Below are 68,273 nucleotides of genomic sequence, written 5' to 3' on the forward strand. Positions count from 1 at the left end.
AGCCTGGACCTAGCCACTCCAGGGCTCTGTGCCTCAGAAAAGAGGCCCAAAGGGTTGCACTGTAGCTGCAGGCCAGTCACTCCTCTTTCTGGGCTCTAGTTTCCTCTTTTGACCATTAAGGATGAAAACATTTCCCAGAATTGACATGAGAACTCAATGCCAAGCGTCCGATTTGCGCAGCAGCGCGCACTGCGCATCCCAGGTAGGTAGGTAGCAGGGTGGAGGTGTCCAGAGCAGGCCTGCAATCCCGCAGCCGCACCGCTCCAGCCACTGGGGGGCAGTCGAGGGCCTAGAAAGAGGCTCAGCCACCTACGGCTCTTGAAGGTGAATTCCTAGGGCTTCCAGGTCTGGAGCCAGGCTTATTCCTGGGAGGGGGTGGTAACGGGGAATTGAAGTGCAGAGGGTCTACTGACCCCAGCAGAACACCTGGGGTCCTGGTCCCCAGGGCTACAGAACTGTCCTAGATACTGTGCCAAATGCACTGCAGAATATTCTTACAGTCTTACCAAGTGGGGGGTTTGTACCCACGTTACAGGAGAATAAACTGAGTTTCAGATGATCAGTCAGTTGGCAGAGCTGAGATGTAAAAGAATCCTGGAATCTTGAGGCCCAGGCTCTTCTGCGTGGGTGGCAATTGCACTTTTTAAAAATTCTGCACTCTAGGAGGCCGAGGTGGGCAGATCATTTGAGGTCAAGAGTTCGAGACCTTGGCCTGGAGCGGTGACTCACACCTGCAATCCCAACACTTGGAGAGGCCGAGGCAGGTGGATCACCTGAGGTCAGAAGTTCGAGACCAGCCTGGCCAACGTGGTGAAACCCGTCTCTACTAAAAAATACAAAAATTAGCCGGGTGTAGTGGCAGGTGCCTGTAATCCCAGCTACTTCAGAGGGTGAGGCAGGAGAATCGCTTGAATGCAGGAGGCGGAGGTCACAGAGAGAGTGCACCATCACACTCCAGTCTGGACAACAAGAGTGAAATACCATCTCAAAAAAAAAAAAAAAAAAGAGTTCGAGACCAGCCTGGCCAACATGGTGAAATCCTGTGTCTATACAAAAAAAAAAAAAAAAATTGGCTGGGCATGGTGGTGCATACCTGTAATCCCAGCTACTTGGGAGGCTGAGGCAGGAGAACAGCTTGAACCCAGGAGGCAGAAGTTGCAGTGAGCCAAGATTGCACTGCCACTGCACTTCAGCCTGGGCAACACAGCAAGACTCCGTCTCAAAAAAAAAAAATCTGAAATACTTCAGGCATGCAAGTATTCAGCATTCAGTATTCATAATGTAACAAAAACCTATGAAGCACCACCCAGTTTAAGTAACACCGGCAGGGCAGGGTGCAGTGCCCATAATCCCAGCACTTTGGGAGGCCAAGCCAGGAGAATCACTTGAGGTTAGGAGTTCCAGGCCAACCTGGGCAACACAGACCCCATCTTTACAAAAAATTTAAAAAATAGTCTGGGCGCAGTGGATCATGCCTGTAATCCCAGCACTTTGGGAGGCCAAGGTGAGCGGATCATGAGATCAGAGATCGAGACCATCCTGGCTAACAAAGTGAAACCCCGTCTCTACTAAAAATACAAAAATCAGCCGAGCGTGGTGGCATGTGCCTGTAGTCCCAGCTACTCAGGAGGCTGAGGCAGGAGAATCGCTTGAACCCGGGAGGCGGAGGTTGCAGTGAGCCAAGATCGTGCCATTGCACTCCAGCCTGGGCTACACAGTGAGACTCTGTCTCAAAAGAAAAAAAAAATCAAAAAAATAGCCGGGCGTGGTGGTTGGTGTGCACCTGTAATCCCAGCTACTTGGGAAGCTGAGGCAAGAGAATCACTTGAGCACAGGAGTTTAAGGTTATGATTGTGCCACTGCACACCAGCCTTAGCGACAGAGAGAGGCCCTATCTCTTAAAAAAAAAAAAAAAAAAAAAAAAAAGGCCGGGCGCGGTGGCTCACGCCTGTAATCCCAGCACTTTGGGAGGCTGAGGCGGGTGGATCGCTAGGTCAGGAGACAGAGACCATCCTGGCTAACACGGTGAAACCCTGTCTCTATTAAAAATACAAAAAATTAGCCGGGCGTGGTGGCGGGCGCCTGTAGTCCCAGCTACTTGAGAGGCTGAGGAAGGAGAATGGTGTGAACCCGGGAGGCAGAGCTTGCAGTGAGCCGAGATTGCGCCACTGCACTCCAGCCTGGGCAACAGAGCGAGACTCTGTCTCAAAAAAAAAAAAAAGTGGCCAGCCACAGTGGCTCCCGCCTGTAATCCCAGCACTTTGGGAGGCTGAGGTGGATGGATTACCTGAGGTCAGGAGTTCGAGACCAGCCTGCCCAACATGGTGAAACCCGGCCTCTACAAAATTTAGCCAGGCGTGGTAGTGGCCACCTGTAATCCCAGTTACTCAGGCTGAGGCAGGAGAATCGCTTGAACCCGGGAGGCGGAGGTTGCGGTGAACCAAGATCACACCACTGCACTTTACCCTGGGTGACAGAGTGAGACTCCATCTCAAAAAAAAAAAAAAAGTAACACAGGAAATAAAACCAAGACAAGATGAGCTCTCTGTGTGTCCCTCCCCAGACCCAACCCTGGCGTCCCCCAGAGGTAACCCCTCCCAGGAAATGGGCGTTTGCCACTCCCCTGCACGGGTCTACACCTCTACTACAAACGTGTGTCCCTAAGCAGCGCGTGCCTTTTGAAAACAAGTCAACTGTATCATGCTACAATATTTTTTCTGATGTTTGTGCTGTTTCTGAGACAGCCTTATGACGCCTTCCCCTATTCTGTAGCATTCTGTTGGCTCATTTTGCCACAGTGTATGCACCCATTCTCCCATGAATGGACTTTTCATTTGTTTCTCAATGTTTGCTACCAAAAATCTCCCTGCAATGAATTTATTTTATATATCCCTCGTATGTGTGTGTGAGGGTCCCCTAACTGCTCACAAATATCTCAGCAACTCCGCCCTCCCCACTCAGACCTCATTTCCCTCCTACCAGACATGCTCAAAGGAAACTGGGAGCAACACAAAGACGACTTTGAATCTCTGTTCACCACCCTTAGACTGTATGACACCAGCAAGTAACAACCTCCCCTCTCTGGCCTCAGTTTCCCCATCTGTAAAATGGGGGATGGCCTACCTTGCCCAGTCATGGCAGGTCAATATAAAACAACTTCTGGCTGTGTGCAGTGGCACATGCCTGTAATCCCAGCACTTTGGGAAGCTGAGGCAGGAGGATTGCTTGAGGACAGGAGTTCAAGACCAGCCTGGGCAATATAGCAAGATCCCATCTCTCTAAAAAAAAAAGAAGAAAAATATATGTTATTATTATTATTATTTGAGATGGAGTTTCACTCTTGTCACCCAGGCTGGAGTGCAATGGTGTGATCTCAGCTCACTGCAACCTCCCCCTCCTGGGTTCAACTGATTCTCCTGCCTCAACCTCCTGAGTAGCTGGGATAACAGGCATGTGCCACTACATCCAGCTAATTTTTGGGTTTTTTTTTTTTTGTTTTTTTTTTTTCTGGAGACGGAGTCTCGCTCTGTCGCCCAGGCTGGAGTGCAGTGGCCGGATCTCGGCTCACTGCAAGCTCCGTCTCCCGGGTTCACGCCATTCTCCTGCCTCAGCCTCCCGAGTAGCTGGGACTACAGGCGCCCGCCACCTCGCCCGGCTAGTTTTTTTTTGTATTTTTTAGTAGAGACGGGGTTTCACTGTGTTAGCCAGGATGGTCTCGATCTCCTGACCTCGTGATCCGCCCGTCTCGGCCTCCCAAAGTGCTGGGATTACAGGCTTGAGCCACCGCGCCCGGCCAATTTTTGTATTTTTAATAGAGATGGGGTTTCACCATGTTGGCCAGGCTGGTCTCAAACTCTTGACTTCAGGTGATTCTCCCACCTCAGCCTCTCAAAGTGACTCTTGCTCCTGCCTGCCTCCGTGAGGCTGTAGACGCCCCTTCTCCTTCGCTGGGCTCCCTACAGCCCCACATTGGCCCAGCTTGGCACAGATACGATTTCTATAGGCATCTTTCCTGGCTCCCCTACCCTCTGCCTCCTCTTCCCTTTCCCTGAGCCCCCTTCCCTCTGCCTGTGCCCTCTCTGCAGCCTCCACATCTCTCCCCACCTCCTGCCACCATACCTGGCCTGAGCGTGAGCCACCATACCTGGCCTGTTTTTTAACAAAGAATTCCAGTAAAGAGCTGATCGTGGCTCTAACTCCTGGAATACCAGAAACACCATCTCATATCACATAATGAGACAGGGAGACATTCTGGTCCTCATCTCACAGATGAAAAATGTCAAGGTTCAAAGGATAAAAGTGCCCACCTAGTCACACGGGCACTCAGCCACAGGTCAGCCTGCCTTATTTATTCTTCATGAGCATTTATAGTGACTAACATTTACTGAGCGCCTACTATGGGCCATTTCTGTGCATGCAACAACCCCTTTTAAGTCCTTGTTTCTAATCAAGAAGCAAGGAAATGGGGTCAGGGAAGGGACAAGGTTTCCCCAAGTCCAGGCAGGGGCAGAGGTCAAGCTCAGAACCATCACCTGCCCACAGCACATGCCCAGGACTCAGGTTCCCTAGGCTTCCTTCCAAAGGCTCAGCAGTGACGAGCCAGCCCTTGAACCAGCCTCTTCCCCCACCCAAGCAGCCACCTCTCAGGGGAATTGTGGCCACCACAGGTGCAGGGAGCAGTTCCTCTCCACTCACAGCCTGAAGCCTACCCGGCAGGGGCTGTCCCCAGGCCCAACAAGTAAAGGGCCCAGCAGCGAGGGCCACTGGAGCCCATCTCCGGGGGGCTGGGCAGGAAGTAGGGTGGGGTTTGGGGTAGGGATCTGGTACCCGGGGACTGCTGCAACTCAAACTAACCAACCCACTAGGAGAAGATGCCTGGGGGTCCAGGAGTCCTCCAAGCTCTGCCTGCCACCATCTTCCTCTTCTTCCTGCTGTCTGCTGCCTACCTGGGTATGTGGCCAAAGGGCAGGAACTGGTGGGAGGTGGGGGAAGATGTGGAGGCTGCAGAGTGGGCACAGGCAGAGGGAAGGGGGCTCAGGGAAAGGGGAAGAGGAGGCAGAGGGTAGGGGAGCCAGGGAAGATGCCTATAGAAATCGTATCTGTGCCAAGCTGGGCCAATGTGGGGCTGGAGGGAGCCCAGTGAAGAAGGGGCGTCCACAGCCTCACGGAGGCAGGCAGGAGCAAGAGTCACCTCCCCCACCTCCTGCTCCCCACAGGCCAAAATAAGGAACTAAAGTTGCTCTTGACTGAGCACGAGGGCTGGGGACAGGAAGGGGACTTGAGGGTAGTAGCATTCAGCGTCTGTCAAGGGGAGAAAAAGCTTTATCTGCCTTAAACCTCAGGTGCCTCTCTGTGTTGGGAGTCCCTTCTGAGCACTGGGGGAACAGATGTCTCATAGATTCCTCCTCACCCGCTCAAGGACAGCTGGCAGGGGCTGTGGCCACGCTAACCCAGGAGTTCAGAGAAGAAGGTTCCCCACCCAAGCGGACACTGGGAGCAAGGATTGGAGCTCACGTCTGAGTCTTAAGCCCATGATGATAAGGGTGCTCGGCCCCTCTCCCCACCTCTTCCTCCTTCTCTCTTCCTCACTTCCCTCCTCCGCCTACCTCCAGAAGAGGGGGCCGGCCATGCGGGAGGCCTGGCTGAGAGCTGGGACTTCCCAGAGGAGCCCAGATTGGACACTGCAGCCAGCCTGAGCAGCCCGGTCTCACTCAGAGACACCCCCAGTCTCCACCCCACTCTGACCCCCTTCGCTCACCAGCAATCCAGCCCGAGGACTGAACTCACCCCTGACCCCTAGGTTGACACATACAACTTACAGAGAATGAGGGCCAGGCACAGGGTCACAGGCCAGGGCAGGCCACAGACTGGCTCCTCAGCCCAGGCAGGGAGAGGCCAGGGAGCCATGAGTTTGAACCCAGTGCCACTCCTGACTGCCTGGTGATGCTGGCAAACCGCCAGCCCTCCCAGGGCCTCAGCCATCCCTCCTGTAAAATGGGGCTAAGGAGATAACCTACTTCTAGGGTTCTGTGAATGATTACACAAGAAAAAGCGCCAGGTGCAGGGCCTGGCTGAGGCTGGGGTGCAAAAATAGACCGGGAAGGCTGCGGGAGGAGGGGATGCCTGCACTGCTTCTGGAAGGAGCTGTCTGGACAGCGGTCCTCCAGTGCCTTGAACAAACATCCAAAATCCAGAGAGTTCACAGGGCCCAGAGCACAAAGTGGGTATGTGGGAGGGGGGCAAGAGATGGTGCTGCAGAGGTGAGAAGGGCCTCCCAGGGGTCTCACCATCCCAAGGAGTCTCATTCTCCTCCTCCAGGATGTCCTCACCCACCCCAACCAGTTCTGTCCTCTCTCCCTCCCCAGGGGCCTCTTCACTTTCCCGCATCCCCCTCTCCCCAGGATGCATCAGCCCCTGTCAGGGGCTGTCCCTCTCCCCCCCCACCCAGGAGAGTTCTCACCCTCCTCCCCTCCCCACCCAGAATAGTCCTCACCCTCCTCCCCCCCCACCCAGGAGAGTCCTCACCCTCCTCCCCCCCCACCCAGGAGAGTCCTCACCCTCCTCCCCTCCCCACCCAGAATAGTCCTCACCCTCCTCCCCCCCCACCCAGGAGAGTCCTCACCCTCTTCCCCTCCCACCCAGGAGAGTACTCACCCTCCTCCCCCCCACCCAGGAGAGTCCTCACCCTCCTCCCCCCCACCCAGGAGAGTCCTCACCCTCCTCCCCTCCCCACCCAGAATAGTCCTCACCCTCCTCCCCCCCCACCCAGGAGAGTCCTCACCCTCTTCCCCTCCCACCCAGGAGAGTACTCACCCTCCTCCCCCCCACCCAGGAGAGTCCTCACCCTCCTCCCCCCCCACCCAGGAGAGTCCTCACCCTCCTCCCCCCCCACCCAGGAGAGTCCTCACCCTTCTCCCCCCCCACCCAGGCATGTCCTCACCCTCCTCCCCTCCTCACCCAGGCATGTCCTCACCCTCTTCCCAGGAGTGCTGGAGCTGCAGGGGCCAGGGCTGGGGGCATGTGTCGCCATCCCTAGTCCCTGACCCACCCACCCTGCCTCTCCACAGGTCCTGGGTGCCAGGCCCTGTGGGTAGATGGGGGCCCAACATCATTGATGGTGAGCCTGGGGGAAGAGGCCCACTTCCAATGCCTGCACAATGGCAGCAACGCCAACGTCACCTGGTGGCGCGTCCTCCATGGCAACTACACGTGGCCCCCTCAGTTCGTGGGCAAGGGCCAGGGCTACAATGGTACGCTGACCATCCAGAACGTGAACAAGAGCCACGGGGGCATATACCTGTGCCGGGTCCAGGAGGGCAATAAGCCACACCAGCAGTCCTGCGGCACCTACCTCCGTGTGCGCCGTGAGTGGCCCAGCCCTGGTCCCTACTCCCACTTTCCCACTGGGGACACTCGGTTTCTCTTTGAAGTGGGGATAGAGCCAGTACTTTCATTGTGGGTTTCAAACTGGCTTGGACAGAGGGACTGAAGTTCTCCTCTGCAGAGTCGGGGCTCTGAGGGGTCTGGGGCCTTGCAGGGGGTGGCGGGTCCAGGAGGCTAGGGAGAACAGGAGGTGCCAGGGCTCTGAGCCACACCACCCCCTTGCAGATCCGCCCCCCAGGCCCTTCCTGGACATGGGGGAGGGCACCAAGAACCGAATCATCACAGCCGAGGGCATCATCCTCCTGTTCTGCGCGGTGGTGCCTGGGACGCTGCTGCTGTTCAGGGTGAGCCTCCTCGGACCCCCGAGTCAACCGGGCGAGGGCCTGGACTGAGGGACCCCCCGATGCCCAGGTAGCCCTCTAGAGCCTGAGGTTCCCATCCAAAACTTGGGAGAATGAAAGCACCCACCACATAGGGGCTGCAGAAGTTAAATGAAAGAATATAAAGAAGGGACCTGAACTGGCGCTGGACCCAGGGGGTGTCTTCAATTTAGTTCCCCTCCTGGGCTGTCCTCACGTCCACCTCCCTGCAAAAAGAGTCTCATTCTTCCCCCTAAGAGTGTCCTCACTCTCCTCCTGCCCTCACCCCAGAGTGTGGTTACCCTCCAGGTATAGCCAAGACCAGGGAAGGTGGGGCCTGGGGGTCCTCCCAGAATCTGTGATCTATACCGGCCTCTCCTTAGCCCCCACAGAAAGTGTGACTGTTACTGTTATTATTCATGGAGAATAGTAAGGGAGTGGAGAGTCAAGAAGACGCTAACTTGGGAGGCCGAGGCAAGAGGATCACTTGAGGCCACAAGTTTGAGACCAGTCTGGGCAACACAGCAAGACCCTATCTCTATCAAAAAAAAAAAAAAAAAGTCTTAAAAAAAAGTTAGCCAGGTATGGCTAACCTCTAGTCCCAGCTACTCAGGAGGCTGAGGTGGGAGGATCGCTTGAACCTAGAAGTTCAAGGCTGCAGTGAAATATGATGTTGCCACAGCACTCCAGCCTGGGCAGCTGAGGGAGAAGAAAGAAAGAGAGAAAGAGAGAGGGAGGAAGGGATGGAAGGAAGGAAGGAAGGAAGGAAGGAAGGAAGGAAGGAAGGAAGGAAGGAAGGAAGGAAGGAAGGAGAGAGGGAGGGAGGGAGGGAAGGAAGGAAGGAAGGAAGGAAGGAAGGAAGGAAGGAAGGAAGGAAGGAATGGAAGGAAGGAAGGCAGGGAAAGGAAAGGGAAGGGAAGGAGAAGGGAAGGGAGAAAGAGGAAAGAAAAGAAAGAGAGAAAGAGGAAGGAAGGAAGGAAGGAAGGAAGGAAGGAAGGAGGGAAGGAAGGAAGGAAGGAAGGAAGGAGGGAAGGAAGGAAGGAAGGAAGGAAGGAAGGAAGGAAGGAAGGAAGGAAGGAATGGAAGGAAAGGAAGGAAGGAAGGAAGGAAGGAGGGAAGGAAGGAAGGAAGGAAGGAAGGAAGGGAAGGACACTGGTTGTAGATTCACAGAGAACTGCTACCAGTATGTGGCCTTGGGGACATCTCTTACCCTTTCTGGAAAAGCACTTCCTGGCATCTAGGAGGGTCTGAAATATTCACCTCCCCCCGCTCACTGAGGCACCCACCCCACACACCCCCACAGAAACGATGGCAGAACGAGAAGCTCGGGTTGGATGCTGGGGATGAATATGAAGACGAAAACCTTTATGAAGTGAGTGAAGGGTGGCAACGGGGGGGGGGGCAGTTGTGTTAGGGGTGGGGGCGTTCCCTCTGGGGGTGGCTGGGGACAGGGACCCCAGGTGTCAGGGTGCTGATGTTCGCTGCCTTGTTTCCACCCCAGGGCCTGAACCTGGACGACTGCTCCATGTATGAGGACATCTCCCGGGGCCTCCAGGGCACCTACCAGGATGTGGGCAGCCTCAACATAGGAGATGTCCAGCTGGAGAAGCCATGACACCCCTACTCCTGCCAGGCTGCCCCTGCCTGCTGTGGACCCAGCTCCAGTGTCTCAGTTCGCTTCCCTAGGACATTCTCCCTTCAGCCCTTCTGGGGGCTTCCTTAGTCATCTTCCCTCGGTGGGGAGTGGGGGGTAATCTCACTCTTCTCCAGGCCAGGCCTCCTTGGACTCCCCCGGGGGTGTCCCACTCTTCTTCCCTCTAAACTGCCCCATCTCCTAACCTAATCCCCCCCTGCTGCCTTTCCCAGGCTCCCCTCACCCCAGTGGGTAATGAGCCCCTAATCACTGCCTCCAGGGGAGCTGATTGTAGCAGCTCCCCTGTCACCCCCTCCTCCATGATCTGTCAGTGTCACCCCCTTCTCCATGATCTGTCAGGGCCACTTAGTAATAATAAATTCTTCCCAACTGCAGACCTTGGAAGGAGTCGTGGATCTTATGGGAACTGCCTCTCCCACCTGCCCCTCAGACCCAGGAGTCCCAGCCCAGCCACCCCCTACCCACTCCCCACACCTGAAACCAGGCAGCCAGTCTGGGCTGCCTTCCTGGGAGAACAGGATGTCTCTTGGGAAGGTCCCCAGCCCAGCTGAAGGACTGGTTTGGCTCTCTTTGCAAGGCCTCACCCTAGGGTCATGTCCTTAAGCAAGAAGGGGACAAGATCAACATAGGTGTGACTACCAAATTATTTATGCTTTTTTTTGAGATAGAGTCTCACTCTGTCACCCAGGTTGATATGCTCACTGCAACCTCCACCTCCTGGGTTCAAGCAATTCCACCTCAGCCTCCCAAGTAGCTGGGATTATAGGCACCTGCCACCATGCCCAGCTAATTTTTGTATTTTTAGTAAAGGTGGGGTTTCACCATGTTGGCCAGGCAGGTCTTGAACTCCTGACCTCAGGTTATCTGCCCGCCTTAGCCTCCCAAAATGCTGAGATTACAGGCGTGAGCCACTGCGCCTGGCCGCTTTTTTTTTTTTTTTTTTTTCTTTTTTTGAGACAGAGTCTGACTCTGTCGCCCAGGCTGGAGTGCAGTGGCGCAATCTCAGCCCACTTCATCCTCCACCTCTCAAGCTCAAGCGATTCTTGTACCTCAGGCTCCTGAATAGCTGGGATGACAGGCATGTGCCACCACGCCCAGCTAATTTTTTAGTAGTGACAGGGTTTCGCCATGTTGACCAGGCTGGTCTCGAACTCCTGACCTCAAGTGATCCACCACGCTTCGGTCTCCCAAAGTGCTGGGACTACAGGCGTGAGGCACTTTATGCGTATTTAAGCCTTGGAAACACAGGGACTATCTTGTGGGGCTAGTACAGAATTCAGACTGCAGCCTTTTCCCGATGGGTTGACTTACAGAAGGGGCATTCTGGAGGGTCTGTAGTCCTAATTTGGGGAGAGCAGGGAGATCCAGGGGCAACGACAGAGAGGCACAGAGACACGGATTTCCTGAGAAAGGGAGAGGAGAGAGGTTGAGACCCAGGGATTGTGAAGGGGACGAGCAAGTGAAGGAAGAGAGGATGAGACTCTGGGAATCCGGCAGAGAGACAGGGACGTGGAGAGAAAGAGGGACAGAGACAGAGCGAGAAGGAAAAGAAGCAACACAAGGGAGAAGGAGCAACCGAAAAAGGGCACGAAGAGGCCCAGGCACAGCAACAGCTGGGGAAATGACAGAGACTGAGACGGAGATGCAGAAAGGTAACAGAGAGACCCGGAGAGGGTAGAGAAGAGCTCTCGGGGAGAAAGTGATGGAGGGACAGAGGAGAGGTGGAGGCCAAGGAGGGAAAGACCCCAATAGAGAAAGACAGAGGGACAGAGAAGGGGACGCAGACGCAGGCGGGAGCATACCCACAGAAGGAAGGGCGCAAGACCAAGAGAACCACAGACGCGGAAAGCCGGGGAGGTCGTGGCTCGGTGTGGGGCGCACGGGGAGCAGGGCTTGCCTCCCAGCACCTCCGGGGAGGTGACCGCAGCCAGGAGATGCGAGCCCCGCGGAGCCCGCGCCCGGCGGACGGACCGATGGACAAAGCCGGGGAGAGCCCGGGCGCGGCCGGGGCGGGGCCGGTGCCCGCGGGGACCCGGGCGCAGCGGGGAAAGGAGGGGCGGGCAAGCGGCGAGAAGGGGAAGGAAGCGGAGGTGCCGGGCGGGCGCGGGGCGCGGGCAGGAAGCGGGGAGGGGCGGCGGGGCGGGGGCCTCCGGAAAAACGCCCCGACTTCCTGCCCCGCCAGAGCCAGGAAGCGGGAGCCGGGACCCAGGGCCCGGGATTGCCGAGCTCGACCTCGGGCGCCCCGCCGGTCACCTCCGCGCGGACACCAGGTACTCGGTCCCCGGCCCCGCCCGGCTTCCTCCCCTCGGCTGCTGGGGGAAGTGGGGAGGAGGAGGGAGGGGCTGGGGCGCTGCCGCCAGCGGAGGGGCCTCCTTCGGACCCCACGGAGCCAGCGGCCGCACCTCCTCGGGCCTCAGTTTTCCCATCTGTTAAAGGGAGCAAAGAGGGGAGAACTCACACTTGACGAGTACCCCTAGGTGGGGACGAACGGTGCGAGGCCGGGGCCAAGGCCTCCCACCTGCTCAGTGGAGGACAGACGATCACTCCCATTGTACGGGTGGGGAAACCGAGGCCCGGGGAGCCAAACCGACTCGTCCCAGGGAACGCACATCATGAGACAGTGTGGAGTTGGGATTTGAACTCGCACGTGCTTTCCGCAAAGCGCCATCCTCCAACCTCCGCATGCTTTAGGGCCACCTAAAAAAAGAAAAACAACAATAACAGCGACGAGGGCCGCTGTGAAGCTGAAAGTTGCAGAGTGCATTTGAAAGAGTTTTAGGAAAGCTCTTTTCTAGGTCATTAATTATACCGTGGGAGACAAGTGTAGGGAGAGAGCTGGAGGCCTTCTCCCATTGTACAGATGGGAAGACTGAGGCCTGCAGAGTAGTCATTACTTTTTGCAGATTACACTGCATGTCAGAGGGAAAGATGTGCTGGAACTCAAGACTTTTGCTTTTCCAGTTCCAAAGGAAGGGGGGTGGGGTGGGGGACGGAGGGGATTGATGTACGAGCGTTGGAAATTCAGCGCTAAATTTCCCTAAGTGGGGAGACTAATAGGACGGGGAGCCCCAATCCGCGGTCCGAGTGCTCAGCGCCGGGTTGACTCGGAGATCTCGGATCGAACTCGGGAGGAGTTGCACCCATCTGCACCTCCGGGCGCGGGGCGGGGCCCGGGGAGTGACGGGGGCAGTCGAGATACGGAAACGCCGGCCCTCCAAGACAGGCCAGAGCGGCCCTATCTGGCCTGCGTGGCGCAATGCAGCGCTAGAGCGGCCGGCGGGAGGAGTAGAGTCGTCGGGGCTGGAGCCTGGCAGGAGCCGGGCTAGAGCGGCTGGCAGGAGGAGTGGAGCTGGGCGCAAAGGTGGACTCAGGGCGGCTAGAGCGACGCGGCGGCAGGGGTGGGGAGAGTGCGGAGCCGGCGCGCGGAGGCTTCGGTTCCGGTGGCGGTGGTGGCTTTTCTTTCCACCTGGAGCAGGTGAGGGACGCGGTCCCCAGCGGGCGTCAGACCCTGACTCTGCACGTCCTCCCCGGCATCCCTAGCCGTGCACACTGCCACGTCCCCCGTAGGATTTAGGGCCCGCGTAAGACCGGCCACGTCCATGTAAGATTTGGGGCTCGTGTAGACCAGCCACATTCCGTATAGATTACAAAGTCTTTCAGACCCTCCAGGTTCCTGCCAGCGCCCCATGGATAACTGGTTTCTCATAGACGTGGGGTCCTCATAGATAAGGAGCATCCCCTGGAATCCGGGGCTCTACAGACCATGGGTCTCGGGACCCACCACGCACCCCTATGGAATTCTGAGCCCCTTTTAAGTCTCCGGAGGTTCCACAGACTGGCAGCTGTCCCTGTAGAATCATGATCCTGTATGATCCCTGGATCCTTTAGACCCACTGTGTGTCAAATAGAATCTGGGGAGTTACACATTCCAATGACTCCTTTTAGGTTCTTTAAGGCTCCCAGAAGTTCTTGGAGACCCCGAGTCACCTGCTCAATACCTTATAGACCCTGAGCCTTCCATAGAACTCAAGCACCCATGTAGCCCCCCAACCCAGGGACCTTCTAAACCAGTCCTAACCGCCCAGCGCCCAATGCACGTAGTGCTCCCTCTGCTGGACCCGCCACCCCCCACCCCCAGGCCTTGTCAGTTGCCTGTAGAGATCCATCTATTCTCTGACAGCTTCACCTATAATTCTCCAGCCTTTGTGGGACGCCCCCCAACCCCTCGTCCTAAACAAGCAACACTCTTCGCCTCCATCATCTCCAGCCCCCAGGCCTCTGTGGAGCAGCCGTATCCAACTTGCACTCCTGCCTAGGCCACAGTGACCACATACCGGTGGCTTTTCCAGGCATCCATAAGAAGATGTGATGTGTCTCAGAGCTTTGATTCACATTTTAGTTTGTGAAGGGTAGGGTGGGGGCTCCCCATGCTCTGAAGCAATGCCCTCTGTTTTGTTTTATTTTGTCTTATTTTATTTATTCATTGAGACGAAGTCTCACTTCTGTCACCAGGCTGGAGTGCAGTGGCGCGATCTCAGCTCACCTCCCGGGTTCAAGCGATTCTCCTGCCTCAGCCTCCCGAGTAGCTGGGACTACAGCCTCGCGCCACCATGCCCAGCTAATTTTTGTATTTTTAGTAGAGACAGGGTTTCACTGTGTTGGCCAGGATGGTGTTGATCTCTTGACTTCGTGATCCGCCTGCTTCGGTCTCCCAAAGTGCTGGGATTACAGGCGAGAGCCACCACGCCCGGCCTGTTTTATTTTAAGACAAAGTCTCACTCTGTTGCCCAGGCTGGAGGGCAGTGGCACAATCTTGGCTGTATGCAACGTCTGCCTCCTGGGCTCAAGCGATCCTCTCACCTTAGCCTCCCAAGTAGCTGGGACTACAGGCATGAGCCACCACACCTGGCTATCTTTTGTAGAGACAGGGTTTCACCATATTAGCCAGACTGGTTTCGAACTCCTGAGCTCAAGTGATCCACCTGCCTTGGTCTTCCAAACTGCTGGGATTACAGATGTGAGCTACTGGGCCCACCAAATGCAGTTTATTTTAAATGCATAAACTCTGTAGCCCAATTGCCTAGGTCTGAGTCCTGGTTCTGCTTCATATGAGCTGTGCCTCAGTTTCCTTCTTTGCTAAATGGAGATGAGAATAATAATAATCTCTTGGAGTCACTGAGATGATTAAATGAGTTATTACCTGTAAACCAGCGATGCCATGCCTGGCACTTACTAAGTGTCTCTTATGTGTCAGCTATCATTTCATTATCATTGTGATAAGGAATAAGGAGGCCGGGCGCGGTGGCTCAGGCCTGTAATCCCAGCACTTTGGGAGGCCGAGACGGGCGGATTACGAGGTCAGGAGATTGAAACCATCCTGGCTGACACGGTGAAACCCCGTCTCTACTAAAAAAAAAAAAAATACAAAAAACTAGCCAGGCGAGGTGGCGGGCGTCTGTAGTCCCAGCTACTCGGGAGGCTGAGGCAGGAGAATGGCGTAAACCCGGGAGGCGGAGCTTGCAGTGAGCTGAGATCCAGCCACCACTGCACTCCAGTCTGGGGGACAGAGCGAGACTCCGTCTCAAAAAAAAAAAAAGAAAGGAATAAGGAGATAAGAACTTGGCAAGCACACAGTTCCAGACCTGGCACCGAGCACTTGCAGAGATAATGAGCATCCCCTCCTTTGCCTTTTGTTTTGTTTTGTTTTGTTTTGTTTTTGAGAACAAGTCTTGCTCTGTCACCCAGGCTGGAGTGCAGTGGCGCATGGTCTCTGCTCACTGCAAGCTCCGCCTCCCGGGTTCACGCCATTCTCCTGCCTCAGCCTCCCAAGTAGCTGGGACTACAGGCACCCGCCACCATGCCCAGCTAATTTTTTGTATTTTTTTTAGTAGAGATGGGGTTTCACCATGTTAGCCAGGATGGTTTCGATCTCCTGACCTCGTGATCCGCCCACCTCAGCCTCCCAAAGTGCTGGGATTACAGGCGTGAGCTACCGCGCCCAGCCTCCTTTGCCTTTTTTTAATCTCCCTGCCTCAGTTGAGCATTTCTGCCTGTGAGTGGGATGAGCATGCACCCTCCACGTCCGTGGTCATGTTTCATAGTGAGACAGGGTCTCACTGTGTTGCCCAGGCTGGTCTCGAACTCCTGAGCTCAAGCGATCTTCCCACCTTGGCCTCCCAAAGTGCTGGGGTTACAGGCATGAACCACCTCGCCTGGCCAGTTTGCAAATTTATTAAAGTGAATGTTTAGCAGTGCTTGAATCTTGAATTGCCCGAGCTTAGATATTGGACAAATACTCTTTATGGGAAAGAGTAAAAATGATGCCTTCCCCAGGTGGACCCTCAAGGTGGCATTTGGACACTCCAGAAAGCATCATTGTTTAATCATCAAAATCCTGGTTACCATTTACTGGGGAGCTAGGGAGGAGGCCCATAAAGCAGGAGAAGGGCGGGTCTCTGCCAGCTAGGGTTATAAATAGCTTTGGGCTGTGGGGAGCCCCCCCCCACTGGTCCACCCCACCCCTCTTTCCACAGCTCCTTCCCGCCTGACACGGGCTCCGTGGCATTAGTCAGACTAATTAAGGACACAGAAGATGTCGGTGGAAAGACTCAGAGAGAAGTGGAGACTCAAGGAGAGACAAAGATGGGAAAGACAGCAAGAAATGGGGGAGGAAAAGGGATGGAGAGAGATGAGAGACATCTCTTGAGACCGTGACTCAGAGAGGTGTGGGGATGGTGGCTGCAGAAACCAGGTGCGGGAGGACAGAGGCACAGGGACAGGGACAGGACAGACAGAGCTACAGAAGCAGGAAGGGGGTGTCACCTCTGAGAAGGACAGATGGAAGGAGGGGAGGCAGGGACGGTGGGGAAAATGAGACAGTTCTGGAGGAAGGCAAGGAGAAAAATCAGGAAACAGGGTGAAGAGAGCCCAAGACATGAGACAGATTGGAGGGACAGCCAGCCAAGGAGAGCCGGCTGCAGACAGACCAAGGTGCACGTAGGGTGGCGGAGACAGACGCACCTTGGAGATGGGCTGTCTGAGGTCCCATCACTTATTTTCCGGGACTGGAAGCGATGAGGTCCCTGGGGGAAAGAAGAACTGGGTTTGGGGACTCCTGGTCCCTGAGGGAGGAGAGTTCTGAGTTTTGTTTTCTTATGTGGAGAGTTGGGGGTTGGGGGTTTGTCATTGTGACTTCCTGTCACAGGAAGTGGGGCTGGTGGGTTCCAAGCAACATCCTGCCCCAGGCCTGTCACAGACCAGAGGAGACCCCTGCACCCCACTTCTCTCCCGCCTCTCCTCTAACGCTCCCATCCCAGCTTGCCTCTAGGCTGTGCTCTCAGGAATTAGCCCCCAGGCCTCTGATCCCTCCAACCTGGGAGTCCAGTCCCCCAGCCCCCTCTTCCATGAGAGCGTTAGGGACTCCAGATTGCAGGCTCTCAGACTCAGCCTTCCCATGGACCCAGGCTCCTGAGCCTCCAATGCCTGCCCCCGCAAGGCTCCCGTCCTTGGGCTCCCGCCCCCTGGCGGGTCTCTGAAGGGCTCTTTGTGGCCACACAGAGGCCCCATTGAGCTGCGGAGGCCGGGATGGGGGAGGCTGTTTACTCACCTTCACACCTGGGCCAGGAATCTGTGAGTAACCACCCTGGGCCGCCTCCTCCCACCCTCCTAACCGCAGCCCCTCCTCTTCCCCCAGCCCTGCAGAGCCCAGGGAGATGGAAGACGTTGCCCGAGGGGCGGTGAGTGGACAGAGCAAGGGGTGAGGGGACTCTGGGGCTGTGGGTGGGGAGTTCTGTGGACTGAAGCCGCCCTCCCCTTCCACAGGCCTCCCCAGGCCCCTCCCGGCCTGGCCTGGTTCCCGTCAGCATCATCGGGGCAGAGGATGAGGATTTTGAGAACGAGCTGGAGACGGTGAGTGGGAGATAGGGTGGAAAAGCTCTGTCCCAGGCTCAGCATCCCGCCCCGGGTCCCCTCCCACCTGTAGATGTGTCTTCTCGGCCTCTTCCCACGGTCTGTCCCATCCTCTCATCTCTGTGGTACCTCCCTCCTCACCTCGCCGACCCCATACTCCGAGCCCACACAGCAGCATGGACGCCCACCCTTCTTACTCTTAACCCCATTTCTTATCATTGCTCTCTCCTCTCCCAGCAGGGACCCCAATTTCTTCTCTCCTAATTTCTGTCCTCATCATCCACCATTATAATATTAAGTCTCATCCATTCTCCCTGACCACCTGCCCTTGCTGTCATCATTATTTCATGGACACTGTCACCACTCCCCACTTCCCAGGAGCTAACCCTGACTTGGATCCCTTGTGAAGTATCAGGAATGGGTAGGGTCAACCCCAAGGCCTCTCCTCTTCTCCCCATTGTACTCACCCCTGCCTGAACCCCCAGAACTCAGAAGAGCAAAACAGCCAGTTCCAGAGCCTGGAGCAGGTGAAGCGGCGCCCAGCCCACCTCATGGCCCTCCTGCAGCACGTGGCCCTGCAGTTTGAGCCAGGACCCCTGGTGAGGGCAGGGCTGGGTGGGCACAGGGAGGGGTGGGGCTGGGACAGGCACAGCTTTTGGCGAATTAAACCAGTGAGCTAGTGCTGGGAGGGTCTGGAAAAGCAGATCTAGAAAACAGAGTGCCAAATCTAGAAAGAGAGAATGCCTTAGACAAGAGCCAGAAAGCACGCCACGTGACCTCAACAGGCTTACAGATGCCCAGGGTAGATCTCAGTGCGCAGCGGGCAGGGTACACATGGCAGGACCCCGCAGAGCCACAGAGAGTCCAGCAGCCTGGCAGAAACCACATCCCGTCCCACTTTGTGCCTGTGGCAGCGCTCCCCATCAGCCTGTGGCAGCGCCCTTCCGTGGACTCTGGGGTACCGAATCCTTCTCTCCAAAGCCTTCTCGGCAGATGCCAGCACGCAGTCATTCAGGGTTGGTGCTTGAGAGAAGGCTGTTAGCCATCCCAGGTGTAGGGGGCACAGCGGGCCCTGATCCAGAAACAAGAAAACTACCACACACAGCTCACAAAGGAGACCACAAAATTGTGGATCCAGAAGCCTCCGTATGAGGCAGAAGATACCTGGGAGGTGTGGATGGACAACCGTGCCATCCAGAAACACCTGCAGAGTCTAGAAAAACCAGCAGGTGATTTAGAAAGGGAGAGGCCACAGTGCTGGCTGGCAGTGGATCTGTAGACAAGGGTCTCGTCCCAAGAAAACCCGGTCCAGCCCAGCACAGCATAGGAGTTGGGGACAGCCAGGGCACTGCACCATGTGGACATGCGTAGTAGACCCCTCCAGAAAACGAGAAAATCGATAGAGTGGGGAGAAGCGCCCAAGGCATGCGGAAAGAAGAATACGTCAGCTGCAAGACCAGAGGCTGGTCATCCTGACACCAAAGCATCAGATATGCAGAAATTTAGGAAATTGCAGTCTTTCCGCCGTCTGCATTCTCTTTCCAGAAGAGTGGCTCCCCGCACAACCACATGCATGGAGACTCTGGCCCTCTGAGCAAGGGGGTCCCCCATTCAAGCCTTGGGGTTTCTAGACCACCAGATCATGGACATCAGCCCAGGGATCGTGCTGACTACTATGTTCTTTTACAGATGTGGAAACTGAGGCCTAGAGAGGGTCAGGGACTTGCCTGAGGTGACCCCAGCAGCCTCTGAGCATTTTGAGGTTTATCCTCACACAGCTCCCTCACCTCATCAGCTTGTGGGGAGCCGATCGGAGATAGCTATGGTCCCCTGGGCAGCTTCCTGTTGGCCTCTCTTAGAATTTTGCTATATTTGGGGAGTGTGGAGAGTGGATATAGATTTGTTAAAACTGTTTAAAGTGGAGAAGGAGGACCAGGCCTGGTGGTTCATGACTGTAGTCCCAATGCTTTGGGAGGCTGAGGCAGGAGGATGGCTTGAGCCCGGGAGGTCGAGGTTACAGTGACTGCACCACTGCACTCCAGCCTGGGCGACAGAGTGAGACCCTGTCTTGAAATAAATAAATAAAAGGTGGGGCCGGGCACGGTGGCTCATGCCTGTAATCCCAGAACTTTGGGAGGCCGAGGAGGGTAGATCACTTGAGATCAGGAGTTCGAGACCAGCCTGGCCAACATGGTAAAACCCTGTCTCTACTAAAAATATGAAAATGGGGCAGGCATAGTGGCTCACGCCTATAATCCCAGCACTTTGGGAGGCCGAGGCAGGTGGATCACCTGATGTCAAGAGTTCAAAACCAGCCTCATGGTGAAATCCCATCTGTACTAAAATACAAAAATTAGCCGGGCACAGTGGTACACGCCTGTAATGCCAGCTACTCGGGAGGCTGAGGCAGGAGAATCACTTGATCTTGGGAGATGGAGGTTGCAATGAGCCAAGATTGCACCACTGCACTCCAGCCTAGGCGAAAAAAAAAAAAAATTAGCCAGACGTGGTGGTAGGCACCTGTAATCCAAGCTACTCCAGAGGCTGAGGCAGGAGAATTGCTTGAACCCAGGAGGAGGTTGCAGTGAGCCGAGATCGTGCCACTGCACTCCAGCCTGGGTGACACAGCCAGACTCCATCTCAAAAAAGAAAAAGGAGAAAAAGTCCCACTCCCATTGGAGTGAGTCCATTTCCCAGATGAGAGCGCCCAGGAGCCAGGGCAGGCTGGAGTCCCCACTGTCACCCAGCACAGGGGCTGGCACTCAGGAAATGCGTGACGAATGACACAGTGAGCCCCGCTTGTCCACCTGTTCTTTACAAGCCCTCAGTAGGCACAGGGCACCATCTGGGACACAGATGGATCAACCTACAACACCCCTCAACACACACAAACCCTTGAGCTGCTCAGTCTTTCTAGGCAGCAGAGTGTAGTGGAGACAGGCTGCCTGGATTCGAATCCTAACTTTGCCACTTAGTAGCTGTGTGATTTTGGGTTTTATTTATTTATTTATTTTTGAAACAGTCTTGCTCTGTCACCCAGGCTGGAGTGCAGTGGTACAATCTCCACTCACTGCAACCTCCATCTCCTGGGTTCAAGCAGTTCTCCCTGCCTCAGCCTCCCAAGCAGCTGGGATTACAGGTGCCCACCACCACACGTGGCTAATTTTTTAATTGTTTTATTTTACTAAAAATAAAAAAGACAGGGTTTTGCCATGTTGGCCAGGCTGGTCACAAATTCCTGACCTCATGTGAGCCACCTGCCTCGGCCTCCCAAAGTGCTGGGATTGCAGGTGTGAGCCACCATGCCCGGCCTAGCTGTGTCACTAAGCTTGAATAAACTTGTCGAGCTCCGTTTTCTCATCTGTAAAATGGGGATACTCACGGTCCCTACACTTGAACATGTTAATGCACGTAGAGGGTGTAGAGCAGCGTCTGGTATACAGTAAGCCCTCAGTATAGACAGTAGTAGTAGGTATCGTTATTGCCAGGAGGAGAACATGATGAAGAACCACAAAGGACCACAGCACAGAATGGAAAATTAGAAAATGTGAATGGCGGCCCCAGGGAGCCTGCAGGGGAACCCAGGGCCTGGTGTTAGGGGTGGAGGTCAGGGAGTTTTTCCCGGAGGAGGTGGCAGTTGAGTCCCTTAACCATGGGGTGGTCAGGAGGCAGGGAAGGCCCTCTTCAAAGGGAGACTGTGGTTTGAGGCAGGGTGGGGGAGCGGAGAGTCACACTGTGTGTCTCCCCTAGCTTTGCTGTCTGCATGCCGACATGCTGGGCTCACTGGGCCCCAAGGAGGCCAAGAAGGCCTTCCTGGACTTCTATCACAGCTTCCTGGAGAAGACAGCGGTGAGAGATCTTCAAGCTGCCCCAACCCCGCAATCCCTGTTTGGGCCTGCAGAGTCACCATGAGGTCCCCAACCTCTGCCCTGAGGGCAGCTGCTGACCCAGGCCTTCCCCAGCACCCTCACTTATGTCAGGGTTCCTGGCAGTCCTCCCGGCCTGCATCTCAGCACACCAAGTCCTCCTCTTCACCCCATTCTCTCTCTTGAGCAGGTTCTGCGGGTGCCGGTCCCTCCCAATGTCGCCTTTGAACTTGGTAAGGAGAAGGATGGGATGGGGGAGAGGTGTCTAGCAGGGACTACACCTCCCAGGAGGCCAAGGGGAGGGAGGCCGCACTCCCATGCTCTGCTCGGACAGCCGAGATTCATTCATTCCTTACTGGCAGCGGCCTCAGGAAGAGTGGCTGTTGGAGCCAAAGGTGGGTGGGGGCCGTGGTCCAAGCCACCAGGAAGTGGACCCTAGCCCCCACGTGTGTCCCTGTAGACCGCACTCGGGCTGACCTCATCTCTGAGGATGTCCAGCGGCGGTTCGTGCAGGAGGTGGTGCAAAGCCAGCAGACAGCCGTGGGCCGGCAGCTGGAGGACTTCCGCTCCAAGCGGCTCATGGGCATGACGCCCTGGGAGCAGGAGCTGGCCCAGCTGGAGGCTTGGGTTGGGCGAGACCGAGCCAGCTACGAGGCCCGGGAGCGGCACGTGGCGGAGCGACTGCTCATGCACCTGGAGGAGATGCAGTGAGTGGGCCAGCCCTGGTGGGAGCGTTGCCCCTCCCTAGCGCCGGGGCACCCCTGCTACCTCTGGCATGTTCCATCCCGTTTGCGGGTTCCCTCTTCAGCGTCAGGGTTCATTTCTTGGCACTGGGGCTCTTCCTCTGCCCTGGCGTTTTAACTCACCTTGGATCAGAGTCTTCCCTTTCCAACTTTGGGGTTCCCTTGTCATTTCTGGGTCTTGTCCATGATCTGGCACTTGGATCCCGTCCTCCTGGATGAGAGACCTCCCTCCCTCTTGTGACGGTCCTTCCCGATCCCTTCCGCAGTGTCCCCTCTCTGTCTCTCTTCCCCCTGCCTATCCCAGGACAGCAACCCTGAGATGTGTCCTGGGTGGACGGGGACCCCAGACCTAGCAAATATGTCACAAACATCTCTCTTCCTCCTACAGACATACCATCTCTACCGATGAAGAAAAGAGGTGAGGGGGGCAGGGAGGGCGGCAGGGAGAGGTGTGCAGCCTCCTGGGTTTGAAGGAGGAGGGGGCTGGGGGTCTGGATTCCTGGGTCTATGGGAGGAGAGGGCTGGGGACTTGGACTTCTGGGTCTGAGGGAGGAGGGCCTGGGGCCTGGACTCCTGGGTCTGAAGGAGGAGGAGGCTAGGGGCCTCGACTCCTGGGTCTGAGGGAGGAGGAGGAGGCTGGAGCCCTGGACTCCTGGGTCTGAGGGAGGAGGAGGCTGGGGTCCTCGACTCCTGGGTCCGAGGGAGGAGGAGGCTGGGGGCCTGGACTCCTGGGTCTGAGGGAGGAGGAGGCTGGGGGCCTGGACTCCTGGGTCTGAGGGAGGAGGAGGCTGGGGACCTGGACTCCTGGGTCTGAGGGAGGAGGAGGCTGGGGCCCTGGACTCCTGGGTCTGAGGGAGGAGGAGGCTGGGGACCTGGACTCCTGGGTCCTGGGTATTGGGTAACAGCCCTTGCCCCTGTCCTTTTGAACCCTCTCATCTCTCCTCAGAGTCTCACGGGAAGTAGTTGTGGAGTCAGGATGGTGCCTCTAGTGGCTCTGTGTGTGTGTGTGTGTGTGTGTGTGTGTGTGTGTGTGCTCTGCCTCTAGTGGCTCTGTGTGTGTGTGTGTGTGTGTGTGTGTGTGTGTGTCTTTGTGTGTGTTGAGCCCTCACTGTCTCCTCCCTACAGTGCTGCCGTGGTCAACGCCATTGGCGTGTACATGCGCCACCTTGGGGTGCGGACCAAGAGTGGGGACAAGAAGTCAGGGAGGAACTTCTTCCGGAAAAAGGTGCTTCCCTCAGTGCCCTGTCCTGACCCTTTCCTCTCCAGAGACCCCCTGGGAGCCCCATGACTCTGGACACCTGGCGTCAAATTCTGCTTGGTTGTCTCAGAGATGCTCAGCCTGGTCTTCCTCCCTGCCGTCTTGCAGGTGATGGGGAACCGGCGGTCGGACGAGCCTGCCAAGACCAAGAAGGGGCTGAGCAGCATCCTGGATGCCGCCCGCTGGAACCGGGGAGAGCCCCAGGGTAAAGCGGCTCTGGCCTCTGCCCTCCCCTGTCTTCCCCAGTTCTTCCCACTCACTGTCTCACTCTCTCTCATTTCAGTTCCAGATTTTCGACACCTCAAAGCAGAGGTTGATGGTAATGGACCTGTAGCCAGAGCATCCATCCCTGGGGCCTGTGGGGGAGGGGGCTGGGGCCTGGATTCCTGGGTCTGAGGGAGCAGGAGCTGGGCCTGGACCCCTGGCTCTGAGGGAGGAGGGGCTGGGGGAGTTCCTGGGTCTGAGGGAGGAAAGGCTGGTCCTGAACCCCTGGGTCTGAGGGAAGAGGGACTGGGCCTGCACTTGGCTGGGGGAGTTCCTGGGTCTGAGGAAGGAGGGGCTGGGGGCTCAGACTCCTGGTTCTGAGGGAGGAAGGGCTGGGGGCCTGGACCCCTGAGTCTGAGGGAAGAGGGGCTGGGGGAGCTCCTGGGTCTGAGGGAGGGAGGCCTGGGGCCTGGACCCCTGGGTCTGAGGGAGGAGGATTGGGCCTGGACCCCTGGGTCTGAGGGAGGAGGGGCTGGGGGCTGGGACTCTTGGGTCTGAGGGAGGAAGGGCTGGGCCTAGACCCCTGGGTGTGAGGGAGGAGGGGCTGGGCCTGAACTCCTGGGTCTGAGGGAAGAGGGGCTGGGGCCTGAACCCCTGGTTCTGAGGGAGGAGGGGCTGGGAGAGTTCCTAGGTCTGAGGGAGAAAGGCCTGGGGCCTGGACCTCTGGGTCTGAGGGAGGAGGGGCTGGGGGCCTGGACCCCTGGTTCTGAGGGAGGAGGGGCTGGGAGAGTTCCTGGGTCTGAGGGAGAAAGGCCTGGGGCCTGGACCTCTGGGTCTGAGGGAGGAGGGGCTGGGGGCCTGGACTCCTGGGTCTGAGGGCAGAGGGTATGGGGGACTCCTGGGTCTGAGGGAGGAGGGGCTGGGAGCCTGGACTCCTGGGTCTGAGGGCAGAGGGTATGGGGGACTCCTGGGTCTGAGGGAGGAGGGGCTGGGGGCCTGGACTCCTGGGTCTGAGGGCAGAGGGTATGGGGGACTCCTGGGTCTGAGGGAGGAGGGGCTGGGGGCCTGGACTCCTGGGTCTGAGGGCAGAGGGTATGGGGGACTCCTGGGTCTGAGGGAGGAGGGGCTGGGGGCCTGGACTCCTGGGTCTGAGGGCAGAGGGTATGGGGGACTCCTGGGTCTGAGGGAGGAGGGGATGGGGGCTCCTGGGTCTGAGGCAGGAGGGCCTCCTGGTCATGGTGGGGAAGGGCCTGAGCACAGCCTCTTGCATCCCCCGGTTGTTGTAGATTTGAGTTACTGTTCTCTCATCTCCCTCTTTCTCCCTCACTATCTCCCCAGCTGAGAAGCCAGGTGCTACAGACCGGAAGGGAGGCCTGGGGATGCCCTCTCGGGACCGCAATGTTGGGGCTCCTGGGCAGGACACCCCTGGAGTCTCTCTGCACCCTCTGTCCCTGGACAGCCCAGACCGGGAACCAGGTGAGAGTTTCCTGGGCCAGGGCTCTGTGAGGCCCAGGGATCCAGGGTGGGGGTGCTGCCTGCCCCCTTGGCACCCCCAGATGGAAGCCACTCCTCAGCAACACCTCCCCTTTGCTCTTAGCATCCGCTCCTCCCTGCTCCTGGTCACCACTGTCATTCGTAACTTTCCCCTTCCCTCAGTTTGCCCTTTCCACGACTTTCCTCCCAGGCTCTGACCTCTCTGCTGGTGCCGTGTCTCCCACCCCCTTGGACTACGTTTTCCATCAGCCCTTCATTTTCCAGAACCTTCCCTGCGTACATGACCAATCTACCCTCTGAGCTGCATTGCTAGCCCCCTAGGTGGGAAGCCCACCAGCCCCATGAGCTTCATCCCTCACCGTCCTTACACCTCTGTGGCCTCAGGCCCTTGGATCTCTGCATGGCCAGGCCCAGGCTCACACACCGGCTCTGCTGACTCCTCGTGTTTATTTAGTGTTTTGGATATGACTCCCATTTATTAGCCTCCGTTTCCTTGTCTCTAAAGGAGTATGAGAGGGTGGGGAGGATGAATGGACATGGAGGCAGCACAGAACTCAGGCCCTCCTGACCTCAGGGGGCTGCAGTCTGGTTGGGTGGGAGAGATGTTTGTGACTTACATGCTAGGCCTGGGGTCCCCATCCCCCCAGGACACACAGGGGCACCCACTTCTGTTGCATCTTCATGCCCCTGCCCCTAGTGGCCCACGGTCGTGTTCTCAGAGGTCTTAACATCTTTCTGTCCCGTGCTGAAGTCCATTGCAGCCTCGTGGTGTCTGCCAGGCACTGGGTAGCTTTAGCCCCCACATTTCCAGGCCCCCAGAGTGTGGGTCTCGTGGCCTCAGAGGCCTTCCAGCCAGCCCTGCTCCCTCCACCCCACAGGTGCCGACGCCCCCCTGGAGCTGGGGGACTTATCCCCGCAGGGCCCAATGAGCCTGGAGCCCCCGGCGCCCCCAGAGAGTACCGATGAGGGGGCCGAAACCGAGAGGTGCCCAGGCTGGGGTGCAGGGGTGGGGGCCGTGGCTTACTGGGCACTGGTGGGTGGGTGCAGGGTCGCCGCTGCCATCTGCGCCTGCCTGTCCCAGCCTCTCGCTCCGCCTGCTCCTCTGCTGCTCTCTGGGTCTCGCCATTCCTCTCCCTTCTTCTTTCCTTTTCTCATCTCCCTCCTGCTTCCTCATTGCCCCCCTTTCCTTTATCCTTACTTTTTCCTCTCCTCCTTCCTCTCCTTCCTTTTTTCACTGATCTTTCTCCTCCTCCCTTCCTCTCCACCTCTCCTTCCATCTCCTTTATTTCCCCCCTCCTTTCTCACCTGGGTTTTCTTTCCCCACTTTCCATCCCCCTCCGATCTCCCTGCCACTTTCCATTTTTTCAGCCCTTCTTCCCCTTCTCTTTCAAGCCCCCCCACCCCACCCCGCCTCGCTCCTGCCTCCTGGTACCCGTCCCTCAACCCCCCACCCCTCTGCTCTGTGCCCCGGGGGCCCTGTCCCCCTTACAGCTGGGGGGCAGGCTCTGCCCCCTGCCCGTCCTTGTGCCGCTGCTTTGGGGACCCTTTGGTGGGTGTGGGGAGGTGGGTCGGGTGCCATCTGGGCCCACCTCTGACCCTGTGCCCCTCTCTCCCCAGAAGGTGGAAGAGGTGGGTGCCTGGGCCCTGGGTGGGGGAAGGGCTAGCCCCTCCCCCATTTCTCCCAGCCCCTCCCCTCTCCCCATGGCCACTCCCTCCCCTTCACTCCCTGTGAGGGGTGGGTGGGGACATCACCCTCCCAGTTGAAGAGCTAAGTATGGAAATCCTCCCCACCCCATAAACGCCCTCTGTTGCCATCCCCCTGCCTCAGGGAAGGGAGGGGGTCAGTCCTACACTCCATCCTGGGTTCCCCATCCCTTCCCCCATCAAATTTCAGTATCCCCCCACTGACACCCCCCACTACCCCAGCGCCCCTAAAATCCCACCACTCCTCTGACTCTCTCCTCTCTCTTCTGTTGCATGTTTGATCCCTGTCCTGGTCACCCCTGCTCCCATCCTGGTCTCTCCCCGTCTCTGTCCCTGTCCTGGTCTCTCCCCGTCTCTGTCCCTGTCCTGGTCTCTCCTTGTCTCTCCCTGTCCTGGTCTCTCCCTGTCTCTGTCCCTGTCTTCTTCTCTCCCCAATCTCTGTCCCTGTCCTGGCCTCTCCCCATCTCTGTCCCTACCCTGGTCTCTCCCCGTCTCTGTCCCTGTCCTGGTTTCTCTTCGTCTCTGTCCTTGTCTTGGTCTCTCCTTGTCTCTGTACCCGGCCTCTGCCTGACTCTATCCTTGGCCTCGGGGTCCAGGCTATCAGGGCGTCTGGGGCGCTCAGAGAGCCTGCGGGTGAGTGACCGCCGCCGGCCTTCCCGGGGCAGCCTCGGGGCTAAGGGCCGGGGTGGGGGCCGCTCCCGGAGCGACGTGGACATGGACCCCAGTTCCGCCACGGCAGTGCTTGGCCCTGCCCGACGAGCCACGTATGTCAACCCTCTCCCTTCCCCCATCCACTAAGGCAGCCTGGAGAATCAGGGAGGGATTGTTATCAGAGTCACAGGAATGGGCGTTGGAGGCTGAGGTCATTGAGGCCAACTGTGGTCACAGACCTTGGAGGAGGAGGGGTAGAATGCTTCTAGAGATCTGGGGACTGTAGTGTAGTCAGATCTAGAGACCTGGTCTGCTGCACGGGCCACCCTGGGGGCATCGAATGCCAAGGCCACTGACCGGGGTTGAATGCTCTAAGAGGTTGAAGGCTGCTTCCTGGGATGGCCCAAGCTGGGGCCCTAACAAGGCCTCCGTCCACAGCCCTGAGCCTGGAGATGAGGGGGAGCCGGGGCGGTCAGGACTGGAGCTTGAACCAGAAGAGCCTCCTGGCTGGCGGGAACTTGTCCCACCAGACACCCTGCATAGCCTGCCCAAGAGCCAGGTGAAGCGGCAGGAGGTCATCAGCGGTGAGTACCGCCCCCGTCTGCCCCACTGTGACCAAGGACACAGTCCAGCTCTGGCAAAGGCAGGTGCAGAGACATGTTCATCTTGGTGTTATTTGCCATAGGCAGCACTTGAAGGCAGCTTCAAATTCCCTCTTGTTCCAAGTTCAGATTGTTCCAACAGAGACCACTTCGATGGAATGTGAATGCCACTGTGGAAGGGACGTTTCCAAAAATCGAGTAGTGCAAGACAGTGCTGATGTTAAGAACACTGCATTTCTGGTGCAAGCCTTTATTTGCTTACTTGCAAAATGTGGGTACTAATAGTTCCTACCTCAGATATTGTCATGAAGATGAGACAATTTGTGTGAAATGTTTAGCATAGTGCTGGGCACAGAGGAAGAGCATTTTTTTTTTTTTTTCATTTTTATTTGGGCAGGGTCTCAGTTGGTCTCCAGGCTGGAGTGCAGTGGTGCAGTCACAGCTCACTGCAGCCTTACCCTCCCAGGCTCAACTGATTCTCCCACCTCAGCCTCCCGAGCAGCTGAGACCACAGGCATGTACCACCATGCCTGGCTAATTTTTGTACTCTTTGTATTCTAATTTTGTATTCTTTGTAGAGATGGGGTTTCGCCATGTTGGCCAGGCTGGTCTCGAACTCTTGGGCTCAAGTGATCCTCCTACCTCAGCCTCCCAAAGGCTTGGCATTACAAGTATGAGCCAGCAGGCCCCGTCAAGGAAGAGCATTTTAATGAGATAGTTGTTATTTGTTTGATCTTAATTGCTTAGGGGAGAAAAGATCCCCACGGGGGAAAGTTTAGGAGAATGATCAGTATATTCACAGTGCTTGCTTCTGCATGGAGAGATGATGAGTGTATCATTTTTGTCTTTTTCCTTTTTTCCTGTGCTAATTGTGCGGTGGCTGGGGAGGCTGGCGGCAAAAAGAGAAAGCTTTTTTTTTTTTTTGAGACAGAGTTTTGCTCTTGTTGCCCATGCTGGAGTGCAATGGCACAATCTCAGCTCACCGCAACCTCCACCTCCCAGGTTCAAGTGATTCTCCTGCCTCAGCCTCCTGAGTAGCTGGGATTACAGGCATGCGCCACCATGCCCGGCTAATTTCGTATTTTTAGTAGAGACGGGGTTTCTCCATGTTGGTCAGGCTGGTCTCGAACTCCCGACCTCAGGTGATCCACCTCAGCCTCCCAAAGTGCTGGGATTACTGCCCGGCCCAAGAGAAAGCTTTTGGACTTGATTGAAAGCTTATTTACAGATTACTTCCTAGTAAAAAAGGTACTTACTCAAAAATTTTAGGGGAGTGGTTGAGTACTTTTTGAGTCACAGATCCTTCTAAGGACATGATAAAAATTTAAAAAAAAAACCACATGAGCCATGTGCTATCCATTAGGACTTTCCGGAAGATGGAAATGTGCTGTATTTGTGCTGCTCACCATGGGGACCACCGGCCACCTGTGGCTGGTGAGCACTCGAAATGCACTAGGCCGGGCACAGTGGCTCACGCCTGTAATCCCAGCACTTTGGGAAGTCGTGGGCAGATCACTTGAGGTCAGGAGTTCAAAACCAGCCTGGCCAACATGGTGAAACCCCATGTCTACTAAACATACAAAAATTAGTCAAGCGGGCCGGGTGCGGTGGCTCAAGCCTGTAATCCCAGCACATTGGGAGGCCGAGACGGGTGGATCACAAGGTCAGGAGATCGAGACCATCCTGGCTAACACGGTGAAACCTCGTCTCTACTAAAAAAATACAAAAAACTAGCCGGGCGAGGTGGTGGGCGCCTGTAGTCCCAGCTACTCGGGAGGCTGAGGCAGGAGAATGGCGTGAACCTGGGAGGCGGAGCTTGCAGTGAGCTGAGATCCGGCCACTGCGCTCCAGCCTGGGCAACAGAGCAAGACTCCGTCTCAAAAAAAAAAAAAAATTAGTCAAGCGTAGTGGCACATGCCTCTAATCCCAGATACTCGGGAGGGTAAGGCAGGAGAATTGCTTGAACCCAGGAAGCAGGAGGCGGAGGTTGCAGTGAGCCCAGATCACTCCACCACACTCCAATCTGGGTGACAGAGCAAGACTCTGTCTCAAAAAAAAAAAAGCAAAAAAAAAAGCACTGGCCGGGCGCAGTGGCTCAAGCCTGTAATCCCAGCACTTTGGGAGGCCGAGACGGGCGGATCACAAGGTCAGGAGATCGAGACCATCCTGGCTAACATGGTGAAACCCCGTCTCTACTAAAAATACAAAAAACTAGCCGGGCGAGGTGGCGGGCGCCTATAGTCCCAGCTACTCGGGAGGCTGAGGCAGGAGAATGGCGTAAACCCGGGAGGCGGAGCTTGCAGTGAGCTGAGATCCGGCCACTGCACTCAAGCCTGGGCGACAGAGGGAGACTCCGTCTCAAAAAAAAAAAAAAAAAAAAAAAAAAGCACTAAAAATTTCGTTTCAATTAACGAAAATGTAAAGAGTTGTACGTGGCTGGTGACTATCATGTCGGACAGGATAGCAGTTTCTCTCCCCAGAAAGAATATGCGTAACATACAAAATTGTGCACTTAGACTCAGGGGATTTCTAGGACCCCTGAAACTCACACATATGCCCTCTGCGGGGGTCCCTGGATCTGAGGCTGTCAACCACTGTATAATGTGGCTTGATGGTTAGACACTAAACACAGCTGCAAGCTTGCTGGTGGGTGGGATGACCAGCTTGTCCCCATTTGCTAAGGATATTCCCAGTTTTATTACTGAAAGCCCACGCAGGCAAACGGGGACCATTGGTCGTTCTGGCTGGCTGGCACAGCAAAAAGGGAAAGGCAAGACGGTGGGTTGAGGACTCCTCAGTGGCCTTTTTTTTTTTTTGAGACGGAGTTTCGCTCTGTCGCCAGGTTGGAGTGCAGTGGCGCGATCTCGGCACACTGCAACCTCTGCCTCCCAGATTCAAGCGATTGTCCTGCCTCAGCCTCCTGAGTAGCTGGGACTACAGGCGCCTGCCACCACGCCCGGCTAATTTTTGCATTTTTAGTAGAGATGGGGTTTCACCATGTTGGCCAGGATGGTCTCGATCTCTTGACCTCGTGATCTGACCGCCTCGGCCTCCCAAAGTGCTAGAATTATAGGCATGAGCCACTGTACCTGGCTCCTCAATGGCTTTTAAGAGGGCAAATGACTCCACCAAGAGAAGTTTTTTTTATTTGTTTGTTTTCTTTTGTTTTTTTGAGATGGAGTCTCGCTCTGTCACCAGGCTGGAGTGCAGTGGCATGATCTTGGGTCACTGCAACCTCCACCTCCCGGGTTCAAGTGATTCTCCTGCCTCAGCCTCCCAAGTCGCTGGGACTACAGGAGCCTGCCCCCACACCCAGCTAATTTTTGTGTTTTTTCAGTAGAGACGGGTTTTCACCATATTGGCCAGGCTGGTCTCGAACTCCTGACCTTGTGATCCACCCTCCTCAGCCTCCCAAAATGCTGGGATTATAGGCGTGAGCCACTGTGCCCAGCCGTTTTGTTTTGAGACAGGGTCTCGCTCTGTTGCCCAGGCTGGAGTGCAGTAATGCCATTATAGCTCACTGCAGCCTCCAACCTCCTGGGCTCAAGGAATCTTCCCATTTGAGCCTCCCAAGTAGCTGGGACCACAGGCACACACCACCACACTCGGGCTTTTTTTTTTTTTTTTTTTTTAATTTTTGGTAGAAACAGGGTTTCACCATGTTGCCCAGGCTGATCTTGGACTCCTGGGTTCAAGCAGTCCTCCTGCCTTGGCCTCCCAAAGTGCTGGGATTACAAGTGTGAACCACCGTGGCTAGCCAGAGAGAGTTTTTTCCCACCAACCTAGGAAGCGTTCCTCCCTGCTCTGCCTCATTCCTCTAGCCTGCCCCTGAGGTCATGCCCCCTAGTCTGCTCCCTCCCCAACGTGCTTCCTGCTTTGGTGGCCCTGCAGAGCTGCTGGTGACAGAAGCGGCCCACGTGCGCATGCTGCGGGTGCTGCACGACCTCTTCTTCCAGCCCATGGCGGACGGCCTCTTCTTCTCCCTGGAGGAGCTACAGAACATCTTCCCCAGCCTGGACGAGCTCATCGAGGTGCATTGTGAGTGCAGGGCCAGGGTCCCTCTGTGTACCCCACTGCCCCACGGGCAGCTCTGTTCTAGCCCTGGGTTCAACCTGCTCGGGAACCCCAGGGTTCACATGGGGTGGGAGCAGATACGCCATCCGGCCCTGAAGAGCAGACACAGATACACCTGCAGCCCTATTCCCACCATGCCGCAGCAGGCCACGCACAGCATATTCCACGCCCTGATGGAGGATCCCTTTCCTCCTGCCCCCACAGCCCTGTTCCTCGATCGCCTGATGAAGCGGAGGCAGGAGAGTGGCTACCTCATCGAGGAGATTGGAGACGTGCTGCTGGCCCGGGTGAGATGCCCAGCCCTCCCCCTCCTCCCAGCTAGACACTTGGAATCCAAGCCCGGAGCGGGTCCTGAGCCCACCCTAATCTAGTCCCAGGGTCTGGGCTTCCAGCGTGTCGTACTTTAGGCCCTGTTCTTGCCCATCCCCACTGAGACACCTGCCTGGCCTGAATCTTACTGTAGTTTGATGGTGCTGAGGGCTCCTGGTTCCAGAAAATCTCCTCCCGCTTCTGCAGCCGCCAGTCGTTTGCCTTAGAGCAGCTCAAAGCCAAGCAACGCAAGGAGCCTCGGTTCTGTGCCTTCGTGCAGGTGAGGCGGGGTCTGGACTCCAGCTTCCTGGGGAGGAGGGGCCTGGAAACCCAGACTCCTAGGTGCCTGCGCCCTGGGGTGAGCCCGAAGCCTGGGCCATCACAGCGCCAGCACCAGTTTCCTGCAGGAAGCTGAGAGCCGCCCACGGTGCCGCCGTCTGCAGCTGAAGGACATGATTCCCACGGAGATGCAGCGGCTGACCAAGTACCCCCTGCTTCTGCAGAGCATCGGGCAGAACACAGGTACCGCAGGCCCGCCTCTCTGGGCCTCGGCTCTCCTTTTTTTTTTTTAATTTTTTTTCTCACTCATTTTCATCAGTGATACCATCACGGCTCACTGCAGCCTCGACCTCCCAGGCTCTAGCCATCCTCCCACCTCAGCTTCCCGAGTAACTGGGACCCCGGGGCACACCACCGTGCCTGGCTAATTTTTTTAATTTTTTTGTAGTGACAGGGTCTCGCCATGTTGCCCAGGCTGGCTTTGAACTCCTGGTCTCAAGCGATCCTCCTGCCTCAGCCTCCCAAAGTGCTTGGATTACAGGCATGAGCCACCATGCCCAGCCAGCTGTCCTTTGTCTAACCTTGGCTGCTGAATCTGGAGCCTCCAGGGCAGGGGTTCACCAGAGCTGCTCTCTCCCTTGCCTGCAGAAGAGCCCACGGAACGGGAGAAAGTAGAGCTGGCAGCCGAGTGCTGCCGGGAAATTCTGCACCACGTCAACCAAGCCGTGCGTGACATGGAGGACCTGCTGGTGAGCCTGGGCTGACCCCACACCTGGGACAGTGTGGGTGGTATGAGAGCAGGGGGTGGACCCTACCTCAGCCTGTCCAGAAGTCACACCCTACCCCTTGGCTTGTCTCCCTCAAGGGTCACTGTGTGTCTGGGGGTTGGCTTGGCCCTCAGCACCTCCCTCTGAGGGTCATTGGAGGTCAGGCTCGACCCTCAGCTTGCTCCCATCAGAAGTTGGTCTTGGCTCTCGCCTTACCAATGTAGGTCACTGCGGGTCAGCCCTAGCACTTAGCTTGTCCCCATAACGCTCCCGTCTCTGCCCCAGAGGCTCAAGGACTATCAGCGGCGCCTGGACTTGTCCCACCTTCGGCAGAGCAGCGACCCCATGCTAAGCGAGTTCAAGGTGTGACCTTACCCTCCTGCCTCCCCTGCCCCGCTACTCTACTTGGCCCAGGCGATTCTGTGACACAGTCCCCAGCCTGTCCTCCCCATCCCATACTATACGCAGGGATTGAGAGCTTTGGCCCCCACCTCATGCCAATCCCATGATCCCCAGCCTGTGGTCATCCCTGGTCACTGCCCTGCCCTTCCCTTCCCTTCCCCACCAACCCCAATCACCCCCCGCCAACCTGCACGAACCATCACCCCCTCCTGCCTCAGAACCTGGACATCACCAAGAAGAAATTGGTCCACGAGGGCCCACTGACGTGGCGGGTGACAAAGGACAAGGCTGTGGGTGAGTGCCAGGGCAGCCACCTAGTGCAGGGTGTGGGGGCAGTGAGCCAAGGGCGGGGACGGGGTTGCATGGGGGCGCTGTGTGAGCACTGCTCGCCCCGTAGAGGTGCATGTGCTGCTGCTGGATGACCTGCTGCTGCTGCTCCAGCGCCAGGATGAGCGGCTGCTGCTCAAGTCCCATAGCCGGACGCTGACGCCCACGCCCGACGGCAAGACCATGCTGCGGCCTGTGCTGCGGCTCACCTCTGCCATGACCCGCGAGGTGGCCACCGGTGAGCACAGCCACTGTATGGCCCAGGGCAAAGGGTGTCTCTTTTGGGCAGAGCTGCCTGTGGAGTGGGGAGCAGAACCCTCTACAGAGCCAGGGAGTCAGCATTCTGGCAAAGAGGTTGGGAAGTGGGTGGAGGTGGGCAGGGCGGGGCTAGGCCTAGTAGGTTTTATAAGTGAGGTAGGAGCTGCTGCAGGTGTTTGCACAGAGGCGTGTCTTGTATAAATGAGAAGAAAGGCCAGGAGCCCAGTGAGGAGGGATTTGTAAACACACAGTTGGGAAGTTGCACCAGGGCCACAAACACTGGGAGAAGCTGGAGGGTGGGAGTGGCTGGCAGGGTTTTGTTAGGTAGGCCAGGGGACTTGCCTGGTTCCCTAAGGAGGTGTGAGGGGGGAGCTCAGGAGGACACATCAGGCCCTGGATATTAGTGGACAGTGAGTTGTGAGTTGAGTCATGGGAGCCCTGGGAGCAGCGCTACTGTGAGTGACTTCCCCAGCTTGTGCTCACGAAGGGGCATGCACTGGGGGGACCTGGGCTCTGAGTCCCATCTCCCCGTCTCTCTGCAGATCACAAAGCCTTCTACGTCCTTTTTACCTGGGACCAGGAGGCCCAGATATACGAGCTGGTGGCACAGACTGTGTCGGAGCGGAAGAAGTGAGGAGGGTTCTGAGTTCTGAGTGTGGGTTGAGGAGGCCCAAGCCTCTGGGTTCCCGGGTACAGGAGGGCTGTGGGGAGGCCCCGGCATAGGGTCTGGGGTCTCTGACTGCCCAGGGGTTTGGCCTTTCTCCCCAGCTGGTGTGCCCTCATCACCGAGACTGCCGGATCCCTGAAAGTCCCTGCCCCTGCCTCTCGCCCTAAGCCCCGGCCCAGCCCGAGCAGGTGAGGGGGGCCATGGAGAGAGCTGGAGGTTCAGGGAGGGGGGCCGGAAGGCAGGGCTGGCTTCCCTCCACAGCTCCAGAATGCAAACCCCAGTCCTGTTGAGTGTGCATGTGTGTGAGCGTGCGCATGTGTGAATGCATGTGTGTACATACATGTGTGCCTGTACGCAAGCATGTGACTGTGCGTGCATGTGTAGTATATGTATGCATGCATGTGTGTGTGTACGTGTGTGCATGTATGGTGTGTGTGCGTGTGTGAGAGCATGTGCATGCATGTGTGTGCGTGTGTGTGTGCCGACCCCACCACTGCCCCGTCTGTCTCCTGTCTCCAGGCCTCTGTGTCTTCCATTGTCTGGGCCTCTCTGTCTCCCTGTCTCCCGGCCTCGACCTCTGTCTCTCTCTCCGGACCTCCCTGCCTCCCCACCTCCAGCTCTCTGTCTCCCTGCCCCCGTGGCCCCCCAGGGCCAGGAGTGTGGGGTCACCCAGCACTTCCTCCCCTCAGCACCCGAGAACCCCTCCTCAGCAGCTCTGAGAACGGCAATGGTGGCCGAGAGACGTCTCCGGCTGATGGTGAGACCAGAGGGATGCTGGGTGAGGGGCCAGGTTGGGGCTCACGGGTGAAGAGGGGCATCCACAGGAGGCCCGGCAGGATCTGAGCGCCCTCCCTGTTCCCCCACCCAGCCCGGACCGAGAGAATCCTCAGTGACCTCCTGCCCTTCTGCAGACCAGGCCCCGAGGGCCAGCTCGCTGCCACGGCCCTTCGGAAAGGTAGCCCAGCCCTGCCCCTCCAGGGTGGCCACCGGCCCAAACAGTGCCTCTGTTCCAACTAGAACAAGGCTCTCCCTGTCAAAAATTTCCTTACGCCCAGCTGCCAGAAAACAAATGCTCCAAACCCACCCGGCCTGCACCACTGTCCTGGGTGCCCATGTCCTTCTTCTGCAGCCGCCATCCCTTCCTTGACTCTATATTCACCCTCTCCCTGATCATATCTCTGTCTTCAGTACCTTCCTGCCCTGTCCCAACCCTAAACCCAGCCTCACTTCTTCACCTCCCTTTGGATCCCCCAACCCCATCCGCTCAGCCTTGCCTGGGACCCACCCTCACCTCCAGCCCCTACACATGCCATTCGGAATCCCCCATCCCAGATCCCATCCTGGCCCCCGGTCTCCTGACTCCGCCCCCCTTGCCCCTGGCCAGTGCTGTCCCTGAAGCAGCTTCTGTTTCCGGCGGAGGAAGACAATGGGGCGGGGCCTCCTCGAGATGGGGATGGGGTCCCAGGGGGCGGCCCCCTGAGCCCAGCACGGACCCAGGAAATCCAGGAGAACCTGCTCAGCTTGGAGGAGACCATGAAGCAGCTGGAGGTGGGGCGGGGCAGGGCGGACCAGGAGTGCCCTGAATGGGCCGGGGAAGGAGGGGGCCCCCCTCATCCATGACCCCCATGCCACCAGGAGCTGGAGGAGGAATTTTGCCGCCTGCGACCCCTCCTGTCTCAGCTTGGGGGGAACTCTGTCTCCCAGCCTGGCTGCACTTGAGGTCCCTGTCCAGGAAGGTGAGTGGGGGATCTGCGGGCCAGGGCACTGTCCTGAAAGGAGGGTCCCCCTCCAGAGCTCGCATCCCTACAGCCCCTTCTGTCCATCTCCCTCTTTGTCTTTTCTGAATCTCCCCACTCCACCTCGTGTTTCTCATCTCTGTGTCTCTCTTTCTGATAATCTGTTTCTGTCTCTGTGCCTGCCTGCCTCTCCCCACCTCCCCTTCTCTCTCCGCTCTCCCTGTCTTGTCTGTGTGTCTGTCTCTCCCTGTCTCTCTCTCCATCTCCCCATCTCCCGTCTTCTCCTACATCCCCCAGGCCTTTTGCAAGAAGGAGAGGAATGGGGGAGAGGACGTGAGGGACCACCCCCACCCACACAGCTGCCGCAGCATCTCACACCCTGAGGGCCTGAGGAGAGGGAGCTGTGGGCCACGCCTGGGAGGGGCCCAGCTGGGGTCACTGGCCCTGCATGAGCCTCGGCCATCTCTCCCTCCTGCCCTCTGCTTGGGGGACTCAGGGCTTCATTCCGGAGGGCACCACGGTGACCCGGGCCATCTCAGTATTGCCTGTGGGGGCCACCCCTCCACTCCCCACCCCCAAGTGCCTTCGCTCTGTTTTTATACCCTGAATTGGAGGTTTATTTTTTAATATATATTATCTAAGAAGAGATCTGTGTGTGTGAGGGTGTGGTGGGGCCTGGCGTGGCATCTGGAACTCTCTGTCTGGCGTCGACTTCCTGGGTCTGTGCCTCTGCGCCTGCCTCTAGTTGTTCATTCATTCATTCATTTCTTTGTTTGAACCGTTACTCCCCAGGCACTCTGCACACACACTGGGTATGAGGCATCCCCCTGACACCGCCCTCCAGCTCCCACCCCCAATCCCCCATGCTCAGCACTGGGCACCCCAAGTCTCACTCTCTGTTCTTTTATTTCTGTAGTAAACTCTCTGGAGGTGACTGTCGGGATCATGGGGAGCTGGTGGGAAGGGGGCCCCTCCTGGGTGGGGGCTGGGGGCGGGGTTATTGCTCTGAGCTCCCTGTCCCCAGGGGGGCCTATGTGGGGGGTGTCAGGACTGGGGCCAGCACAGGGGGGTTGGAGACATGGCCACACAAACACTTGGGGCACAGCACAGGGGTGGGCGGGTGGGGAAGGCTGGGCGCCATATTGCACTTTGGGAGTGGGTCCAGGCGGGGACCCCCCTCAAACTGGAGCCTGGGGAGGAGGCTGGAGGCCATCACGTTCCCTCTGTCCTCTGTGGAGGGGGAAGTGAGACCCCAACTCTGGGGCTGGGGAAGGAGACTGGTGCAGCAACATGCCCAGACCCGGGAGGTGCTGAGGGCTGGTCCTGGGCCTTGGGCCAGGCATCAAGGGCAGACGGGAGGCTGCCCTGGTCCCCGCCTCAGCGGAATCCATTGCCCCCTGCTGGCTCAGCTGCCAGTCCCCCCTTTGCCTGCCTTTGCCTTGGGGGGCACCAGGAGACCCTCATCGCCCTCGCTGTCAGAGCTGCAGCCGCTGACGTCGGTAATCTCCAGCTCCGAGTCGCTGTCCTCCTTCCCACCAAGGGCAGCCTCTGGACCCCCAGCCCCCGGCAGTGCCAGGCGAGGGGCCGCTGCCAGGCCCGAGGGGCGCTCGGGGCCCAGGCCCTCCCCTGTCGAGGCCAGCAGGGGCACGGCTGTGGGGCCTCCCCCTGCCCCTGCCGAGGGCAGGTGGCTCAGGGAACTGGCCAGAGGGTTGGGGTAGAAGTGCGGGGGGTAGAGAGAGGGAGGCAGCTTGGGGAAGGGGCCCGTGAGGTACGGGTTAAAGTTCCAGGGGTACTCAGGGAAGGCGCGGCCATAAGGACCCAGCAGGCCAGGGGGCTTGGAATAGCTGGTGGCACCTGGGGGGCACAGAGGTAGGTCAGGCTGGGGCGCCTGCCTACCTGGGGACCAGCAAAGGGGGCTGTCTCCCTGCCATATCCCACCCCATCTCCCTGCGTCCCTCCTACATGGCATCTCACCCCCTCACACAGCTTCCCCCAACTCCATCTCCCCCACTTGTCTTCCCATTCCTTAAGCACCCCTGAAAGCCCTTGTCCCCCTCTCATTTCCCCTCCCTCACCTCACATCCTTTTCTGGGTTTTACACACGCGCACACACACACACACACACGCATGCACACACACACATCCTACAGCCTGGCTCTGGGCCCCCTTCCCCATCCCTTCTCTTGTCTTTTCTCATCCTCTTCCCTCAAGCTTGCAGCTTCTCCCACCATGCCCCCAGCACCCCACAACCTCCAGGCTCTTACCAGAGCCCAGGAACGGGAAAGGGCTGTCCAGACGCAGTTTATCTGTCTCGGAGGTGAACAGGGGCGTCCGGGTCCCTGGCTCTCCCAGGCGTGGGGCAGAGAACAGGGTTTGCAGGGTCTAGAAAGGGAGTGGGGGAAGCCGCCCTGCTCAGACTGTCCCCTCCCCAGAGTGGGCACCAAGTGCCTCAGTTCCAGGACCCCAATACCCAGACTCACCTCAGGGGTGAGGGGAGGAGCATCTGGCCCTGGGGCCCCCCCGAAGGGACTGGGGGTCAGCAAGAGTGGGGAGCCGGTGGCAGCTGCCGCCATGTCCAGCAGCGGGTAATTGACAAGCACAACTTTGCTGAAGTTGAACTTGTAGGTGAACCTCTTCCCTTTGGTCTTGTGGAGAATCCGCTTGTTGTAGTAGTAACTGTGGGGAGAGCGGTGGTGCTGGGGAGGTGCAGGGGGAGCCTTGGGGAGGGATCTGGGGTTTCTTAATGCGTGTGCTGTCCCAGGCACGATGCACAGAGCACTAGAACTTGGGGAAACTGAGGCTCACAAGTCCCTTAACAGGGATCACAAGGCAAGGAAGGGATGAGGCAGGAGCGGGGACCCTGCCCTGCGAGACTCCAAAGCCCAGGTTTAGGGGTCCTTCCTCCTTGCCTCCCTTCCACTCACAAGTAGCTATGGTGGCTACTCACGCACAGCCCTGTGCCTTGTGGGATCCAGCAGGAACCTGCCCCAGGATGCAGAGGGGTCACCAGAGGGACAGCGGGGGGGAAAAGGACAAGTTGGGATCCAGCCCCCAGCCCTTCCTCACCGCAGGGCCCGGCTCAGCTTGTCGTAATTCATGTGGGGCTTGCATTTGCGAATGCCCCACAGCCGGGCCACCTCGTCAGGGTCTTTGATGACAAATTCCCCGTAGTCCCCCTGCCAGGCGATGACACCCTGGTACTCCTCCTTCTGCAGCAGCTCCAGGATAAAGTGCCACAGCTGGATCTGCCTCGAGCCAGGGGATGACTCTGGCTTGTAGGCCCAATCCGGGAAGGCAAACCCTGGGGACGGGAGAGAGGGAGTGGCCTGGAGTCAGGATGCCAAGTCCAGGGCTCTGGGTCCTGCTGGACTCAGTAACCTGAGAGGCATCTAGTTCTCCTCCAGCCTCAGGCATCTTTAGGGACCTGGTTTCCACTCTCCAAACCTCCTCCCCTGGTGTCTGGTCCCCAAATTATCCAAATATGGGCAAGAACCCAGTCATCCAGGGACGCTGTGTTGGTTCCAGTCTGATCCCCTACCTTAGCATAGCTCCCCCAGGCTCAGCATCCAGAGGTGGAGGTAGGAGGGATTGGCTTCCTGCACCCATGACAGTTAGGAGGAATGGGAGAGAGGGGCACCCCCTTCCCAAACAGCGTTAGTCTTCCCACTGCCCCCAGCCAGCCCCAGGAGGTCTCTGGTCTCTCTTGTACCCTGCACTGCCCCCAGCTCTTGCTGTCTCTGTTCCCCATTCCCTGTCCCCTGCTCCACCTTCTGGCATTCCCCAGAGCCCCCCACTGACCCACCCTGGCATATCCAGGCATATCCAGGCTGGGGCTGTGTGCATGTCTGTACCTGCCTGTGTATTTGTACCTTTCCCATCCCTGTGTCCCCTCCACCCCATATCCATGCCCATGTCTGTCCAAGAACAGTCCAGAACAGGGTGTGTGTGTGCGCATGCACACACATATGCCCACGGAGGACATGTCACACAGACATCAGTTCACTTGCCTGAAACACACAGCCACACTGGGACACAGGCACACCGGAGTGCCATACGCATGCTGGGGGCCACCAAGGCTGACATGGCAGACATGGGCTGCCCAAGACAAGGTCACGTCATCTCAACAACCCCACAGTGCACACCCAGCACAACACACAATTACACATCTCAAGACTGGAACCTGCTAACAACACAGATGCATGAAAAGACACACACAGGACCCCAAATACCCAAAGAACACACTGTACAATGGAGACGGTGAACACAGCACCAAGATATTCATGTCCCCAGACACAGAGGGTGACAGCGTGTCAGCAGAGCAACTTCCCAAACCCGCACACAGAGGTACCCATGTGTCAGCACTGACACCCACGGCTCACATCATGTCTCCATGCAGAGGGGGGTACCCCACTGTCCACATACCCCCAGGAACTGGGCACCCTGAAATCTCGCCTCCCATGCAGAAGGCCCCAAGCCCTGGGTCCAAATTCTGTGCTCACTCCTGTGCCACATCCTATGCCCCCTTCCCCCTCCTTAGAGACCCCAGACCCAGGCATGAAAATAGAAGGCAGAGTGAGTCCATACAAAGCTGGCAGCAGCGCAGGAGAGGGGAGGCTGCGGCGCGCCAGGGCAGGGGAGACCAGCATCGCCGTGTCCACTTGCTGTGTGATTACGGGCAGGTCCTTACCCTCTCTGGTTTAGAACTTCAGAGGTGGAAGGCAAGGGGGCGCAGGGTCACACGCAGGCTGCCTGGTGTATAAAAGTGGGTGCTTGTTCCTCCCAGGGAGCTCCAGGTAGTCTCCTTCTTGAGGGATAATTTTTATCTGAATTCATTTTTGGGTCTTTCTCACCTCCCATGACAGGGCTGGATCCAGACTCCAGCTCTGACCCATTCCACACCCAGAACACATCCTATTGGGGATGCAACTATATCACAGACACACCCACAGGACCCCAAGGTGACAACGGGACACCCAACCCGGACACTCCATCTGTCTCTGAATGCACACCCTCAAATATGTCGTACCTATGAGGCACAGGCACACTAGAGAGAAGACCCCCAAACTCAGTAGGCAGACACACACATGTGACAGACAAACCCCCAGAATTCACTCATGCACACATGGACCCTACACTGAGAACCAGACACAGCCCCCAACACAGGCCCATGGACGCATCCCCCCACAGCACCAAATGCACCAAGACATCCATTCGGAACGCCATACACCACGAGACAGACCGCAAGAAACAGGCAAAGGCTCCTCACCCCACTCAGAGGTACAGTCGCGAGCCGGCAGACACCCCCATCCCAAAATGCAGACACGCCCAGCCCAGAGACACTCAAGTAGCCTCAGATGGGCACGTACAAGCAAATACACAAGCTCACACAAAGACAGGCTGTGCAGACACATTCTCCCAGTGTGACCCCTTCTAAAAACACTGAAGTGTGACACAGGGACACACTCTGAAATGAGACCCCAAATAACCAAGCACAGAGTGTCTGTCTCTCTCTCACACACACACCCCTCCCGCTGCACATGGGCATGGTGTCTGACCAGCCTCACCGGCCACCACCCCCAGTTCCAAACCTCCACTCTGAGCAAGCTGTCCTCTCTCCTGGGTCTCGGGCTGGCTGGGTCATGCCTGCACGTCCCCCTGACTGGGCAGGGCCATCTGTCCATCTGTCCATCCATGCTCCCCCTCTCCGGAAACCCCTCAGTGCCCGCTCCAGCCCAGTCCCTGCTCTCTTTCCGCGCAGGACTTGCGTGGGAGCAGGCTGAGAGGTGCATGGCAGGGATGCCCGGGCCTCGGGCCCCTCTGTCCTCACCCCTCACTCACCTCCTTACCTTGCCCACCCTCCCAGAAGACCCACATATCGCAGCAGGCAGGTGGCAGGGTAATCTGGCTGCGAAGTTTTTAGCCAACTTTCTCCGAAGGGGTTTGATTTGGGGGACTCTGACCAAGACTGAGAGAGAAGGACCCACGGACTAGAGTGAGACACGTGGAGACACGGAGAGAAGGGGGTGCGGCTCACTGGGGAGGTCTGAGGGGTGGGGGAAGGAATGGGGGAGGTCCGGGCCAGTTACCAGGGGTCCAGAGAGCCGGCAGGGCGGGCGGGGCGAAGAGAAGGTCGGAGACGCAGCTACAGTCCATGGCGGAGCCGGCCCTGCAGAGGCCGGGACGGACACACGGGGACGGGGTGGGCAGGAGAGACAGACACAGGTCAGCCAGCGGGGCGCTGCCCGGGGCCTCCCCCTCTCCCATGTCCCCACCCCAGCCCTCTGCCCTCTCCCCGCAATCCTTTCTGCCCACTCCCTCCCGCAGGCACCGCTCTGTCACCAGCCGCTCCCAGCCCCGAGCCCCCAGCACCCCGTTCCTTCCCTCCCAGCCTCTCCTCCCGCATCCTCCTCCTCACTCGGTGCCTCCATCACTAACCACGCCGCTCCCAGCCTCCCTCCCCGCTCCCCGCCACTCGCTCACGCTCTCACACTCGCTGGCTCTCACGCCCGCCCGCCCGCTCGCTCGCGCCCCGCACAGTCTCTGCTGCCGTCTCCCGTCCCCGCTCTCCCGCCTGACCTCCCGGGTCGGTCGGTCCCTGCGTCTCCGGGTCTCCCTCTGTCTCTCTCTCTGGCTGCCCCAGATTTATCTTGCTCTGAAACTTGCCCCCACACCCGCCCCACCCGGACGACCCGCAGGCGGACTCTTCCAGCCCTTGCGCAGCTCCGACCCGCAGCGGCCCAGGACAGGCTGCAGGGGGCAGGCCCAGCCCCGCCTCCTCCAGTCCCCTACCCCACAGGGCAGCCCCCAGCGCCCCGCAGGAGGCCTCCACAGACCCCAGACCTGCTGCTCACCCTGAAGACCCCTGCCACTTGGATCTGCCTCCCTCCTCAGACACCCCTTCCCCTCGCATCTGCCTCCCCCTCAGACCCCCTCCCTCAGACACTCCCTCTCCCTAGATATCTTACGCCCCTAAGATACTCCATCCCCTCCTCACTCCAGTCTCCCCGCACCTTTCCCCTTCATGCGGCGCCTCCCCTCCACACACACACCCTTGGAATCCACTCCCTCTCACACCCCTCCGCAGACACACGCTGCCCTCGCGCTCCCGAGACCCCTCCCCCCAGGCACTTCAGCCCCTCACTGCCACCCTCAGACCCCACCTCTGGAGCACCTTCTTCCTGGAGACCCCCCAGATGCTCTCAAAAACCCACTCCTCTTAGACACCCTGATACTCCCCACTGCTCCCATGCCCCCCCCAAACCCCTCAGACCCTGGCAGCCCACACTGTGTTCCCCCATGAGCCCCACCTACCCCCTGGACACGACAAGACTTTTCAGACACCCCATGTCCCCTCAGACTCGCCCGGTCTCCCCACAGAGGCCCCAACCCCAGATGCCCCCACCTCCCATCTGCCTCCTGGAGCCTCCCCTGTCCCAGGCCCCCTCTGTTCTCGCACCTGTCTCCCCATCTTTCTCCATCTGCCCCCTGTCTCTCGGTATCTCTCCCTCTCCATCTCTGTCTCTCCCCATCACTTGGTCTCTTCTGCCTTCGGTCTCCCCCCACCATCTCCCTTCCATTTCTGACTCTCTCCTCCACCTAGGGGGTCTCTCTCCCCACCTCACTGCCCTCTCCCCCTCTCTCTATCTCCTCCTCCACCACTCAGTCTCTTCCCTGTTTCTACGTCTCCCACCCTTGCTTCTTTCCCGTCTGTCTCTCCGTCTTCCCAGGGTGTCCATCTCTGTCTCTCTATGACTTTCTCCCCATCTCTGCTGTCCATCTCTCCCTCCCCCTCCACCATCTCTGTCTCTGTCTCTCCCTCCCCTTCCACTATCTCTGTCTCTGTCTCTCCCTCCCCCTCCACTATCTCTGTCTCTCCCTCCCCTTCCACCATCTCTGTCTCTGTCTCTCCCTCCCTTTCCACCATCTCTGTCTCTGTCTCTCCCTCCCCTTCCACTATCTCTGTCTCTGTCTCTCCCTCCCCCTCCACTATCTCTGTCTCTCCCTCCCCCTCCACCATCTCTGTCTCTGTCTCTCCCTCCCCTTCCACTATCTCTGTCTCCTGTCTCTGCCCCCACCCTTTCCCTGTCCCGCGTCGTCTCTCCAGCAGCCCCGCTCCCCCACACCTCTCCCCCACCCATCGCTCTCCCACCTCCCCGCTCTCTCTGCCTCTCAGGGTCCCCTCCTTCCTCCCCCCGCCCCCACCCCCTATTGGCCCCTCTCATTTCCGTGTTGGTTTTGATTTCTCTTCCCGACGCTTTCAACTCCCCGCCGCCTCCTCCGGACACGTTATAACGAGGAGCCGTGGGATCGGCGCTCCGGGCCCTGCTCCCACGCTCCCCCCGCCGTGTCTCACACGCATCTCTGCCATCTCGCGGTCTCTGTGGCCACTTCTCCCCGTCTCTGTGCCCAGCCTTGGTCCTGTGTCAGGCTCCACAGGGACCTGGACCTCTTGCCCATGTCCATCACCTCTGCCGCCCTGTCCCCGTCCGTCTGTCCCTCCCGTCTCTGGGTCTCCATGCCTCCCTGTCTCTCGGTTCCCACGTCGTCTCCACTTCTGTGTCCTCACGTCTCTGGGTCCCCACGTCTCTGGGTCTCCGCATGGCTCTGTTTTGATATCTAGAGTCTCCACACCCCATCTCTGTCTCCACGTCTCCATATCTCCTCCTCCTCAAGTCCCTGTCCTGTCCCCATGTCCCCCATCTCTGTCTCATCTGTCTCCATGCCCCATCTTCCTGTCTCTGTGTCTCTGTCTCCATGTCTCCATCTCCATGTCTCTGTCTCTGTTTCTGTCCCGGTGTCCGTCTCTTGGGGTCCCTTTGATCTCACCCTGCCCCTGGCGCCCCCCTGGCCCCATTGATCGCTGATCGACCGATGGAGGGAGCAGGGCCTGCGGGGCCTGGGGCTGCAGGGCCGAACAGGGCCTGGTAGGACGGCCAGACAGATGGACAAACGGCCCCAGCCCCAGTGGCTGTGGAGGGGGAGCAGCCACAACCCCCCGCCCCTCCCTGCCGGCCGGCGCGGTGCGGATGGGGACTCCAGGCAAGCTTTAATTTTTAATTTTATTTTGCTTCCTCCACCCCCCCTTCACCCCCCATCTCTACCGCCCGCAGCCATGGCACCGAATGTGTGTGCGCATGTGAGCGAAGCGGTGTGCAGAGGCGCTGGGCAGGCGAGGGCCCTCCTCCCTTCTCTCCCTGCCAAGCACAACCACACAGACCCACACACCAACCCAGGCACGAACACCGCCACGTCCCACACAGCACATATCGCACAGATGCACACACCAGCACACACACACCCCATCACACACCGCAGGAGCCCACATGTCAACAAAGTCACACACAGCATCACATCCCACACATCACAGAGACACACACCACCATTGCCACACACAACCCACATCACAGTTGCATGTGTCAGTAAAGTCACACACCAACATTATCACACAGTCACACACAGCATAGTCACAGACACACAGAAACAGACACACAATTTTACACAAATACGACACACACCAATTCAAACTCACACAGAAACAAAGACACACAATCACAAATCCTAGACACACTGTGTAGACACATAAACACACACTGAGGCTCGCAATCAAATACGGAAACCCAGATTCCCAAGCACACAATCACACACTGAGACAACAGCACACAGAAACAGACACAGAGTCACACAAACAAGCGCCACCGACCCTCCAGCGCATACATATGTACTTGGTCATGCATGGAGCCGTAGAGATACACACACCAGCACCAACCCAGAGAGCCAACGCACACGGCCACACACACAGCCATTCACAGACACAGTCACAATCACACCAAGATCACGGACCCAAACCCGCGACCGACACAGCGGCCCCTGCAGAGGTACACACAGACACACCCAGACACACTGGGTAGGGTGGGCACTCAGCGGTGACCCCAACCCAAGGCCCCTGCCACTCCTGCTCCCACCATCCCCATCTGTCTGCCTGTCTCTCCGTCTGTGGACTTCCCAAGCATGTCTCTGCATGGGTCCGTGATCTGTGTGTGTGTGTGCGTGTATGTGACACGTGCCCTTGTCTCAGACCCGCTTCTGTGGCTGTCTCTCGAGACAAAGGTCTCCCGGTCTCTCTCAGCTCCTTCGGGTGTTGGCGTGTCTTTCTGTCTGTCTCTGTCACTGGGGGTCTCTGTCTCTGTCACTGAGAGTCTCTGTCTGTCTCTGTCTCTGAGGGTCTTTGCTGCTCATCCTGGCCTGCCTCTCTTTCTAAATATCTCCATCTCTGAGTGTCTCTGTTTCCCCCATCTCTCTCTCTGGGTGCCTCTGTCTGTCTCTGTCTGTCTCTGTCCCTCTGTCTCTGGGCTCTGTCATCTCTCTCTGCCTCTGTCTCCTAACCCCCCATCACCCCGGCCCCCCGGGCTGGGGTTTAACCAGTTGTTTTGATTTCTCTAAGCTGCGCCTGCGGCCTCGGGAGCCGCCTCGGGCCTCGCACCGCCCCCCAGCCCCTTCATCCCTCACCCAGGCCCCCCATCCCCACCTCCCCTTAACACAATCTGCACAAGTGGAATGAAAATTGATTTTTTTTTTAAATTTCATATCTTCTCCGGGGCTCTGTCTAAAGAGGAGAGAGACGCGGCCCAAGACCCTTCTCCCACCGCCGCCCCCGCATGCACACACCATGCCCTGACACACGCGCGCACACACCCCGACTGCACCCACCCATGGCCACATGTTCAGGCACAATCTGGGGACATGTCCCTCCTTACGCCACACACCCATGTAGGACACATCTGTGCACATAGTAGAGACCCACAGCGACACCCTCTAGTAGGCACACACACACCATGCACAGCCCCAGCCATGGGCCCGCTGCCAGCCCCACCCATCTCTTGCCACACAAACGAGCCCCCAACACCGTCCCATCTGGGTGCACGAAGCCGGCTCTCTGTGGTCACAGACTGTGTGTCCTCACACACCCGTCCGTCCTGACTGTGGCCACGTCCACGTGAACACAGCAGGCTCAGGGGCCGGCCCTCGACAGGTACCAGGAGACCCTGTGCCTGTCCTGGAGAGGAGGGGGTTCAGGGGTGATGTGGGGTTTCCTGCATGGGCATGCCCCCCTCATCCCGGACGCCACCCCCTTCCCACACTGCCCACATCAAATACTCTGGCCTGACCCTGGTTGGGGGTGACTTTGTGCCTGGGGTGTACACATACCCCACACGTATACACCACATATACACCACACATACCACATACACACACCACAAACACACCATACATACACACCCCCGCCACACACATACCCACCACATACACCACACACCACATACACACACACAGTATACACCACATACACCACGCACACCATATCACACACATAAATATGCACATGCACCACATACACACCACACACACCCCACACACACCATATACTCACCATACACACACACATCACTACCCCTCACATACCTGACATATACTACATACACTACCCATCACATACACACCACACACCACATACACATCACACACACACCCCACACATATACACACTATACACATCCACACCATATATACCACGTCCACCACACACATGCCACACACTGCATACACACCTCACACCCACCACATCACTCTCACATACACCACACACACTACATACACTACCCATCAGACATACCACACACCACATATCCACCACACACCACATACACACATACACAACACACACATCATACACACCACATACACTGCTCACCATACACACCACATGCACACCACACACCACACACACACACACACACACACACCATACACACCACACACATCACATACACACCATACCACAGACACTATTATACATCACACCACATACACAACACACACACCCGCACACATCACACCACACCACATGCCACACACAACACACATACCACACACATCACCCACATACCACACACCACACTCACACACCACTCGCAGCTTACTACTTCTCTCAATACCACACATTGTAATCCCCACCTGGACACACACAAAACCACAGTCACCCTTAACACAGAGACCCACAGAAAACACACAGCAGACAGGGTGACACCAGAAACAGCTTCACACACAGACTTGGATTCAAGTTCATACAAGTTGCACACACATGCGCCATCCAACAGCCACACAGAAACATGCAACCACACAAACATACACAAACATACACAGTCATCAGTGCTCTTCAGGGCTGGACACACAGTATCAACTGTTATGAACCAACACTCAAGCTGGTACATTCAGCTCCCGAAAATTGCCACGCAGGCACGCACACGCACGCGCACACACACACGCACACACACACGTCCACATCTGAATCCAGACTCAGACACAAGCCCACAAGTTCAGAGACGCAACAGCAACCCCTGAACACCAACACAGCGCCACACAAACACACAGCTGGTCTGTGACACATAAGATCTGGGGGGCTCTTAGCTGCATCCCTCACACCCACACTCACCAGCCCAGCTGCCAGGGTCCTCTCAGGGGCGCGCACGCTCGGTCCTTCCACCCTGTTTCTCTGGGACTGAACCTCCTCATCTTGCCCTCAGAGATGAGAGCTGTCCCAGGTCCCTGGGGCCCATCCTGCACAGCCACACCACGTGAAAACACCAGACACGGCACAACTCCAGAGCTTTGGACAGTCGCACCAGACACAGCTGAACACCACACACGTGTCACACAGACATGTCACACAGACATGACACACATCACACAGACATGACACGCTCACAGACAGGACATGTGTGGCTCCACTCAGCACCCATACTTAGTCACCTGTGCCCAGGAACATGCATGTCTACACAGACACTGTGACACAAGTCACACAGTCATGTGCACCTGCGCGCGCGCACGCACGCGCACACACACAGACAGACGGTCTTCTGCCTCGACTGCACTGTGCAGGACACACAGAGGGACAGAATGGCATACAGGGCTGGCTTCCCAGGCTGGGGAAGGTGTGTCTGTGACCCTCACTTGAGAGGTGAGGAGGCTCCAGGCCAGAGACGGAGAGGCCTGTGGGTGAGGGCAAGGGCAGAGACCCACACCCCACTCCCTCTCTCTCTCCCTCTCTGTCTCTGTCTCTGCCTCGGGCCCTGTGTGTGTGTCTCTGCATCTCTGTCTCTCTCCCTGAATCTGTCTCTGCCTGATGTCCCTGGGGCTGCGGACAGCGCTCCGAACGGTGTCAGTTGGGGGGTGGTGAGGGAGCGTCCCCGGGGAGGTGGGAGCCGCAGTGCCACGCACCCCGCCTACCAAACAGCTCTGGGGGAGGGGAGAGGGAGGGCAGAGGCGCCACCGCCAGGCGGAGGGAGCTCTGGCTGCTCCCCGACCCCACCCATGGACCCTGCCTCCCCTCAGAGACCCAGAGAGATGGAGGAGCTGGAGGCTGGGGTGGGGGGCACAGAGAAGGGGAGACATGCAGGGAGGAAGAGAGACCGAGGGGGTGGAGCGTGATACATGGAGAACAGAGAGGAAGCAGGAGCGAGACTCGGAGGGAGATGGAGGGGGATAGTCGGGAACCCCACGGGGGAGGCACAGAGACGGAAAGGGACAGAGGACGAGGACAGGTCCCACAGAAACAGGAAGTGGACTGGGAGCCACATGCACACGCAGAGAGAAGAGACAGACAGAGACAGAGAGACAGGCAGGGAGATCGAGGTGGGGAAACACGGCAGAAGGAGCGAACCAGAGTCTGAAACAAAGTCGATTAGAAAGCTGGAGGTCACGGGAGAGCGAGGGCTGCACCCGAGACCCCGGGTTGGGAGGAAGGAGAGGAGGGGGCAGAGATGCGGAAAATTGAGGGATTAGGGCAGAGGCAGGAGAGGGATGCAGGCGAGCCCGGCCCTGGAGGTAGGAGCAGAAGGTTCAGGTGTGGGCCTGGCGGTGGGCAGACCTAAGGTGTGGATTCCTTGTCCTCTGCCCTACCTCACCCTTCTTCAGTCCTGGGAGGTTGGTGTCCCCTGGGATTCCGACCCACCCCAACTCCAAAGCCCACCCTACCCCTCCTTCTCCTCACCTCCACCAGGTCCCACCCCACCCAGACCCCAGCTCCATCCTCTACCTCTCCTCCTGGTCCTCATCCCCAACTCCCACCCCTTCCCCACCCTTGCCTTCATTCTACCTCCACCCCCAGCCTCACTCCACACGGGCCCCACCCCTGTATCAGAGTGACAGACAGGAGGGAAATGACCGTTATTTGGTGATGCTGGAGGGGTGTGGGCAGAGAGCTGAAGTGGGGTGTGGTGTACACCAGAACCAGCTACTCAGGGAGCCCAGAGACCCAGAATCCTTCTAGACGGCAACCACCAAGAACCAGGGCTCAGGCATCCCAACAGGGGCTGGGGCTTGGCACCAAGAGTACTGAGGAAATGGTGTTGAGGTGGAATCCAGATGAAACTGTGCTCAGCAGGGAATCAGAGAGGCAGAGATAGCAGATCAAAGGGACAGAAAGCAGGAGATCAAGGCACAGAAATGAGGAGGGCAAAGAGGCAGGGTCAGAGGGCTGGGGAAATAGGGATGGAGCTGAGAGCTAGAGGGGCAGATGGATGGGACTGAGACGCGGGAGCAGACAGGGACAGGGAATCAGATGACAAGGAACTGAGGACAAAAATGGGGAGAAGTGGGTGATCCTGGGTCAGAGAAAAGGAGGAACAGAGAAATGGGGTCAAAGACCCAGGAGGGCAAACATGAGGGGCAGAGAACTGGGAACCGGAGAGACCGAGGGACAAGGGACCGGAGGCAGTGGGGCAGGCCTGAGGGCCCGCGCGAGGGGCGGGGCCTGGGCGGGCTGAGGCTAGAGCTGGGTGCCAGGCCACCGGGGATCCCACAAGGGCCGGGGTCCAGCCGGGCTGCGGGGGGACTTAGGGCTCCAGGGGCATCAGGCGCGGCGCTAATTCAACGCCATCGATCAGACGGGATGAGAGCAATAAATTATTGTGACAAGATGCAATCCTGGCCCGCGCACTGCCGCCGAGGCGGATCGATCCCTGTCCCCAGCCCCACACCGGGTCCCATGCCCAGGCCTGGGCTGGCGGGAATGCCTCTGCCCACCTCTCCCTCCATTCTCCACCCTGTGCACACTCACTCCCACTGACAGCCAGGTGAAGGGAATGTGAGGAGCAGCCTAGGGGAGAGGCAGGAGGGGCCGGGGGAACCCACAGAAGGAAGTTCAGCGCCCCCTCTGACCCAGGTCTTTTGCTTCCCTCAGCACCCCATCCTTGCCACCACCTGTGAGGTAGGAACTGCCATGATGGATGCCCATTTCACAGATGTGGAAACTGAGGCTCTGACAGGAAAAGTAACTTGGCCAAAGTCCCACAGGGGTGAAGTTAGCCTGGACTTGAATGCAGGTCAGTATGACACCGCCCCCCAATATTTGTACTGTCAGAGGACAGGGCAAGGGCCAGAGACAGAAAAGGAGGAAAGAGACGAGACAAGAAGACAGACACAGAGTCCAGGATATGGAGAAACTGAGAGAGAGCTGTAAAGACCCTGTACGGACAGAAACAGACATAGACAAAGACAACCAGAGAAATACAGAGAACAAAGAGAGACTGGGAGACAGACAGAGACAAAGACAGGGCAGGACAGAGGGGTGGAGAGGCCAGAAACCAAAAGAGACAGAGAGACTCAGAATCAGACTGGCAGACATGGACAGGGACAAGGAGATAGGGGCAGGTGGTGGCAAAGGTGGAAATGGAGAAAGGAAATGAAAGTGAGGGTGTGCGGAAAGGAAAGGCCAGCATGCAAGGAGGGGCGGTTTGGGAGGCAGGGGTGTGTCTGGGGACACACAGGGTCAGAGGGCTGGGGAAATAGGGATGGAGCCGAGAGCTAGAGGGGCAGATGGGGGAGGCAAGGGTGCTGGGAGGGGGCTGTGCTGGGGGTATGTCTGGGGAGGTGGGGGTGCGCTGGGAGGGGGCTGTGCTGGCCCCAAACAGCTTGTGGGGGAGGTGGGGGTGAGCATGTGGAATGACAGCCTTAGCCCCAGGAGTCAATGGAGGGTGAGAAAGTGAGCCTGGAGTATAGGGGAGATGGGGTTGGGAGGTAATGGAGAAGCAAGTGTCACCAAAGTCACTAGGTGGATAGGTGTGTCTGTGGAGGGAGGGGCAGATGGGAGAGGCAAGGACACCTGGATGGCTAGGAGGGCAGTCTCTGAAGTCAGACAGTCTTGATTTGACTCAAATCTCTAACATCTACCTGTTTCTGGGACCTCAAAGAAACTCTGTAGACTCAGTTTCCTTCTCTGTAAAATGGGGACAAGAGGCAAGTACCTGCCTCATGAGGGCCCTGTGAGGACAAATGAGACAATGGGTGTGAAGAAGTTAGTGTCTGCCACAGAGATGGATGGTGGCCTTAGTAATCGGGATTTGTCATCACCATCACCCTCATCCTCATCCTCGTGTTGCCATCAGTATATATGGGGAGGGCAGGTGTTACGTGGTGGAACAGGTGGGGCACATATTACAAGCACCTGCTACTCAGACAGTGATACCTGGACCAGGTGTTTCTGATGCACACTGAAGTCAGAGAGCCTCGGACTTAAGATGCTGTGCAGTGCGGAGAGCAGGTGTGGGGGTGGCTGGGAACAGGCGACACGTGTCTAACACATGCTACAGGTGTTATGCACACGGAGGAAGGCGCTCCTCGAGGAGAGAGCTGGTTAGAGACATGTGCTAACAAAGGGGACCGGTGTTTCTGGAGAGAAGCAGGTTGGAGACAGGTGTGAGGGATCTGAAAGTTTGTTCCTAAAGATGTGGGGGTGATAGGCTGCAGGGACAGGTAGCGAAAGTGAACGTAGCAGAGAATGAGGCAGCGGTGTGCAGTGGGTTCACAATGCTTGCAAAAGGTGCAAAGGGACTCCGGTCACATGGATGTTTGGGGGGAGGAAAAGGAGAGAGGTGGCTTGAGTGTGGGGAGCCAGGTGCATGTCCACGGGACAGGGCTGTGTCCAGGAGAAGGTGTCCCCTAGACCCAGCTGAAGAGATGTGAAGCAAAGAGAGATTAGGTGGGGGTATGCGTAGGGGGTGTGGAGGCCTCGGTACCTGTTTGCTGAGGAAATGATTGAATGTGTTACCAGGGCAGAGGATTCCCCAGGATAAACAGGTGAGGAACAGCAGGTGTAGGGGGTTACTGGTGTGACCTTGTGCAGCAAAAGAGAGAGAGAGAGAGAGAAACATGAGACATTAGGTATGTAGGAAAGAAGAGAAGTGGATAGAGAGTACCTGAGGGACAGGTGTGGGAAAACAGGTATACAGGTGACGCAGATACCTGTGGCCAAGGACAGATTCCTGCCCCAAACGTGTGTCTGTGTGAAGTAGTGGTGTGTATAGTGAGAGACAGTGAGAGACCGAGAGAGGCAGAGACAGCGCCAGGAGTGAGACACCGGTGAGCAAGTGTGCAGGTGAGACAGGGAAACTCTGAGGGGACAAGGGCTTGGAGGAAGGCATGATGGCAGGGAAGGCCATGAGGAGGGTACCAGTGTGTGAGTTGGAGATCAGGTGGTGCTTGGGGTTAGGACACAGGTGGGGAAGGTGAGGTGCTTCTGTTGTCTGTGATGAGTAACCTGAAATGACAAGTAGGAAAGACAGGTACGGGGGAGTCCTTGGAAGTCAGTGACGGTGTCAGGTACAGGTAGAGAGGGGTGTGAGCGGCAGTTGTGCTCTCAGGTGACCTGTCTGTGGCCAGCTTTTCTGGGAGGGCAGGTGTTGGGGTGTTGGGCAGGTGCAGCACTGTCACGGAGGAGGATGGGTGAGGGCCAGGAGGCTGGGGACTGGCGGGGGCAGGCCTTACCTGAGGGGACAGGTTAGCAGGTTGCACGTGTGAGTGCTTGTTTGCAAAGGAAGGAATGTGTGTGTGAGTGTGTGCACGTGTGGTGGCTCGGTACTGCTTGAGAGGAGGAAGAGGTGAAGAAATACGAATGTGTGAGGAACAGGTAAGTTTAGAGCTTTAGGGGACAGGTGGGATGGCTCATTTACAGGTAGGAAGGGGCCAGTGTGGCATGAAATGAGATAGAATGCAGGGATTCCAGTGGAAGGGGCAGATTTTAGAGAACAGGTGTTACCTGGAGGGGCAGGTAAGAAGGGACATATGCTCCCCCGAGAGATCAGACATCTTAAGGGCAGGTGTGAGGGGGACAAGTGTTACCTGGAGGGGCAGGTGAGAGGAAATAGGTGTTACCTCCAGGGCAGATGAAGGGAACAGGTATGGAGGACAGGTGTTGCGCGCAGGCAGCTATGAGGAGATAGATGTTACCTGGAAGTCCAGATTTGGGGAGTTGAAGGGGGAACATGCGTGTGACAGGTGCATTGATAGACAGGTGTGAGTGAAAGGTTAGTTACCTGAGGCCACAGGTGGGTGCAGTATGACTCTGCCAGATGGTTTGCTGCCTCGATTTCTCTCGCTCCCCTGTCCTCCCCTCCCTGGGGAGCCAGTTCTGGCTCTTGGGTCCCTCCCATGGCTCTGGCCCTGGCGGGCCACACAGTTAGCTCTGGGCTGGTCGAGGCCCGGCCTGCCAGGGCTCCTGAGGCTGCTTGGCGATGCGGAGCGCGTCTGGGCCTCGGCGGGCCGGCCGGGCGGGGGGAGCGGGCGGGGGGGGCCGTTTAGCCGTGATAGATCCGCGCGCCGCTTGTCTCTTAATCTCCGGAGCGACCGATCGATTCGCTATTTCCCTTTGTTGCCAGAAAATTCGATCCTGGGCCTGGAATTAGGTCCCCGGCTTAATCTGAGCGGAAACCAGTGAGGGGGAGACAGAGACAGAGATGCTGGGAGAGACAGAGATGGAGAGACAGTAAGAGACAGAGAGAGACAGAGATGCTGAGAGAGAGACAGACATAGGGAGAGATAAGCAGAGATTTAGAGAGAGAGAGGCTAAGAGTTGGACCCAAAAAGGAAGAGAGAGATGCTGGGAGAGACAGATAGAGAGACAGATCCTGGGAGAGTTAGAAGTGGACACAGAGATGCTGTGAGAGACAGAGACAGAGAGACAGTGAGGAGAGACCCAGCCAGGGGAGAGATGACAGAAGTGGCCCAGCAGGGCCCTGCGACAGTGGTGGAATGATAGATAGAAAAGGTGTCCCAGAGGGCCCCAGCCCCACGAAGGTCAAGGCCAGGCCACTACTCCCTGCCCCGAAGTGTGCAGACCCCAGAACTGGCCCAAATGTCCTTCCCACAGACCCTGTGACCCTTCACACCAAATATCCAGACCCCAGATATCCAGATCCAAATTACCAGGCCCTCAGCCTTGAACTCCAATTCCAAATCCAGACTTCTGGCCCCCTCCAGTCCAAACTCCTGTGCTGATCCCCAGTCCCAGATATCCACACCCCCAGTCCTGACTCCCAGCCCCCGTCAGCTCCCAACCTCAAATATCTAGATCTTCCGCCCCAAGCGTCCAGTCTCTTGGCTTTGAGCCCCTAGGTCCCAAATATTCAAGCCCTCAGCCCTGACCTCTAAACCCCACTCAGAATCTAGCCCCAAATATCCAGACTCCTCAGCCCCAAACATCCAAATCCACCTTCAGGTCGGACACCAACCCCCGTTCCCAGATTTTCAGTCCAGTCTCTCGCAGACCCCATCTCCATGGCTCTCACTCGCTCTCCATCCCCGCCCCCAAATCTCGCACCCCTGTCCCTAGGCCGCACCTTCAGTGCTACCGCCTCCCACCTTCCCAGAGTTGGGAGCAGCCCCACCTGCCTCCCACAGCTGGGGCGGATGACCCCATCAGCCTGCCCCTCCACGGGCTCGGAGGCCCAGCTTCGCAGGCCTCCCAGGACCACCCCCGCGCCCGCCCCCTCCTCTGGCGGGAATCCCCGCCCCCTCCCCGCCCTTGCGCCGGCCGCCGCGCTCACTCACTTTCTGGGCTTTGCGCATCCGCTCCGGTCCAGGGAGAAGTGTTTAAAGTTCGGATCCCGCAGCCATGGCCCCCGCGGCGTCCTGGGGAGGGGGCACCGGGGCGAAGGGCGGGATAGGGGGAGATGCCCAGAGCCCCGGGGAGGCAGAGACCCAGAGGACGAGGAGAGGTAGTCTCTGAGACGCCAGGACTGGAGAGACTCAGAGACGGAGAGACAGCCAGGGAAACAGAGACGGGGAGACGAGCAGAGACGGGGACATGCAGAGAGGGAGAGAGACAGCGAGACAGACGCGCAAAGAGAGCAGAGACGCGGAGAGCTGAGGACGGAGCTCCGGGCGGGAGCGCAGCGCAGCGAGCGCGGGTGGGCGCGCGCCGAGGACAGCCTGGCCGGCTGGGGGCGCGGGGCGGCCCTGCCTCCTGCGCCTTCTCCTCGTCCTCCTCTTCCTCCTGCTCCTCCTCCTCCTCGTCCTCTTCCTCCTCCTCCCTCCACTCCTCCTCTGCGCGCCGCGCGCCTCCCGCCCTCGCGGCCGCCCGGCCGGGCTCGGCGCGCAGATATATGGAGGCGGCGGCGGCGGCGCGGGGGAGGGGGCGGGGGCGCGATCGATGGAATATAATTTTCCTCAAACTCGGAAAATAAAGTTCAGAGCTGATCAAATTTGAAAACAGATGTCGAATCGCGACTCTAAATAAGGTTCGATCCCGGGACTGAGGGAGTGGGGGTGGGGCGGGGGTGGGTGGAGAGGTAGAGAGACCCCCTCCTCTCCCCTTTCCTTCCCCTCCGCCCCGCTCCTCCCTAGGAGGACGCACGGACAAACGGACAGGCGCGAGGTGGAGGTGGGGACGATGCGGCCAGGACCTCTGCTGGACACGCAAACCTGGCCCCGGCCTGGAACACGGACCCGCACACAGGCAGCCTGGATAGGAGACACACGGACAGAGGGACATATGGATACAGTAAGACAGACAGTGCAAACACACACTCAGGGACACACAGCCCTACAGAGAGACGGACACAGACACACATACACAGACCTGCCCTCTGTACACGCAGCACACACATGCCTACCGTAATACAGGAAGTGGAAACACAACCCGTACACGGAGACATTCAGGCACACACAGAGAAACATATGCACAAACACAGCCTGCACACCACACCTTCTCCAACCCACAGCCACTCCCTGATCCACTGACCCACAAACTGGACACAAAGACACCCAGATGCACGGTGACACACAGCCACACTCCACTCCCAAAACACAGCCTGGACACACAAGCCCTCACTGACACATAGGCAGAACCCAGGGCTGGCACACTGACACTCCCCTTCACACGCCCACAAGGTCACCGGCACACACATGCACACCTGCAGTGACAGGGAACGGCCCCGCCCAGCCAGATCTGTTCCCATTGAAATAACAAGTCAAGATCGACCAGCCTCAGGGCAGGTCAGACCCACAGTTCAGCTCCTGGCGGGACCTCCTCCTCCTGGCCCAACCTGACCCTCACCCTCACTGTCAACCTTCCTATCTCCTCCCTTGCCCCTTGCCCCTCACCCTGCCCTCTCTCCCGCTGCCACTGCCCTGCAACCACTTTTACGTCCCATTCCCAGGTCAGGCTCCACCCCGCCAAGCCCCACACCAGTTTCTCTGGAGAAAGGCAGCTCTCACCAGGGCAGCCCCTGGAGGCTCCTACCCCCAGAGGAGAAAGTAGGTCTCACGGCAAGACAGCAGTCTCCAGGTGGATATGTGGGGGCCAGGACAGCTCTGTGGGATCTCACCAACCCCACCAGCGCCCAGGTGCTGAGACCAAGGTGCTGAGAGGCTAGAAGAGAACTTCAGCCCTGCCTGACAGACAGGGTTCAGCCTCACTCCCACTCACCACTCACTCAGGCAAGTCGCTAAACATCCCCAGCCTCAAGTTTCCTCATCTGCAAAATGGGACAATAATGACCTCCCTCCTAGAGTGGTTGGGAGGGTTAAACCGCAGGGCGCATGGAGCACAGCTGGTACCGCACCAAGTACCAAATAAACACACATTTGCTGTGAACTTGCTGCTTCTGAATAATCCCATTAAAATACTAAGAATTTTACCAGAAAACAAGAATTCCTTCACTAGTCTGTACCTTTTCTGCAGTTGGACTGTAGGGAACATTCTTTCAAGGAGCCAACAGGCTTCACTGGGCTCCATTTACGACCCTTTCCCCCAGGGCCATGGTCCTCTGCGTGTCCACAACAGCCCTGGGACTGTCCACAGCCTACTTGAACACAGCTCCCCAGCTACAGTGTTTGTGCATATGTTTCTGTGCATGTGCCTGAATGTCTCCATGTACGGGTCGTGTGTTCCCACTTCCTGTATTATGGTACGCACGTGTGTGCCGCGTGTGCAGATGGCAAGTCTGTGTATGTGTATCTGTGTCTGTCTCTGAGTGTGTGTGTAACACCCAGCATACTACAGAGAGCATTCCTCCTCTACCTGCCCAGTGCCTGGCTCTGAATGCCAAGGAAGAGGTTCTAGAACACCCTCTGTGGGGCAGGACTCCTCCCACACAGGACCCCTTTGGGAGAAAGGTGACACCCTCTAGGTAGATATGACTCCTTGGCTACACCCTTCAAGAGAGCTGGGACACCATCAAGGCTTCAAGTCCACCAACTGGAATGCATTTCATGACCATTAAACCCCTGTGAAGAGGGACGGAACACCTAAGCAGAAAGAGCTCAATTGACTGTAGATAACACCCTTCAGTAAGATTGGACACCCTCTGGAGAGATACAGTTTATCACACCATACACGACACCCTATTGGAAAACAGAACATCTTTGGAATGTGAGGGACACCCTTAAGATAGCGAAGACCATCAGTCAAGAGGGCTTTAAGACTTTATCTCTAAACCACACCCCTCTGGGAGACAGGAAAATGTCCCAGACTGTAATGTTAACACCTTTGAGGGGCTGGCAGTCCCAATCAGAGGGTGGGGAGGACCCCGCAAGGAGAGCTCTGATGCTCTGGGAGGGGAGGGGCCAGGACCCATTGCCCTGTGCATCCTACACACCGGTGGGAATGGGAACAGCACCATCTGACTGTTCAGAACACCCTCAGCATCCCCCACCCGCAGAAGACACCGTCTTGATTTCTGGAACACCTTTTGGGGCTGTGCATTTTGGAAAATTGATGCTCCCTCTCTGAGTCCTAGGGTTCGGGAGGATTCATAAGAAGACGATGTCAGAGCGTGCAGCGCCACGTAAGGCACATAGTAGGTGCTCAGTGAAAGAGACCCCTCGCTGCACAGCATCCCCGCTGCCGGCAGGGGCACACATTCCCTCGTTAGCAGTGTTGCCAACACTGCCTACTTGGCTGAAGGAAGCGTCTCACAGGAGGGGGATCATTAAGCTGTACTTAACATCCCCAGGGAGGCTGCAGCAGCAGAAGACTGTAGTTAATACCCCACTGAGAGAGGACGCCCTCAGGGTGTTTAATGCCCCCTAGGAGAGGGGGAGACTGGGAGAGAGGGAGCAGGAGAATACCCTCACCAGCCTGTAACACCCAGTGGACTGAATTTATTACCCATGAAGGAGAGAGCATACCTCTGGGGTCTGTAATATCCACTAGACTCTCGAAAGCCCCAGGAGCAAGAGGACCCCTCCGTGAGGGCTGTCGGCTGTCTCGAGATTGCTTTTAACAAAGATGCCTGCTGGTGCAGTGACAGCACTAAAGGTGACAGAGGGTGAAACCAGGAGCCCCCACCCCAAGTTTCCATCTCCTTAACTCCCTCCCCACCACTGCAGCCCTCCCAGAACCACAAGAGCAAAAGGGGAGGTGGGGGTGGTGTGGGCGGGGGAGGCTGAATGGGGCCCAAATCCCAGCATGTCAGTAGTCATGACAATGACCCTTTAATGGGATTTGCCTGGTGCCCGGCACTGCCTAAACTCTATACACAGATTAACTCAAGCAAGTCTCACGGCACAACTCTAAGAGGTAGGTGCTCTTATAAGTGTCACCCCCACTTTACTGATGAGGAAACTGAGCCACAGAATCACTTGCCGATTGGCACACAGCTAGTTAGTATTAGAAGGGGACCTGGAGCCAAGCAGCCTGGCCAAGGGGTCTGTGTTCTTAACCACCAGGCTGCCCTGCCCTCCCCCCTGCCCCCATATTAGACTAGGAGCTTGTGCAGACAAGCGCCCTGCCTACACGGCTCTGCGTCCTCCCAGAGCAGGGCCCACCCTACCACTGTGTCCTCTGGCTCAGTATGACCGCCGGCCATCCCCCATCCCTCGGGGCTTGAGGCTCCCTGTGGGCAGGACCTGTGCCTGATTCATCTCTGGGTCCCTCCTGAGGGCAAAGCCAAGCCCACAGGGCCTGGGGAGGAGGCAGGGAGGGAGGGAAAGGGGAGGAGGGAGGCACGGAGAGGACACTAAAGAGAGCAGGGAGGGAGGCGAGGAGAAGCTGGGCAGAGAGGGGCTGGGGAGAAGGACGGGGAGTCCCAGGGGAGACGGGGCTGGAGCTGGGCCAAGCCACGCTGCTATGGATATTGGGAGAGCAGAGGGAATGGGGGAGTCCAGTCAGCTGGGAAAGGGGTGCAAACAAACAGTATGGCCACCCCTCCCTCACCCCACCGCCTATCCCGGGTGGGAGAGGATAGACCGAGAGGGGCCTGGTGGGTGGAAGGATGAAGGCCCAGGATGAACGAGGTGCAAGGAGGGCAGACGGACAGACACAAGACAGATGGGAGCCAGGAGAGCAGGGGGAGGCAGCCAGCCAGGGCGTGTGCCTGGGGGTGGGAATTCAGACAGACAGACAAGGGTGAGAGAAAGGATGGGCGGCAAGGGTGTTGGAAGACTGGGGACAGATGTGGGGGCTGGTCCAGGAAAAGGACAGACAGACAGACTTAGGGCTTGGGGCTGGGGCAGGAGGGACAGACAGACAGAAGGAGGGAGGGGAGGACGGACAGAGGGCATCTGCAGAATTGGTGGGCAGATGGACGGAGGGACAGCCGCGCAGTGCGGCCGGCAGGGCCAGGGCCAGGCCGAGGGCGCTCGGTGGCGGCCGGCCCGGGGAGGCGGAGGCTGAGCGAGCGGCGGTGTTTGTGGAGCTGTCGGCTGCGGTGGAATTATGAAAAATAGCAGGCATCGGAGCCGGCCTTCAGCTTCGATTAGGGGAGATGGGACATGACAGGTGCGATCAATACGCAGCCGTTCTATAAAGTGTCAAGTAATGAATCAATTTCGACTAAATTTTCCATTTTTCAGAGGCCGTTCTCCGAGAGAAGAATATCCTCTTTTGTAAAGATATTATTATCGATTTCGGCGGCAATTTGACATCAGGGGTAGTTAATTCCACTCAGAATAAAATTGAAAACACTTGAGAGAGAAAAGAGAGAGGCGAAGAGTGAGACAGAGAGGGAGAGAGGGGGAGGGAGGGAGGGGCTGGGGGAGAGAGAGATGGATGGACAGAGAGACAGAGACAGGGAGACACAGAAGAACAGACAGTGAGAGAGATGGGAGAGAGAAGAGAGATGCAGAGATGCAGAGACACGGAGACAAACTTGGAGACTGCAAAGCCTAGAGTTATAGAGAGAGACAGGGACTGACAGAGACATTCCGAGAGACTCAGAGAGCAGAGACACCCTAAGAAAGGGCGACAGAGAGACAGATTGAGAGTGGCTCAGAGAGAAAGCCCCAGATGTTACTAACTGGCTACAGAGGAGCAAAGAAATGGACAAAGACAATTCAGAGAAAAAGACAGATGGAGGAGGGGGCAGGAGAAACTGATGACACACAGACAGACACACAGAAGTGAGAGGCTGAGAAACAGGAACTTAGGGAATTGGGGAGAGGGGCTGAGGGGTGTGGGGAACATGAGCAACAGAGAAAAGCGAGCCTGGCAGAGGAGAGGCCAGAGAGGCAGAATGGAGGGGTCGGGGGCAGAGGGTAGGAGTGGGGCCAAAAGGCTGAGAACCTGCCAGGAAGCGGGGAGGAAGGGCAAGGGTGCCAGGAGAAGGGCAGAGGCTGAGGGATTGGGGCTGAGGGCAGATCTGGAGATGAGATTTTGGGGAGACCCTCCTGTCCTACCCTGCTGTCCCCAAAGTCAGTTGCCCTGAATGGGCAGAAGCTCGGCGTGTGTCCCTGAGTTCTGGTGTGCATGCATGTTAGCTGGTGTCTGTGTGTGTCCTTGTGTGTTGACTGAATCCTATATCCCATTATGTTTGTGTTTCCTGGACATGTGCACGCACGCACACACACACACACACACACAATCTGTTTGTGTCCCTGTTCGTGCGCAATGGTGACAACATTTCTGGTTAGTGCCTGTCAGTCCCCAGCTGAAATCTCCATTTATCCCTGAGCAGGTCACAGGCTCTCTGGGAGGAAGAGAGAGGAAGTGGGTAGAGGATAGGACCCCTGGGTTGTGAGAGAGAAGATGGCCCAGGACCTGTACTCCTGGGTCTGATGGAGGATGGTCTCAGATCCTGGGCTCCTGGGTCTGAGGGAGGAGGGGCTGGGGCCTGGACCCACTGGGTCTGAGGGAGGAGGAGCTGGGAGCCTGGAATCCTGGGTCTGAGGGAGGAGGGGCTGAGGCCTGGACCCCTGGGTCTGAGGGAGGAGGGGCTGAGGCCTGGACCCCTGGGTCTGAGGGAGGAGGGGCTGGGGGCCTGGACTCCGGGGTCTGAGGGAGGAGAGGCTGGGGGCCTGGACCCCTGGGTCTGAGGGAGGAGGGGCTGGGGGGCTGGACTCCTGGGTCTGAGGGAGGAGGGCCTGGGGGCCTGGACTCCTGGGTCTGAGGGAGGAGGGGCTGGGGGCCTGGACTCCTGGGTCTGAGGGAGGAGGGGCTGGGGGCCTGGACTCCTGGGTCTGAGGGAGGAGGGGCTGAGGCCTGGACCCCTGGGTCTGAGGGAGGAGGGGCTGAGGCCTGGACCCCTGGGTCTGAGGGAGGAGGAGCTGGGAGCCTGGAATCCTGGGTCTGAGGGAGGAGGGGCTGAGGCCTGGACCCCTGGGTCTGAGGGAGGAGGGGCTGAGGCCTGGACCCCTGGGTCTGAGGGAGGAGGGGCTGAGGCCTGGACCCCTGGGTCTGAGGGAGGAGGGGCTGGGGGCCTGGACTCCGGGGTCTGAGGGAGGAGAGGCTGGGGGCCTGGACCCCTGGGTCTGAGGGAGGAGGGGCTGGGGGGCTGGACTCCTGGGTCTGAGGGAGGAGGGCCTGGGGGCCTGGACTCCTGGGTCTGAGGGAGGAGGGGCTGGGGGCCTGGACTCCTGGGTCTGAGGGAGGAGGGGCTGGGGGCCTGGACTCCTGGGTCTGAGGGAGGAGGGGCTGGGGGCCTGGACTCCTGGGTCTGAGGGAGGAGGGGGGTGGGGGCCTGGACTCCTGGGTCTGAGGGAGGAAGGGGTGGGGCTGGGACACCCCATGGGCAGGATGGTCAGCAGACAAGTAAGTAACAGGGCTGGCTGGGAAGCCCCTGAGCCATCGCCAGCCTCCCCTCCAGAAAAGCCTGTGCCTGCTGCCCCCTAGTGGACATGGAGATTAGGCCAGACCAGGGACAGGGAACTGACAGGTCAAGGAGGGAAGCCAGAGGCACTGACCCAAGTGGGAGCAGAGACAGGGGAGAGGGAGAGAGAAAGAAGGATGGAGATGGGCGAACAGACAGGTGGACACAGACAGGGACAAAGATGAATAGAGAAGTGGGCTGGGGTCAGGCTGACAGGATTGAGGACTGAGACCTTGGTGGAGAAGAAAGAGACCGGGGCGTGAGTTCAGGGCTAGAACTGGAGATAGGGAAATATGGAGGACAGAGGGGGTCTGCAGCAGATGGCAGGCAGAGGGTGAGGGCAACAGAGAGACTCTTGAACAGACAGAGGTTGGGCTGGCGAGATCTGGGTACGGACAATACAAGAGACAGGACGTGAGCCATATGGACAGATGGACAGCGACAGAGGAATGGGGGCTAGGTCTAAAGGGAGAAAACCCAGAGAACAGGCAGCGAGAGGACAGGTGGACAGGGACAAGGGCAGGCACTCATAGAGAGACAGACGGATATCAGAGGGAACAGCGGACACACCCAGAAGACAGAGGTGGACAGAGAGACAGGTGGACATACACAGACAGACAGAGGGCTGCGGAGAAATCAGGGCTCCCCAAGCCAAGTGGACACCCGGAGATGAAGCAGAGATCGGTATGTGGGGGGAGCCTGGAGCCCGGCAGGGATTCCAGGCTGAGGGGCTCCCTGTGGCAAAGCGTTGGAGAGTTGCTGGGGAACGGGCTCCCCTGGCCGGGGTCTCTGCCCGCCACCCCCTCCCAGCCTGCCCCCCCACCCGGCGGGCTGCCCGGCGGAGGCGACAGATTGAGCGATGAGACGCATTACGCACTTAATCCGCCTGATTGAATGTTTTGCTTTCGCCCAAATTGAAACATTAAACAACACGGGACGAGAAGAGGCGGCCGCAAATCACTCATGAAAGATTCATCTTCTCCCAGGCAGCCACCACCGCCCGCCTCCGATGCTGCCCGCCCTAGCCGGGAAGCCTCAGGGTGGGGGTGGGAGTGGGGCAGCACCCCTGCCGACTCTGGGGAGCCCCAGCCCTAGTGGTCTCGGGAAGTTCTTCCTGCTGTCTCACCTCAATCCTACAGGTGGTCTCAGAGACTAGAACCCTGGATCCCTGGGCCTTCCCTGGACAGCATGACCTTGGCCCTGTCCCTGCCCGTCTCTGGCCGGAGAATCCTTCTTGCCCTCTCTGGGGTCCATCTCTCCAGCTACCTTCCTGGATCAGCCCGGAACTTTGGGGCATGGAGGGGACTGCTCAGAGTTGGGGGATGAGGTCTGAGAGGCTCCTCCCTGTGCAGCGGGGCCTTTCTGGGTTCTCGATCCAAGAGTGGGGGTGGTGTCTGGGGGCTGAGTCAGAGGGAGGTGGCTGCTGTGTCAGGATGAGTGCAGTCGGGCAAACAGGCAGTGTGTTCCCTGCCATTGGGGAGCTCAGTGTGTCTGTGTATCTACCTGCATCCATGACTGCGTATCTTCTGTCTCACTCTGCCCATGTTGGTGTAACTTGCTTTGCGACTGTCCCTGTATCACTACACTCAAGTCTCAGTGATCCTGAGTGTGGCAGTAACTCTGTGGGCCTGTGGGTGTCTTTCTGTCTGCCTGTCTGTGTCTGGCACTTTCTGTATGTGTGTCCTGTGGGCAGCATTTTTGTGCAATGGTATATCAGTGTGACTTTTGAGGTGTGGCTGTGCGTGACTCCCCGTGCATAAGTCTGTGGGTGACTGTGTGCCGTGTCTGTCTGTCTGTGTGTTGCCTGCTCTGGGTCTGTCTGCAGGTCTGTGTTGAACTGTTTCCGTGTCTGGGTCTCTTTTCTGTGTCTGCATGTCCCCGTGTCTCTTTCAGCCTCTGTCTCTGTCTCTGCCTGAGGGGGCACCGGCTGGGGCCACTAGAGGAAGGCCTGGGTGCAGAGAAGCCGGGGAGAGAGGAGGCAAGAAAGACGGAAAGACAGGACAGCGGTGACGCCTGAGAACCAGGGAGCAGGGAGCAAGCGCGAGGGAGGTGGGGGGGCCGTCGTGGGCGCCACGGCCGGAGCGGGTGATCAATATTCGATTTAGGTTTTAATTCCGGGGCTTTCGGAGCCTGTCAGCCCTGATGTATGAGCTCACACTGGGGCTGCCCAGCCAGCCACCCCACCAGTGCCCATGGCCTGGTGGCCTGTCCTGGCCTGGGCTCCCTGGCCCTGCTGGCGATGGGCTGTGGGAGATGGGAGAAGGGGATAGGGGCCCAGTGAACTTGAGCTTGGTCCCTCGCCCACCCAGTGCACCTACGGCCCCTGCTCCTGCCTGGCCTGCCGAGCAAGGGGCCCCTAGAGGTCCTCAAACACTATCTCAGGGACACCTGGTCAGGTCCCACAGCCTACCTGTCCGCATGGACCACATGTTCAGACACACACATAGCTCTGGGCTCATATATGCCTGTGCCCATGCAAACTTTAACACATACACCCCAGGTTCAAACACACATGTGCACACACAAACCGCCATGCATCTCCTCTGACATGCACGTGTCCACATACAAACTCTGACACACATATGTGCTCCACACACATAACCCCAACACACACACACACAAAAGCACCACATGAACCGGAGGTGGGAACCCTGGGGACACAGCATTCTGGCAAGAGAGGCAAGAGACAGAGACACAGAAACTCAGAGACAGAGCAGTGAAGAGCTCAGAGAAGACCTTGAGGGTGAGGACAGAGGCGGGAGAGCCCCCAGGGGAGGTTGGAGGCCACAGGGTGGAGCAGTGGACAGGGCTCAGCAGTGAGGGGGATGGGAGCCCCCCCAAACACTGTCTCTCTCTCAGGAAGATGGATCCACCGCCCTCCCTGATGACAATGCTGTCTGCGCAAACTTTAATTAACACTTTGAGTTAATTAGTTCGAGATCATTTAGGAGTAAAATGTTTTTATTAGGGAGGCTGCGAGCCTGTTGATGGATGGGGCGCGATTCGCTCTTCCGCCTGCGGGGACAGCCGGTAAACAGAAATCAATCAGGGGCCTCCCAACCCAGCCCCCCCAGAGCCAAGCTCCCTGCCTAGGGCCCAGGAGTGGAGGCTCCCAGCCTCCTCCTTCCCCCAGGCCCCAGACTCCAGGTCCCAGATTCCAGGCCCCAGCCCCTCCTTCAGACCCAGGAGTCTTAAAACCCCAGCTGCTGCTTCCCCCGGACCTAGGAGTCCAGGCTCCCAGCCCCTCCTCCAGTAGGCCCAGGAATCCAGGCCCCCAGCAGTCTCCTCCCTCAGACCCAGGAATCCAGGCCCCCAGCCCTCCCTGCCTTAGACCCAGGAGTCCAGGCCCCCAGACCTTCCTCTCCCAGACCGAGGAATCCAGGCCCCCAGCCCCTCCTCCCTCAGACCCGGGAGTCCAGGCTCCCAGCCCCTCCTCCAGTAGGCCCAGGAATCCAGGCCCCCAGCAGTCTCCTCCCTCAGACTCAGGAGTCCAGGCACCCCTGCAGCCTCCTCCCTCAGACCCAGGAGTCCAGGCCCCCAGCCCTCCCTCCTCCCTCAGACCCAGGAGTCCTGGCCCCCAGCCCTCCCTCCTCCCTCAGACCCAGGAGTCCTGGCCCCCAGCCCTCCCTCCTCCCTCAGACCCAGGAGTCCAGGCCCCCAGGCCCTCCTCCCTCAGACCCAGGAGTCCAGGCCACCCCGCAGCTTCCTTCCTCTGACCCATGAGTCCAGGTCCCCGCCCCTCCTGGTCCCAGCTTGGTCCGGAGTCCACTTCTGTCGCAGGCCCCAGCTTCCGGACCCCCACCTCTAGCCTCCCTAGGATGCCTGAAAACCCTGCCCGGTCCTCCGGTGCAGCCTCCCCCTCTCCCACCCGCGCCGGACTCGCAACACTAGGGTCGGATTCACAGTTGGGGGGCTCCTTCGGCTGCGGGTCAGACCCTCCCCTCCACTCCCTCTCGAGGACTCTTGACTCCGCGGCCCCGAAACTTTCTCCTTGCCGCCCCTCGGCGTCTCTGCGCGCCTGTCTCGTCGGGTCTCGGCCGAGAGACGTCTCGCCCTCTTCCCTAGCGGTGACGGCTTCATCAGGTGTCCGCGCGGGCGGGGGCGGGGCGAGGCCTGGCGGGCGCGGGGAGCCCGGGGGCGGAGGGGCGGGGGTTCCGGGGCCGATAAATCTTCATCAGGCGGCGGCGGGGGGGCCATTAGGCGCTAATGGGAAGATGGAGGGGCCTGTCGGCCGCGCGGGCCGGGCCTCATTTGTCCTGCTTCCCGCTC

General features: G+C 58.0%; 3 protein-coding genes across 19 annotated transcripts; 2 read left to right on the top strand and 1 right to left on the bottom strand.

The window, feature by feature from the left end:
* Window positions 1-4,846: 4,846 nt before the first annotated feature.
* On the top strand, window positions 4,847-9,770 carry CD79A (CD79a molecule). Of its 3 annotated transcripts, none has more exons than XM_074023768.1 (5): window positions 4,847-4,950; window positions 5,343-7,364; window positions 7,609-7,727; window positions 9,046-9,114; window positions 9,244-9,770. In XM_074023768.1, the coding sequence occupies exons 2-5, from the start codon at window positions 7,115-7,117 to the stop codon at window positions 9,355-9,357; spliced, it is 552 nt and encodes a 183-aa protein (XP_073879869.1). In that variant the 5' UTR covers window positions 4,847-4,950; window positions 5,343-7,114; the 3' UTR covers window positions 9,358-9,770. The 3 variants fall into 3 exon arrangements, with proteins under 3 accessions (XP_073879869.1, XP_045235481.1, XP_045235482.1); XM_045379546.2 differs by having other exon boundaries at window positions 7,068-7,364; XM_045379547.2 differs by having other exon boundaries at window positions 7,068-7,250.
* A 1,806-nt stretch (window positions 9,771-11,576) lies between these two features.
* ARHGEF1 (Rho guanine nucleotide exchange factor 1) lies at window positions 11,577-37,286 on the top strand. 14 transcript variants are annotated; one of them, XR_012427634.1, is made up of 30 exons: window positions 11,577-11,666; window positions 17,090-17,132; window positions 17,218-17,304; window positions 17,790-17,903; window positions 21,055-21,153; window positions 21,361-21,403; window positions 21,631-21,877; window positions 22,302-22,331; window positions 23,039-23,138; window positions 23,280-23,376; window positions 23,455-23,490; window positions 24,714-24,851; window positions 25,748-25,853; window positions 27,170-27,337; window positions 27,663-27,808; window positions 31,718-31,864; window positions 32,105-32,187; window positions 32,364-32,489; window positions 32,617-32,731; window positions 33,137-33,237; window positions 33,541-33,618; window positions 33,876-33,951; window positions 34,055-34,222; window positions 34,785-34,872; window positions 35,011-35,097; window positions 35,429-35,666; window positions 35,778-35,864; window positions 36,294-36,457; window positions 36,545-36,645; window positions 36,943-37,286. XR_012427634.1 is itself a non-coding variant. In XM_065535555.2 (30 exons), exons 2-29 carry the CDS (start codon window positions 17,109-17,111, stop codon window positions 36,626-36,628), a joined length of 2,907 nt encoding a protein of 968 aa, XP_065391627.1. In that variant the 5' UTR covers window positions 11,577-12,871; window positions 17,090-17,108; the 3' UTR covers window positions 36,629-36,645; window positions 36,943-37,286. The 14 variants fall into 14 exon arrangements, 12 of the variants coding, with proteins under 12 accessions (XP_065391627.1, XP_045235424.1, XP_065391625.1 ...); XM_065535555.2 differs by having other exon boundaries at window positions 11,577-12,871; window positions 35,599-35,666; XM_045379489.3 differs by having other exon boundaries at window positions 35,599-35,666.
* Window positions 37,287-37,532: 246 nt separating this feature from the next.
* Window positions 37,533-57,603, bottom strand: ERFL (ETS repressor factor like). 2 transcript variants are annotated; one of them, XM_045379538.3, is made up of 6 exons: window positions 56,527-57,603; window positions 42,732-42,811; window positions 39,712-39,946; window positions 39,126-39,321; window positions 38,910-39,027; window positions 37,533-38,499 (listed from the first exon to the last, which is right to left on the bottom strand). In XM_045379538.3, the coding sequence occupies exons 2-6, from the start codon at window positions 42,796-42,798 to the stop codon at window positions 38,051-38,053; spliced, it is 1,065 nt and encodes a 354-aa protein (XP_045235473.1). In that variant the 5' UTR covers window positions 42,799-42,811; window positions 56,527-57,603; the 3' UTR covers window positions 37,533-38,050. The 2 variants fall into 2 exon arrangements, with proteins under 2 accessions (XP_045235473.1, XP_065391641.1); XM_065535569.2 differs by lacking the exon at window positions 56,527-57,603 and having other exon boundaries at window positions 42,732-43,109.
* Between the last annotated feature and the right edge of the window lie 10,670 nt (window positions 57,604-68,273).

Source organism: Macaca fascicularis, chromosome 19 (assembly GCF_037993035.2).
Source record: "Macaca fascicularis isolate 582-1 chromosome 19, T2T-MFA8v1.1".
NCBI lineage: Eukaryota > Metazoa > Chordata > Mammalia > Primates > Cercopithecidae > Macaca > Macaca fascicularis.

Coding starts and splice junctions, on each gene's coding strand:
- ARHGEF1 (XM_065535553.2), top strand. CDS start 17,109: ATGGAAGACGTTGCCCGAGGGGCG. Junction 23,139..23,279: donor GGAACTTCTTCCGGAAAAAG/GTGCTTCCCTCA, acceptor GCCGTCTTGCAG/GTGATGGGGAACCGGCGGTC. Junction 35,667..35,777: donor AGAGACGTCTCCGGCTGATG/GTGAGACCAGAG, acceptor TCCCCCACCCAG/CCCGGACCGAGAGAATCCTC.
- CD79A (XM_045379546.2), top strand. CDS start 4,872: ATGCCTGGGGGTCCAGGAGTCCTCCAAGCTCTGCCTGCCACCATCTTC. Junction 4,951..7,067: donor GCTGTCTGCTGCCTACCTGG/GTATGTGGCCAA, acceptor GCCTCTCCACAG/GTCCTGGGTGCCAGGCCCTG. Junction 7,365..7,608: donor CACCTACCTCCGTGTGCGCC/GTGAGTGGCCCA, acceptor ACCCCCTTGCAG/ATCCGCCCCCCAGGCCCTTC.
- ERFL (XM_065535569.2), bottom strand. CDS start 42,909: ATGGGAGAGGGGGAGGCCCCGGGCAGCGCCCCGCTGGCTGACCTGTGT. Junction 39,947..42,731: donor GCCGGCTCTCTGGACCCCTG/GTAACTGGCCCG, acceptor TCCCGTCCCCAG/GGTTTGCCTTCCCGGATTGG. Junction 39,322..39,711: donor AAGCTGAGCCGGGCCCTGCG/GTGAGGAAGGGC, acceptor CTCTCCCCACAG/TTACTACTACAACAAGCGGA.